The sequence below is a fragment of the Xenopus laevis genome, chromosome 9_10S (genome assembly GCF_017654675.1).
Source record: "Xenopus laevis strain J_2021 chromosome 9_10S, Xenopus_laevis_v10.1, whole genome shotgun sequence".
Classification (NCBI taxonomy): Eukaryota; Metazoa; Chordata; class Amphibia; order Anura; family Pipidae; genus Xenopus; species Xenopus laevis.
Window position 1 is genome coordinate 45,977,293 of NC_054388.1, and position 55,291 is coordinate 46,032,583.

The 55,291-nt window shown below is 42.6% G+C and overlaps 1 protein-coding gene across 2 annotated transcripts; it reads left to right on the forward strand.

Moving 5' to 3' along the window:
* The first annotated feature begins 4,110 nt into the window (after positions 1 to 4,110).
* On the forward strand, positions 4,111 to 36,183 carry LOC108702166 (regulator of G-protein signaling 9). Of its 2 annotated transcripts, XM_018237675.2 has the most exons (19): positions 4,111 to 4,373; positions 10,425 to 10,521; positions 12,760 to 12,810; positions 12,954 to 13,060; positions 13,406 to 13,457; positions 13,837 to 13,895; positions 14,188 to 14,264; positions 14,537 to 14,618; positions 15,462 to 15,524; positions 20,494 to 20,523; positions 20,971 to 21,032; positions 22,319 to 22,432; positions 23,312 to 23,427; positions 25,349 to 25,436; positions 26,416 to 26,554; positions 26,668 to 26,750; positions 29,900 to 30,014; positions 33,196 to 33,698; positions 34,652 to 36,183. In XM_018237675.2, exons 1-19 carry the CDS (start codon positions 4,311 to 4,313, stop codon positions 34,800 to 34,802), a joined length of 2,052 nt encoding a protein of 683 aa, XP_018093164.2. In that variant the 5' UTR covers positions 4,111 to 4,310; the 3' UTR covers positions 34,803 to 36,183. The 2 variants fall into 2 exon arrangements, with proteins under 2 accessions (XP_018093164.2, XP_041433995.1); XM_041578061.1 differs by lacking the exons at positions 29,900 to 30,014; positions 33,196 to 33,698; positions 34,652 to 36,183 and having other exon boundaries at positions 4,126 to 4,373; positions 26,665 to 26,750.
* Positions 36,184 to 55,291: the final 19,108 nt, after the last annotated feature.

A 55,291-nucleotide genomic window follows, 5' to 3' on the forward strand; every position in this document is an offset into this window, starting at 1 on the left:
TTAATTCAATTAATTCATGGGGCCCCTATACCTCTTGGGCCCCTGCAGCCACAGGGTCTGCTTCCTCTGTAGTTATGCCCCTGGTTATAAAGATAGCTAGAATCTCAGCCATAAAGCACGGCAGGACTGCTGCTTACAATGGGTATCAGATAGGATCTCTGCCATTGTGACAAAATGTTGTGTTATACAGATAGCTGGAAAAGCAGTGCAGAGCTGCTACTTGGAGGGGGTTTCAGAAAAAAATCAGTATGTATTTGAGATATACATGACTCTGTGCTTTAGGGTTATTATTCTTTGAAAAACTGTTTTCTCGTGATTTTTTTTAGAATGGCTACTAGTTTTTAGTTTCAAATTAAATGTAGATTCTTATTTTGTACATTTAGGTTCCTAAATCTGCACAGGTATGGGACGTGTTATCCAGAATGCTCAGGACCTGAGGTTTTCCAGATAACGGATCTTTCTGTAATTTCGATCTTCATTCCTTGTCTACTAAAAAATCATGTAGACATGAAATAAACCCAATTGGCTGCTTTTGCTTCCAATAAGGATTCATAATGGATTCATAAGGAGTAATGATAATTCAGTTTGGATCAAGTACAATGTACTGTTTTATTATTACAGAGAAAAAGGAAATCAATTTTAAAAATCTGGATGATTTGATTATAATAGAGTCTATGGGAGACAGCCTTTCTGTAATTCGGAGCTTTCTAGATAACAGGTTTCCGGATAACGGATCCCATACTTGTAATACCTGTGGTTTTTTTTGCCTAAGGAGCAGGAATGCTGGGATTTCTTAACCAGAAAGGAAGTCATGTGAGCACCAGCAAACACAGCCCCCCGTGCAAACATGAAAATATCAGATTTGTTATAGATATTAGAGATTTGTTCTGAAAACTACAGACACCATTTCTTTTCTGGTGACAGTATCCTGGTAATGAGAAGACTTGCAATTAAGAGACAATGACGGCCAAGGATTTAATGATTAGGCATCAGCTAGTGAGTTCTTATTTGGTGTTGTGTATTTTCTTTCTGTGTTGTCAGTGAAGGCACCCTGAATTTCTGTTGTCAGACTGTGACAGGAAGAAGATTTTTTGTTACAGTCGTAGCAGACAAGAAACTGTCATCAAACCACACAGAGGGGAAGTCTTAGTAATGATTCTGAGAGGGTATTTATATCCCCTTCAGCTCACACAGATGAACTCACAGTAAAATTCCCCCTAGAAGAGGAAGTGGGGGGGGGTTTGAGGAGACTAGTGGTCCACCCTGCAGGGTTTCAGATGCTTCATTCTCTGGCTCTTCTAAAACACTGGAGATGGTCCAAAATCCAAGACCCGCTGGGGATGTTATAGGAAATTCTGGGACTTATTCATGCTACATTACTCAGGCTATTAAATCACTTTTATATCGTCAGGCAGTAGAAGGTAAAGCCTTTTTCAGCAGGATTCAGATTCGGCCAACTCCTTCTGCCCGGTTGAACCGAATCCAATCCTAATTTGCATATGCAAATTAGGGGAGGGGAGGGAAATCATGTGACTTTTGTCACAAAACAAGGAAGTAAGAAACGTTTTCCCCTTCCCACCCCTAATTTGTATATGCAAATTAGGGTTCGGTTCGGTATTCGGCCGAATCTTTCTATTAAGAATAGGGATGTAGCGAACTGTTCTGCTGCGAACTAGTTCGCGCGAACTTCGACCGTTCGCGTCCGCCGAATGTTCGCGAACGTTTGGGAACGTTCGCATTTTGAGTTCGCGTTCGATCGTTCGACCATTCGAATTCCTTCGACCGCTAAAAATCGAACGATTTCCATTCGTTCGAACGATTGTAAGCATTCGATCGAATGAAAAGCATTCGATCGAATGGCTTCGATCGTTCGATTCGAATGAAAATCCTTCGATCGAATGATTAAAATCCTTCGATCGTTCGAATCGAACGATTTTAGCGGGTGTTCGAAGTTCACGAACTGTCCGCGAACGTTCAAATTTTTGCTGGTGTTCTCGAACGGCGTTCTCGAACACCAAATCGGCAGTTCGCTACATCCCTGATTAAGAAAGACCCTTTCCTATTCATTATTAAATCTGTGCATAGTTGTTAAGGTAACATGAAAATATAAAATATGAAAACCAATTGCAAATTGTCTCAAATATTTCTCTCTACGCCATACTAAACGTTAGCTCTAAGGTGCACAGCCCCTTTAAGGAATGGAGCCCAAAACTGCACTGCATACTCAAGGTGAGGCCTTACAAGAGACCTATAGTAGGAAGAGATAGTGCCTATAGTGGCAGTGTGGTAATAGCCTCTGTGAAGGGACTGTGTCTGTGGGACAGCAGGTATAGTTGTGATTATAGCCTCTTGGAAAGGGACTGTAGCTTTTGGATAGCATGTATAGTAGGGAGAGATAGCTCTATAGTAGTAGTGGGGAAATAACCGGAAGGGACTGTGTCTGTGGACTAGCAGTTATAGTAGGGAGAGATGGTGCCTATAGTAGCAGTGGGGATAATAGTCTCTGGGAAGGGACTGTGTCTGTGGGATAGCAGGTATAGTAGGGAGAGATGGTGCCTATAGTAGCAGTGGCGATAATAACCTCTGGGAAGGGAGTGTGACTGTGGGATAGCAGGTATAGTAGGGAGAGATGGTGCCTATAGTAACAGTGGATAATAGTCTCTGGGAAGGGAGTGTGACTGTGGGATAGCAGGTATAGTAGGGAGAGATGGTGCCTATAGTAACAGTGGGATAATAGTCTCTGGGAAGGGACTGTGACTGTGGGATAGCAGGTATAGTAGGGAGAGATGGTGCCTATATGGAAAGGGACTGTGGTCGTGGGATAGCAGATATAGTAGGGTGAGATAGTGCCTATAATAGCAATGGAATAATAGCCTCAGTACATCATGGAGTAACTCGTGTTTGTCTCACACCAACATGTGGCCATAACTTACTGCTGAAATCTCCAAACATGCCACCAAAGTTTTTTTTACCAGAAATACATGCTTCATTATTAGACTAATTGCATTTCATAATATCTTGCTGTACTCATGACTGTAAGTTTTTTGGACAATCAGGCACTGCTCTGAATATGGCTGAAAGAGGCTGTTAATCTGCTTCAAGGCTGTCAGGGAGGAACATAGCAGGCTGACAGATAAAAGGGCTGGCCCACAGCCTAGATCTCTCTGTCTGCCTCCTTTGGCAGGGAGTTCCCCTGTCAGCTTGGATTTTGGAGCCATATGTTTCTGGGAATCACTATAAACTCTGTGCTCAAACAAAGAGACAATTAAAATGTAACTGCAGGGTGGAAAAGGGGTCTGTGCTGGAGATTAACCCCTAAAGTGTCCATTAACTTTAATATAGCACTGTAAATCCCATAATATACAGGCATAATATATAGTGAATAAAGTACCCCCTCTTGTAAAATATAAGGATATTATTAGTTACCGAGGAGTTTCATGACCATATAAAAACACGAGGCCGAAGGCCGAGTGTTTTTATACAGGTCATGGAACTCAGAGGTAACTTCTAATATCCTCATATTTTACAACTGGGGGTACTTTATTTATTATAATACACAAATTTTAGTGAGTCATGTGACAGAAATGACATCACTACTCACCGTTTATAACTGATGACATCACTACTCACCGTTTATAAGGATATAATTTACAGGATATTCATGGCTTTTGTGTATTATAATGTGTTATTATATTTTACCCTGTGTCGTACCCTCATTCCACATACCCACTGCAGAATTCATGTAAATGAAGCTCTCTTGGTCCTGAGTTGATCACCCTCTCCCCAAAATAAGCAACAGTCCAGAAGGGTATCGGGAAATGCACATTTGTTTTATTTGAATTATATTTTTTGGTTTGTGAGTGAAATGTTATTGATTTTTAGATGCTAATAACTGAAAGAGAAGGGGGCAGTCTCCAGTTATCTCATGCCCTATATAGGTGCTTCTTGTTCATAGCACAGGCATATAATGGTTTCTGTTTCCGTGGAGCATGCAATCTAACTGCATTAGGCACAGCAATCAGTTCACAGAGCAAGGAATTTCCCAAGCTCAAAATAGTGTTAGCTTTTAACCCAGTATATGTAAAGCAATGTACTGTAAAAGGCACTAGGTGTGCTCCCTCTAGTGGTGCAGAGTGGCAATACAGTCTGTGAGCTGTGTGTATACTGCAATCTCTGGCTCCTGGTTGGCTGGAGCAGGCAGCAGTCTGCACATACTTCTTTATCCCAGCCTTGCTGATCAGACCTGCTGCTGTATCTTCTGCGTGAGCAGCTCCTTCTTCTTTCTGCCCTCTCCAACCCCCCTGCTCATCATGACAGTCAAGCATCTAGATCAGGGCCAGCATTTCAGGCCAAGGATGGCATTCCTCAAAAAGGTAACTCTCACCCCTATCTCTGCATTTGGCAACTGAATGACAGCTTTGTACCCACCTGTCACCCCCCCCCCCCCCCTGGGATGTATATTGGCTGCCAAGGACTGGCTGTGTAGTGTCATACACTTGTGGCAACTCACTGCCTGTGTGTGTGTTTAAAACAATAACACTGGGTATGTGCACTGTTTCTAATGGCATTGCTATAATTATCTGTATCACATGTGTATTCATTCTGCTTCCCACGGTGTATACAAATGTATCCCTGTGTACCCCTTACATTGTGTATGTCCCATACAATGTATATTGCTGACCTGTTGATACTTCTGTGCTGCTAGTTAATGTATCAGATATATTCTCGTTTCTGTTGATATATGGAAACAACCCATTTTGTCTTGTTACATTTAGAATGAGTATTTATTTATAACAATCTGCTAATTTTCCCTTTACTGGCAGTATCAGAATGGTTAATATTAATGTCACCCCTGGCTTGTGCATTGGGATCCTATTATTTTTTTTTTAATTTTATATTATTATTTTTATTTTAGGATGTGCTGAAGTGAAGCAGTTGCTGACATGACAATGCATAGACCTGTCGCTCCGCTCTGTTGTCCTCCTGGTTTAATTATTTAATTAAACAAATATGTCTTATTTATAAACAGAGGTCAGTCAGGGCCTTAACTCTTGACTCTTTGGGCTATTCCACACGGGGAGATAGCGACGCGTTTGCGGTCGCGGCGACAAAGCACCGCGACAGTCGCCGCGACCGGCGCAGGCGACAGTTTTGTATGGGCGCCTATGTAAAAACGCCTGTGCTAACCACACGAGGCGATGCGCTTTTCAACAGTCGCCTGAAAATGCCTCGCCAGGCTTTTTCAGGCGACTGTTGAAAAGCGCATCGCCTCGTGTGGTTAGCACAGGCGTTTTTACATAGGCGCCCATACAAAACTGTCGCCTGCGCCGGTCGCGGCGACTGTCGCGGCGCTTTGTCGCCGCAAACGCGTCGCTATCTCCCCGTGTGGACTAGCCCTTTAGAGCTGCAGTCTGGATAAATAAAGTGGAGGTTATTTATAAACACTGGTGCAAATTTGCACTGGGCAGTAACCCATGGTTTGATTGCTTTCAGTGTTCTACCTGCAGCTGGCTGAAAAAAGCTAATCACTGATTGGTTGCTATGGGATACTGCCCATGGGGCAAATTTGCCCAGTGTTCGTAAATGAGCCCCAGTGTGTAGAGCAAAACCCCTAGTGGTGGGATTCATGCTGATCTGTCTGTTATTTATTTTCTCATTGCATACAGTCAATAATGTGTAAGTAGAGTAAGTATAATTTCACACCCTGAGTAGCTAATGAATAGTTGTATTTAATTCAGACTACTCTGGTTTCTAGGCAGCCATGCACTATATATTTATCAAAGTGAATAGCTAATAAACCATTAACATGTTCATTTAATTCTGTGTTTGTAGTTAAAGGGGTGGAAGCCATATCAGCAGAGCCTTACACAGACATAGCGATCAGAAAAAAATGGATAAATAAAAACTCTGGATTTGCTATAAGAATCCATAGAGTCTGATGAGGTGAATGACCTTTAGGGGACCATGTGGGACAGATTCCCATGCACCTGAAGGTTAATATCCCATAAGCAGCTTTGTGCTTGTCATAATAAGCTTGTTGTACAGGGGGAAGTGCTGCCATGGCTGCTTGATTCCTTTGCTCTTATTGCCTGTGTGTATTGCCAGCAGGGAGCACATAGGATCTAGGTTATATTTTATGCACTGGGTATGGGACATGTTGGCATATTTGGGGATAGGTTATTTTTGCAATGTACTCTTAGAGGGTTCTCGTGTCATTTCTGTTCCCTCTTTTCTGCTCTGTCTAAGCAGGTATAGGTGCAGTGTGCAATCTCCTCCCACCCCAAGGGGTGAGGCAATATCTTTCAGTAGTGGCAGAGTAAGTGCTAGGACTGTAAAGGTCTAGAATTTTTTTGTAGAACCCACTGCCTTTTCAGTAAGGTTCAGTCCCCTCTACCATGTCATTTCTGAGCCTGTCACCCCTACAGGAGTCTGATCTCTTGCTCTCAGGTGCTTCTGACAGTCCCTCTCCCTGTTTCTGGTGAATGTTAAAACCATGTCACCCACTGATCCCACTGTCCATCCTGGTCATTGTGTGTCCCCTCTCTAATCCTGCTGAGGGGAATTAGCTGTATTCCCTGTGACAGGTGCAGCTGCTCACAGCCTGTCTATTGGACCAGTACCAGCAGTGAGAATATTCTAAAGCTGATGGTCAGCTGGCAGTTTTTACCTTTTCTGTGTGTTTGGGGAGTAATTTCTGGCAGGGAATAATTGTGATTGGGGCAATAAATAGTTGGATGATCTTTTTCCTGATTATTTGCTGAACTGGCAAACGCTTGCATATGATAAATAGTGATGGGTGAATTTGTCACATTTCTCTTCGCCACGAATTTACAGTGAAACTGGTGAAAAATTGTCAAAACTCGGATTTTGACACCTGCGTCAATTCGCCGGCGTCAAACTTGATGCCAGCACCCATTAAAGTCAATGGGTGTCTGTTAATCCTCGTCGGAACCATCACCTAATTATCTTAATTATCCAAATACAGAATGTACTGGCAACTATCAATAAATTGACCTTCACGTCACGTGCACATATTTCTTTTATCTGTCTGTCTGGCGATAAATGTGTGAAACGGCAATTTTGTCACCGGCGTCGAAAAAACGTTGAATTTTCAGCAGCAAATTTTCGCTGCAAATTTATTCGCCAGTGGCGAAACGCACAAGTTCGCCGCAAATTCACACCTGCCAATAAATTCGCCCGTCACTACCACATGTAACTCCTCTATTGATCACACCCCTAAAGCCTCTACTGTTCACACCTCAGACCCAGACTGAAACTGTGCACATTGTTCACTGTACTGTTCACACCTCATACAAACTGCTGGAGGTGTCATTGTATGTAGCACAGTATGTTCATTTTAGAAGGGTCCAAATAGGTTTCCCTGTCTCCTGCTCTATACTGCCTTCCCTATGCTCACTGTGTGTGCCATACTCTGGTTGCCCATTTATGACCCCACCTCCATGTTGAACTGACATCTCTATCATGCCTGGCCATCTCTATCTTGCCCTACTATATCCGCTACCCCCTCCACTTTTTCTGCCTTTAACTGGTAACCCAGGCATTTGCCCCTATATTCACCCCCAAGAACAGATTGTTAGAATAACACAGTTCTCTTTGCGCTGTCCCTGTCATTCATATGACTGTGCCGTGGGGCAAATGACACAGTCTGTGTTCTGGTTGCCGCTTTTCACACTGATTGGCACTGACACTGCAACATCGTGACTCTGACTTGTTTATTCCTCAGGAAAGAGGCCTGACTAGAGACCGGCAACTACACCATCAGGGGGTCCAGTTCCCAGCTGAGCCCTGGATCTTTGTCTCCTCCTACCTTTTATTAACACGAGATGTGACATTTGCTTAGGTGGGAGGCTAATGTGTTGTGTCCGCTTGTCTCTCTTTTCCGAGGGAAACTGAGCGTACTAATGCTAGTGACGTGTTTATGGGTCAGTCTCTCCTAGTCCCAAAGGGTACTAGTGACAGTGATGATTTTATGGGTCAGTCCTTTTACAGAGAAGTGCTATGTTTAAAAAGATCCATTTTGGTGCCAGTGAATGTCTCTGACTTTAAACACAATGCTCTTTCCAATAATAGTGGCAGGGTGTAGTAGGACACAGAACAGACCCAGATACAGCACCACATACTTTGAAATGGCAGTGCAGAATTTCTCCAAACAGTGCTGATAAATGGCATTGGCATGAGTACAAAGAGGTTTCTGGCACATTATCCCTCAGTGCTACCAGGGACCCAATCCAAAACTCACTTAGTATGTAACATGTTTAGAACATAGGCTCGCTTCTCCAATGGAGTTAAGTGGTGTCAGCGCTCATGGCCTTCGGAATTACAGACAAAGAGAAGAACTATGCACACGTGACATGAAGGTCAATTTATTGATAGTTGCCAGTACATTCTATGTTTGGATAATTAGGAGATTATAATTAATCAATGCCTTTACCTATAGCTGTAGGCCAAATATAGTTACAATCCTCATTAACTAAAAATCCACAGCACTCAAAAGCTTTCTTCTATAGCACAGAAATAGAGCTTTTGTACATTTCCTATATACTGACAAAGTCTTTGGTATTTGGACTCCATTCATTAGTTTCTCACCTTTTTGTGTCTCTCATCTCATATTTTATTGGCTGGTGTTTTAGTAAATCCTTGTCATGTCTGGGCTGGTTTGTTCCACTTGATGAATCTCCTCGCTGGCTCCTGTGCGTCCTTAACCCCTGCAGCCTCGAGTCACAAATAATTAAGCAGAGCACCCAAGCACAATATTAGAGGATATGAGAGAATCAGAAAGCATGGGCATTCAGATGTTTAACACTGGCTCCTCTCAGCTTAGGTTCAGAGAGATTTCATGGGTTTGTTTACTGCTTACAGTCAGAGATCCATCATAGGTATAAAGTATTCTATCATGGTGGCACAGATCCTATCTGATGCCCATTGTAAGCCTTGAGCAGATTTTAAAAGGAAAATATAAATGCAGACGTTGTGTCCTTTTCAGAGAATTCAGCCCCCACAACAGTGCCTGGCGGTCTCCCTCTCGGCAATAACTGGGCGCAGTGTGAGCACCACTTAGAGACTAAATTATAAATTAAAGAGAGATCCTCTCTCGTTTTAAACTATGCATTCATTACACATTGTCAATGTTTTTTTTAAGTTAATGGTAAATGTAATTGCTTTTGAAGGTGGTGTGTGTCTGTCTTTATTGTCCGCACTGCTGGTTCTGACTCCTGAAACATTACAGCAGATGCAATACTATATTGCTGTATTACAGACACTGTGGATAACCAGCTTTCACTATAATATTTCAACAGTCAAAACTAGAGGGGGGAGGAAGGGATAAACAAATACTGTTTTTATTTGCAATTGCATATACACAAACATCTTGAAAATGTTTATTTCATTTGTAATGGGAAGTTGTTTAGAATATAAAGGACAAATATTTTGTGAAAAACAAGAAAGTGTCAGTGCAAGGGCAGGGACTTTTAGGACCCTCCCACCTCTCATTTGAAACAGGCACAGTGCCTTTAGTAGATCTATAGGGAGCTCCGATAAAAGGGCAATTTTTAAATATTGATGGATAATATTAATTTTTAGCTCAGAGTAAAACCAGCACCACCACTCATTATTGCCTACAAGATAATTAGTTATTCTGTGTGTCTCCTTTAAGGGCAGAATACACACTCAGATTCAGGGAGATTAGTCGCCCAGCGACAAATCTCCTCTTCTTCAGGGCGACTAATCTTCCCAAACTGCCTCCGGCCAGCTAGAATGTAAATCGACAGCGGGATGGCAATCGGTGCACTTCATTTTCCGAAGTTGCCTCACGAGGAAACTTCAGAAAACGAAGCACTCCGAATGCCATCCCGCCGGAGATTTAGATTATAGTTGGCGGGAGACATTTTGGGGAGATTAGTCGCCCCCAGATATGAGGAGATTTATTGCCGGGCAACTAAATCTCCCCGAATGTGATCGTGTGTCTTTGCCCTACAGCTGGCCATAGATGCAACGATCCGATCGTACGAATCGTGGATTCGTACAATTTTCAGACCGTGTGTGGAGAGTCCCGAAATTTTTCGTCCGGCGGAGATCGGTCGTTTGGTCGATCGGACAGGTTAGAAAATTTCTGTCGGCTGCCGATAATATCTCTGCGTGTATTGCTGATCAATCGTATGATTGCTGTCAGGGGCAGAACATCGGCTGATCTGTTCTTTAACTACTTTATTTGGTCGGAATGGTAAGACTTTGATCTGAATGGTTAGTGACAGGTCGGGAGATGGGAAAGTCCGATCGTACATTGATTCGTACGATCGGATCTTTGCGTCTATGGCCAGCTTTAGCCTCCTTGGTGCAACATCATAGCACTAAAGTGCAAGCTAGTATTTTCTCCAGTCAATCTTAATTTCCTCATTGTGTCACAGATTGAGGCTCTGCTGTTAGAGATGCAGGATGCTGATACCGGTATCAAGACCCACACACAGCGACTCATGATAACAACGATCCCACATGCTGTTACAGGTACGTATTAAAGTTATCACACAAATAATAATAGTAACAGCAGTAACATCACATTATATCAGCAAGGAAGAACATTTGACCATTAAAATTCAGGTGTCTGAGATGGATCTCTCTCAGAATCATTTTGATGTTACAATCCAGTGTCTCACATTTCCTTTCCCAAAGATTTCATACTCCTCACGGACCACATAATATATTTTATAACTTAGAAAATGTAAAAAAAAAATGTCATTATTACATTAGTATAAAGTACCCCATCATATAGACTATTAGAGACTACTGATGAGCGAATCTGACCCATTTCACTTTACCGATAATTTGTGAAATGGCGAAAAATTTGCCAAATGCATCGAAGTCTATTTTCTCTTCGGCATAAGGCAACATCACCGCTTCAAGTATTTTAATGTATTGAAACAGATCCATGATCCCTGGTATGTGATAAATAGACCCAACACCATAGTATGAGAAACATCCCCATATCATGATGCTTGTGCCACCATGTTTCACTGTCTTCACACTGTTCTGTGACTTGAATTCAGATTTTCCAATAATCTCAACCAACATGCACAACATCTGCTGCCTTCCTTCCTTAAATAAGGGCCGTAATTGACATCTGCTTTTTCACAGAATGAATGACCTCACTAATTTAACTTCACACTGCTATTATTTGGAACAAGCCTCAATTAATGATTCAATTACACAGAATCAGCAGCATGCATGTCATGACTGTTGGGTCTGTTGGCTTTCTATACTCTACTACACCTACTAGTAAATTATTTGCCATGAACACAATTATAATTCTAAACACTTCCCAATATCCATGTATTGTTCATTCTCACTAGCTTTATAGTTATGTGTTACTCTCATTGCTTTTGTCTGTCACTGACTCTCATTCTGTTCTTTACACTGCTGGTTCTGACTCTTGAAACAAAGGAACTCTAAGCACCTTCCCAATATCATTCCTCAGTCTCGCTTATATATTTATGTGTAATTGTCGTTGCTGTTTTTCACACCTGATATAATCTAGCAGAAGCCATCTAATTGACAGACCTGGAGGAGATCTGAATTTTTACATTGTTTCAAGAATCAGAACCATAGAATTAAAGAGACTGGCACACACTGCTTTCAGCTTGAATTCTAGTAAGAACTAAATACCAGCGAGAATGAAGATGACGAACGAATGGTTATTGGATTTGGTTTCGAATGATTGTTTTGGTCATAAGGCAAATAGCAGTTTTTGGGTGGGGTTCCACTTTAAAAAGAAATCTTTCATTTATTTTTGTATTCACCCCCCTTGCGTCTGGGCAGATGTGTCTGTACAACTGTAGATATGCGTATTGATGTGATGTATTTTCCCCTGTTGAGATGCAGATGCGACCGTGTCCTTATTAACGGAGCCATTCCGTTACCCTTTGCACAGAGGTTAAGCACCTGCAACCGTCCGTCTCTATCCATCTCCTGCTTTAATTGCACAAATCAATGGTCTCCGGAGGGAGGAGGTGGATTGGATGGAGGCTGCACTATTGCACTTAGTGGGCTGGTGTTGGCTGTTTGGGTCCTGTGTGGGCTGCGTGGTCCTCTATGTACCTGAAATGCCAGGGCCTATTTTAATTCTCAGTCCAGGCCTGCCCTGAACCCATCACTCAGTCTGTGTGCTAGCACCGGGCCTTATGTGTCTGCCTCTCATACACCAGTTTATAGGCTTCCATGGGGATCCAAATAGGAACATCAATTAATTCACTCTGTAGCATAGTCCAACCATATTCTTACAGCTCCAATTGGCTGTTCATTAACTGACTACATAATAGCATATAGATCTGTGGGGTTCTGCCTACATTTAGCACTGGGTGGATGCTAATAGGTCCCCTGATTACTCACTGATCCCCTAATAATAATAATACATAATGTAATTTGTGGGTTAATAGCACTGTACGTTGGGGATGAGCCTGGAGTTTAGATTGCTCTATATCAGCTAAGCTCCCACTTTTGCCTCCTTAACCCAGTTGTGGGCATCTCCATACAGCAGTGCTGCAAATGTAAATAAACCTTTTAGACAAATGGTAATAATTGGTAATAATGGTAATAATTAATCCTACTGTGTGTTTATGTACAATCCCTGCCTTAAAGCAAGACACAATTCCAGTGCTTCTTCCATTCAGGTTCATTTGAGTATCCCTTTAAGAACATGGTACTTGCATTGTACAGTGGTCAGGGTACTAATATGTACATGCTTTGCAGGTCAAGATATCCTGGAATGGTTAATACAGAGTCTGCAGATTGCAGACGAAGGTCAGTATCAATACAAACAAGCCCGGAAACCTTATTCTTGTTACTGTCCCATAGGAAATTGCATTTCTTCCCCATGTAACATACATATTTATTAAGGCTTTTATAGAGTAGTTTTCCCTTTAACCACCCTCTCTGCTCTTCAGAGGCCCAACACCTCGGAAACCTCATGGTGAGCTGTGGATACATCTATCCCTTGCAAGAGCCCACCAACCTGGTGCTGAAAGCTGACAGCAGCCTGTATAGATTTCAGGTATGTAACTAATGCCTTCCAAACTCCCTGCTTCGTTCACCCCCCTCTCTTATTAGGAAATACCATATCCTGACTGCCCTTACAGTAAAGAAACCCCTCTTAAATATACATGAGATCAGTTGGAGCTGCCATGGTGTTGAATCTATCTATCTATCTATCTATCTATCTATCTATCTATCTATCTATCTATCTATCTATCTATCTATCTATCTATATCTGTGTGTGTATATATATATATATATATATATATATATATATATATATATATATATATATATATATATATATTTCTGTATATGTATAAGTGGTCAGCATTGTGCCTAATTTTCTCTGTTAACTCTTCAGACTCCATATTTCTGGCCAACGCAGCAGTGGCCAGCAGAAGACACAGACTATGGTAGGTTCTTGCCCACATTCTATGTTAACCTGTGTGTATATCTGAATTTGCAGGGAGATGGGGCAGTAGGGGTAGATACCAGCCTTGATTATGTTGGTACTGATGGCCACCTGTTACCACTCTGTATGCATTTAAGAGGGTGCTTTTTATCCAATAGTGTTAATGACAAGGGACAGGTTGTTGTGACTGCCAGCAGCAGTCTGAATATTCCATGAACCATTTGCCTCAGGGGTTCAGTTTTTATATAACTGTGTATTATAAAAGGCTGTGATTCTATTCACTCTGCCTCAGCTTAACTACTAATCCCATCTTCTCCCATTGTTACATCACTTTCCCATTTTTATACTATAATAATATTTAGTTCCACTCTTCATTGCAGCAATCTATTTGGCAAAGAAAAACATCAGGAAAAAGGGCATATTGGAAGAATATGAAAAGGTGAGGGGGAGCAGTGTGTGCCTTGGATATATTTAGGGGTTCATTTTCATCGGAGTGGTCAAAAATGTGTTTTATAGACCTTCCCCCCAATGTTTTTCTCTTATGCAAGTGGGTCAGTTGGAACGTGGTGACCACAGAATGTCCAAATTACCTTAACCAGCCAAAATAATCTCATTTTGGGAGTTATTACTCTCCCAATGTCTCAAGCTGAAGCAAGCAGTTTTTGTAATACAATAATCTGCCCTCTTCCATTTACCCCTCTATGATCTGACATTGTCACATGTTATCACAGGAGAACTATAGCACCCTGAATAAGAAAATCAACCACAAATGGGATTTCGTTGTCATGCAGGCGAAGGAGCAATACAAGTGAGTGTGGCCTTTAACCTACGGCTCTCTCTAACTTTTATCAGTTGCAGTCATGTTTGAGTCACTAACCTCTCATGGTAAATGAAAGCACTGAGCAATAAATATTTAAATGCCATTAGTACACTTTGGGCATAGGAGAGACTGACCCATAAACACATCATTGCCATTAGTACATTTTGGGCATAGGAGTGACTGACCCACAAATATATTACTGCCATTAGTGCAGTTTGGGCATTTGTCTCTATAATTTAAATTTTTTTTTACCTTTTAAGGGCCGGAAAAGAGAGGAAGAAATCGGATCGAGTGGTTTTGGACTGTCAGGAAAAAGCTTACTGGCTTGTTCACCGACCCCCTGTGAGTAAGAACAGTAAGGATTGGTGCAAATCTCCTAGGGATGAAATGTATTGGACAGTTGTTATATTAAAGAGAAACTGAGACTGAAACTTTTTTTTGTATTTGTTATAACATTGTTTTTGAATGGTATTTATAATTTTGCCATAAAAGTATTGCCTTTCTTATACCCATGTTCCTCTATGAGGGGGCTGCCATATTTGTGCAGCAGCCGGGGCAATTTTTGGGGCTGCAGCCCCCCCATCTCCCGCTCTGCGCTTAAAAATCAGCGTCGGATCGAGTCAGAAGGGGACAGCATCGCTAGTGCATTGAACGCTCTCTGCACTAACGAGTTAAAAAAACGCTCTTAAAGTTACGAGGGCTTTTAGAAACTTTAACTAACAGGTTAAGAAGGGACAGTCAGGTTGGCAAAACAGTCAGGTTAATGAACTGCAAGTGACAATTACTTACAAAAACAGAGCCATCAGTGAAAAACGATCAACATGACCCATAGGCAACTTTAAACGTAGATTAATATTTTGAAAATAAATCTTTTTTGTTTCAGTATCACTTTAAGACCTTAAATCTGGTGGCAAAATGTGTCATATTTTGATATCATTTATTTAAATAATGTACATTATAATGCAATTATAGAATTTCTTATATAATGTATCTGAATGTATCTGAAATGGCAAAATATTTGGCTTTCATTAGATTTAGATCCAACTCCGCACAGAAAAAAATTGGTGTAAATCTTTAGATTAAAGGCAAATTCTACCTCTCTGCTTTCTATAGGGAGAAATAGAATACGTGGGAAGGTAGATAGACCACTACATCCCATATTCACTGTGCTTCTTTTTGTTTCAGCCCGGAACGCTGGATGTGTTGGACCATGGACTCAATCGGGCAACTGACCCCAATGTTGTTAAGGTAAATAGGTAAGAGAATTTTCCTATTATCTCGGTCTGTCTGTTAAAGGCAATAACTGTGATTTCTGTGAGCTGAACATCAGGCCATAGTTTTGTGAAAAATATGGAAGCGAGCAGCCATGTAGTTTCAGTACAGTATAAAGGTATAGCTTATTTTGTTTATTGTAAATATTACTGTACATGAAGCTGTGTGAGAATATAAGTAGAGGTACAGCCTGTCAGTATAAAAGTAGGGGTTCAGCCTCTGGGTATATAATTAGGGGTACAGCAACTTTATGTATCAGTGTGTGTGTGTTAATGTGCCTGGGAGCTGCCATGTTGCTTCCCAGTGTAAGCATTATCTCTTTTTCCACACAAGAGAATCCCTCTCCATTCATTGACTCTCAGGGCCACACACAGTCTTGGCAGGGAGCCACTTGACGAGTGGTGCTTGGATGACAGCCAATGAGTCACCCCCCATTTACATATGGACCCTGCAGCCTCGCTGAGAGCGCTGATCACCGTATCCAAGGAAACCCTTTGAATAAAAATCACACTGTTCGTAGTTTATTTTGCTGCTCGTGCTTTAGAGCATTCATGCAGAGACATGCGGCCGACACGATCAGGGAGTGGGGTGGGCTTGGCTGTTTACTGCTTCTCAGTTGCGCCCATACCGCTATATTGTTAAGGAGGTGGGGGATGGTTTAAAGGGGAAGTGTGGCATGGGAAAACTGAATCCTTATTCAGGGATTAAGGGTTTATTATCTGCAGATTGTGGTGATGGCTGTTCTGTTTTATTCTGTGCTCTATAAATTAATTGCCCAGGATGAAGGGGAACTAAACCATATTGTTGTACTCAGATTCGGACTAAGAATTAAAATAGGCTCTGGTATTTCAGGTACACAGAGGCCCAACCAGCCCACACATCTGCCCAAATAGCCCCCACCAGCCCACTAAATACTGACTTTCCATGGCACCTTAAAGCAGCCCCTCTGGCATTTGCCAGAACCCACAGATCATTATCATTACAGCTGGATTAATTAGTAGGCCTCCCAGACCAGAGAGAGGGCACAACCCCAGAGACAGTTTTTTAAGACTCGGTGGCAAGAACTATTGGATGCCAACATCATCTTCAACCAGTTTGTCATTGAGTTGGCCCAATTGGTCCCCACAAAGTCCAATCGTCTTGGCGCGCCTCCATGGCCTTTCCTTATAGAACTCCTTAATTTCAAGAACAGCAATTGCTCTGTGGTAGAGCCAAAATTTCCCAAAATCAGTTCAGAAACAACAGGGTTAGTATATTGGTTTGAGAGTTGGGTCCACACCATGCTATCTCCCGCAAAGGTCAAAATTATGGAAGGGGTGAAAACTTTTCAATCGCCCAGGATCTGCACCTGACTGATAGGAGCAGCCAGAAGTCCACAAAATCATTAAGGTCAGCAGTGCCATTGGGCTACCTTACACCACCTACTGTGGACCTAAGCTGGCTCCGACAGCAGTTTTGTTAATGTTCCTGCCCTGGGTCAGGCTCTGTGTCTGAATTCAGGTAAAGTAAATGAGGCCATGCCATTGGTTGCATGCCCTTATTAGGAGTGCTGCAGTAACAGTCTTACTATACAGTTTTACTATAGCAACTGCTCATCATGAACTAGGGGAATTAGTTCTTTGTACGGATGCCAATGTCACACATTACTTATGACCACATCCAACTATCTTGTGACCCTACAACAAGGCTTTATCTAATGTGGAATTAGTGGAAAAGTGGATCTGTTGGAAATATTACCCTCTGTGACAGCAGTCATCACCTTTTGGAATGGTATAGATAATAGATCTACTGTGTAGGTGATGGTGCTGCCCTGGCCCACAGCAAAGAAGCATAGTCTCTTTTGATCTCAGAGTGAGCTCAAGGGCACCCTATAGGCCAGGTGTCCTCAACCCTTTTAACCGTGAGCAAAAATCAGATTTAATAAGAGTTGGGGAGCAAAGCAAGAGTGAAAAATATTTCTGGGTGGTGCAAAATAAGGGCTGTGATTGTTTTTTGGTTGCCCCTATGTGGACTAGGAGCCTCTAAGCCAGAAATTCAGAAAGGCAACTGGGAGCAACATCCAAGGGGTGTCCTCTACATTAACTCAGAGATAACGATAGTAATAGGCTGAGCCATGTCTCTGCAGATTACATGTTATGGGATGATGTATCTTCATGTAGGGGGGATACTGGGAGGGGGACATTTCTACTGGTGTCAGTGTATTTGTATATGGTTTTGTGCTTTTTTTCTCTCTCTCTGATAATAATATTTCCTAGTGTCTGTATATATACGATGTGGATTGGTCCACAACTACACATATATATCCAGGCCTTCTTTCCATTTTTATTTTCCATTAGATCTGCTTCCCAGTACAATAATGTGGATAAGAATGGTAAATTGTTAGTGTTGGCTCACAGTGAGATCCCCAAAATAGCACACCTGGGGGGGGGTAAATGGAGATGATCAAATCACGGATCAATTTTGTAAATACTTCCAACATACCTACTTCCAACTCTTAGATTTTCCAGCAATACCAATTGAATATCTTTCTGATATAGATTTGCCTTCAATCAGTGAAATAAAGCAAAATAAAATACACTATTTTGAAAACCTAGTCAGGGAACTCTCCTGGCCGTGATGTTTTCCAATAGAATGGTAAAAAAAAGCCCACACTGAAACTTTCTCCCAAACTGTGTTCATGCTCTGCATTGGATCGGACACTTTATAAATGCCCCTTAGCTAAGGTTCCTGATCAACAAAGCACTCTCAGCTGAGAGGTGGTACTTAACTGTGGAACCAGGCAGGAGGGCCCCCTGTCCCAGATGCTTTTGCCTTGGTGATAGAATCACTGGCTATTCAGATATGGGCTTCCCATATGTTTGAAGGGTTGAGGCTAAATTCTGTCACTGAGATTTATTTATACGCTGACAGCAGGCTTATCTGCTTAATAATCTCCAACTCAGCACTCTCAGTGTTACTGTCATACTTGGGTCTCCAAAGTAAATTGGTTATCCTCATAGATCCCCTCCTTGGCACCCCACATCACACATTGAGCAGCTTCAGGTGGTATAATTGGGACTAACAGTTCATAAAAATGTTACTAAATACAGTTTGATGCTCTCAACTTTTTACCAATTGCGCAATGCTTTGTGAGTAAGAGTGAGCTTTTTCTTCAACCTCAGATCTTTGCCCCAAATATAAACCAGCAGTGGGCTCTTTTTTCCACATTTTTTGGGAATGGCCTGTTATCCAACTAAAGTACGTATATAACTTCCTATTATTTCTTCTCCTAGATTGTGCCTATAGGTGTTATGAAGGATGTCAAATAAGTGATTCTTTTGCAATGGAAGCCTACTTTAGTACCATCTACTAGTTTTTGGTGAAAACTAGTTAATGATGTGTTTCCCAAACAGAAACCTTTCTATTTGTCTAGATGTTGTCGGGCTAAGTTTGATGCAATCCGAGACTCATGGCTAAATGCACAACCCTCCTAAAAATCTTGGGCTTCTTTTCTTCTTTCTCTTTTCTCTCATTGTTTTTGTAAACTAAACTAAAATGAAATAAAATATTAAAAAAGTTGACCCTGGAAATATTTATTTATGAAAAGTCCCCATTCTGACAATTGTAATTGTATGTGTGCAAATGTGTGTGTGTGGATCAAGAAGGCAGGGCAGCAGTAGGGCCGAATCTCATCTGTAGTAGAAATAAAGTTTATGCCCAGAGCACGTGAAGTTTAGAGTAGCATTACAATGGCAGGATAGAAGCAGAGCTTGTATAGCCCTCACCTTCACTCGTTCTAATGGGCTTCTCCTTCTTTCTTCTCTCCCTGTAGATCCCTGCAGATTCTCTTTGTACTAATTCCCGGCAATGACTGTTTGTAAGTCTGCAGAGCTGTGAGTCCAGAAGATACTGGGAGCCACATATCAAAATGCAGAGGGGCCCTCCTCCCCCAATTATAAAGCTGAGACAGCTCTGAGGCCTGTCGGGCCTTATCTACATTATATCTACATTATACAGACTTATTTTCAAATGAAAATCTCTCATTCCCAGTTCCATAAGTAATTATCTTTCCAAAAGAAATGATGACTGCGCTCCCGGTGTTAAAACTGACCAGCTGCATATACATCTTGGTATATTTCCGCTATCGCTGAATATTTCTGGGTAGAAAAACTAAAAACTTATTTTAAAACCCACCACTTCATTTCTTGTTGCCCCTCAGTTAGTAGGGAATCACATAACCTGGTTACCCTTAATTAAACCCTTCCTTGATGTTGAAATCCCCTTTCTTCAGTAATAATGAATTGCAATCCCTTAAACTGACTGCCCTTAGAGTTAAAAAAAAAAAAACCTTCCAATACTGTTGGTGAACTATAATACTATAATGCACCACCACTAATGAATCACTCATTTACCTTTGCTTGGTACAGAATCCCATAATCTGACTGTCCTTACAGTAATGAAACCTTCCTATGTGGATGGTGAGCTCACCTTTCCTCCTCAAACAACCAATCAATCACTCATTCCCCTCTCTTGGTAGGAAATTCCATTACTTAATTGCTATTACTGTTGAGAAACCCTTCCAATGCTCATGGTGAAATCTCCTTTCCACCAGTCTAAGTGTGTTCCTCCTGTCTATGACACCACATTAAAACAAAAAAAATCATTGAACAAATATTTATAGTGATCATGTGTATTGTTACATGGTAATCCCCTCTAAGAAGTTCTTTTCTTGTTACTGTACCCCCCAAGCCATTCGTAGGAAGTTAGATCTCCAATTCCCTTAATTATCTTTTTAGTACTTTTCAGTTGCTTTTTTCATTACTTTTTCCTTCCATGTGAGTGGGGATTATCCTTGTTATCAAATTCTTGCCAAACGTTGGGGGGGGGGGTGATAGTTTAATTGGCAGTAATGCTTTGGGATTCCCAGATATGTAGGTATAAACCAGTTTCTCCTTTGTATTTGCAGAAGAAGACGGTGGATCACTACAGGAGACATGTACGTACCGCTGTTTCCTGGAAAGCGACTTCTCTTTAAAATGACTGTGATTATTCATGCATTTCCATGGAGTAGCACAGCTATATATATATATATATATATATATATATATATAAACTTTTCCTGGAGTGCCCGCACCTCTGACGTTAGTTGGTTGGAGGTGCTTGATCAATGCTTAAGGTATAAAGAACAGAGGATCCGCACTCTCCTTTTCGTTTCAAAGTGTAACAACTTTTATTTCTTACATCACAATCCGACGTTTCGGTCCCTCCTGCATCCTCTATTCTTTATATTTATATATATATATATATATATATATATATATATATATATATATATATATATATACATTAAGTTGACACATTAAAACGATGTTAGAGAATGTAGGGCTTGCACAGGCTCTGGCATAGCAAGGGTTAATCTGTTTGTTGTCATTTTCCCTGACAGATCATGTATTACCAGCAGTCGCTGATGAGATCAACAGTAAAGTCTTCAGTTTCCCTGGGTGGGTGAGTGGTCCTCCTCTATCGATCTATGCCACTGGGGGCACTGTTTCAGCAAATCGAATGGATCTGTACCTATAGGGGATTTTAACCCCACTATGCATTGCAGTAACAGTTCAGATATGGGGAGACTGGATGAACCAGACTCTGCTCAGGTGTTGCTGTCACCCCCATACCAACCACCCGTTCATCACTTGTCTTCATCAGGCCGATTCGTCCCCCTTTACTTTACTCCTACTAATTACAGCATAGGAGATCAGCCCTCCTGTGTACAGGCTGCATGGGGGCAGTATAAGTGAGAGTGAGACAAGTGCTTTAAGGAACAGTAATGCCCAAAATGAAAGTATTTTTGTTTTTTTACTATATTTCTTTTATTATTTTTTTCAAGACAAAATAGTTTCCATGTCCAAAGGTTATTTTACACAATAACTATGACATATCAATCATAACATAGCAATTAAATAAAATAAGAAAATAGAACAAGCTTCTCTAGGTAATATAATGTTATGTGCTGTTGTCCTGCACTGGTGTTGCTTCAGAAACACAACTATAGTTTATATAAACAAGCTTCTGTTTGGGCAGCCATTCAAGCACAGAATACACAGTAGGTGACAGATAAGGTATGTAGAATCCCATTGTGTACTACAGAGCTAATCTGTTATTTACTGCATATCCTGTGCATTTTCTCCTTTTTCAGCTTTGATTGGCTGCCCCCATGGTTACACAATGTAGTAAACTATAGTAGTGTTTCTGAAGCAAATACACCAGTTTCACCAATGTAGCACAACAGTACATTACAGTGAAGTACTTTAATTTTTTGATGTTAATTTACCTTTAAAATGACTGAAAGAGTTTAAAGTCTGGATTTAGGCTTAGATCCTCACCATATTTATAGAACTAGGGGGGAAGATGTGGCCCCCAATAACATGTATTTAATAAAAGGGGACAGTAGTGGTTGTGAATTACAATTCTCAACATCCACAACGTGCCACAATGAAGCAACTCGCAGTAACTGGCAGGGTCCTAGTGTGATAAGTTAGGTTTCTTCCAAAGTTCTGTAGTACGTGTGCCATTTCTTCCTGTATCCCAAATATAAGATCCCTTCTAGTATCCAATGTGAAATACTCCTCTCTTGCTCTTATAAAATGTACGTCATTTTCGGATTATGCCCTGTGCTTGCTGACCATAGCCACTTCCTCTAATTTAAGTGAATCTCCAGAGTACCTCCAAGTCTTTGGGTGCCCCTGTGTCTATGGGCCAAGCTTTTACTTGTACTCTGTGCTCCCTTGCAGATTGCTGAAGTTTTGTGAGCAGTATTACTCTCATGACCCCATCATGTCGGGGTGCCTTCCCAGTAACCCCTGGATAACAGATGACACCATGTTCTGGGAGCTGAATGCTAAACTGTGAGTAGTCACAAAGGACATGGCCAGTACCTAGGGACAGTCCAAACATTTGCATTGCAAGTTGGCACAAAAAGCCATCCCTAGTTACTTTGGAAAATCCTCAAGGCACACTTGCAGCCCACCATGTAGCAGGATTCACAAGACGAGTTTATAGATTAAAATCCAAATTTATTTAGGTACTTCACTAAAATCATTACAAGCCATTGCTCCCCTGCCTGCTCAAACGAATAGTCTTTTGTGTAATGATTTTAGTGAAGTACCTAAATAAATTTGGATTTTAATCTATAAACTTGTCTTGTGAATCCTGCTACACGGTGGGCTGCAAGTGTGCCTTGAGGATTTTCCATGTTACACCATGTGACCAGCTTGGAATAGCCATCACCAGTAGCAGTTGATCCCTCACCATCTTGTCTCCGGGTCATGGACTCCCATGTAGCGTGTTCCCTAGTTACTTTAGGTAACAAAATAATTTCCTCTTAGAGACCTGCATTGGGTTTTGTACTGCAGGAAAACCCTTATGTGTTATGAATGCCCATCCCCATGCTTTAGCCATCAGTGGGCAGGTCTATATAGACATTATATTGACAAACAGACAGTATATTGACATGCACCATGCAGGACAGAGGGGTATTATTTGCTGCAATAATTGAACAGGAGCAGATATTTCAGTTGGTTGACCAGTTCAGACATGGTCTGGGAGGAGCTGTGACTGCAGCCTGATAGTAAAGTGGCCCTTGGGAGTCACGGGCCCTTCCTTGCCACATTCATAGAAGTGTATCATGAGATTTACATGCTCAGTGGGGATAATGAAAGTGTATATCTCTGATACAGCAACATTGCAGTGCTACTAAATAACATATGAGATGCTTCTTTTTTCAGTGTGGAGTTGCCCACGAAGCTGCGGGTGGAACGCTGGGGCTTTAATTTCAGTGAACTGATTCGAGACCCCAAGGGCCGACAGAGCTTCCAGCTTTTCCTCAAGAAGGAATTCAGTGGTAAGTTAAAATGCTGGGTGGCGGGGTAAGGGGGTATGTTCGTTTATTAGCGGGGCCATCACCAACAGTAATCATACTACCTAGCTAGCCTTTAGTGTCTGTGCAATCACATATAGGCTCTTCAAACTAGTAAAATGGGGCTGCAGTGAAAAAAATGCTTGACACACTTCATAACACAAATAGTCAATTCTCTCCCATGCAGAACAGATTTCACCTGATTGGTTAATGAGTGCATGGGGAGGTGTGGTTTATTTGCCACCTAAAGGTGGCCATACACGAGCAGATAAAGCTGCCGATTTGACAGCTTATCTGGCCATGTATGGGGGCTTCCGACGGGTCTTCCCGATCGATATCTGGCCACGATATCGATTGGGAAAGTTTGATTTTTAACCAACCGACCCATCGGAGCCCCTTGGCACATCGTAATTCGATCGTTCGGCCATACGGCCGAACGTTCGAATTACCCCCCATATAGCCATGCCGTTAGTGGCATATCGGGAAAAGATCCGCTCGTTTGGCGATGTCGCCAAACGAGCGGATCTTTGAGTCTATGGCCACCTTAAGTCTGTGCCTGCTCCTACTTGCACCCCTCCGGGAAGGTGCACTGCTGCCCCCCTGTTAAACCTCCGATATAGAATAAGACAGTTATATCTGTTCCCTGAGACTATTATCTAGCCCTAGTGGTACATTCTTATGCCATTATTTCCAGATTCACATTATTTCCATATTCACACTCTGCCTTTAACCAGATCATAGGACACGGCAGTGTCCTTTAGACAAGACTAGAAGAGCACATGGCCAAAAGCCTTCCCTGGTTACTTTAAAGGAACAGTTCAGTGTGAAAATAAAAACTGTGTAAATAGATAGGCTGTGCAAAATAAAAAATGTTTCTAATATAGTTAGTTAGCCAAAAATGTAATGTATAAAGGCTGGAGTGAACAGATGTCTAATAAAACAGCCAGAATCCAACTTCCTGCTTTTCAGCTCTATAACTCTGAGTTAGTCAGCGACTTGAAGGGGGGCCACATGGTACATTTCTGTTCAGTGAGTTTGTAATTGATTCTCAGCATTCAGCTCAGATTCAAAAGCAACAGATATGACCCATGTGGCCCCCCCCCTCAAGTCTCTGATTGGTTACTGCCTGGTAGCCAGGGTAACCAGTCAGTGTAAACCAAGAGAGCTGAAAAGCAGGAAGTAGTGACATGTTACACATCAAATCACTCCAGCCTTTATACATTACATATTTGGCTAACTAACTATATTAGAAACACTTTTTATTTTGCACAGCCTATCTATTTACCCAGTTTTTATTTTTACACTGAACAATTCCTTTAAAGGGGTTGTTCACCTTCCAAACACTTGGAAGGCACTTGGAAGGCAGCATAAGGGCAGAATAACCTCTTAGAGACCTGCATTGGGCTTTGTACCGCAGTAAAACCCTGCCAGGATACCCAAGTTAGGTTCAGGTCTCCCCTCCAATACTTACTCAATTATAATAAGCAGCATTAGGTGTATGGTTATTTGTTATGTTCCATCCCCATGATTTAGCCATCAGTGGGCGGGTCTATTTAGACATTATATGATATTATATATTGGCAGATAGTACATGTGCCACGCAGGACAGAGGGGCATTATTTGCTATTTACAGGGCTGCAATAATAGAAAAGAAGCAGATATTTCAATTGGGTGACCAGTTCAGACATGGTCTGGGAGGAGTTGTGACAAACTGCAGCCTGATAGTAAAGTGGCCCCTGGGAGTCACGGACTCTTCCTGGCTAGAGAAGAACAATGGCCCTGGGAAATTGCAAGTTGTGGTTTAAGAAATGGCTAGAAGGCTGTAGGTAATATACCCATAACAGAATATGACCCCTCTGTGCCCTAACAACTGCCCTGCATGTAATCTGCCCATTCTGTGCCCTAGGGGAGAACATGAGCTTCTGGGAGGCCTGCGAGGACCTGAAGTATGGAGATCAGTCCAAGGTCAAGGAGAAGGCAGAAGAGATTTACAAGTAAGAGGAAGTCCAATGTGCAAAATGTCATTCTAGTCTGTTTTAACTTCCCCTTCCTCCATTCAACATCCAGACAGCAATCGTGAAAAAGTTATATCTGACAAATAGTAGTAAGAAATTATCGGCAGCCAATATAAATCTTTTATACTAAATAAATCTTTTAATTAAATCCTTTGACCTGTCTGATTGACTGATTTCCATGGTACGACTGACTGATTTCCATGATACAAAAAACATTGGAACACCCACACACAATCCGAAAATCATACAAATCTTTATATCTTGGTGTCTATGGCCAGCTTTACTATTGAGTGATATTTTTATACCTACCAGAAAAATGTGATCTGGTTAGGTTAGTGGCACATGGTAAAATTTGTCGCCTGTAATTTTTTTGATGCAGCTGAGGGCAACAAATCTCCCAAAAATGCCTCTCCATTGCCGGTAATTGAAATTGCTGGCAGTATGTCCAACTTATCTCAATTTCAGGCGATTTAACGCATCGCTGGACATACTGCCAGCTATTTCAATTACTGGCAATGAAGAAGCATTTTTGTGAGATTTGTCCCCCAAAGTCGCTTTAAAAAAACAAAACACGGGCAACAAATATTTCCATGGGCCGCTACCGTTACCTTTCCTTTGTACTGCTGGTGGGTGCTTGGGGGGATTGATATCACTCCAACTTGTAGTGCAGCAGTAAGATTGACTGAAGTTTATCAGAGAACAAGTCAAGATTGGGGGCACTTGGGAAACGAACAACATGTTTAGCCTCATGTCAGATTTCAAAGTGAAATATAAAACATTGTTTTTGCTCTTTTGAAAAATGGATTTCAGTGCAAAAGTCTGCTGGATCAGCTCTAATAACTAATACATTTTGAATAAAAAAGATGCTTTCCCATGACCGAATGCCTTTAATAAGAAAGAAAAATGACATCAGTCTAGAATGTGAATTTTCCCTTCAATAGCTGTGTTTTGGGTTTAGGCTCTTCCTGGCCCCAGGGGCGAGACGCTGGATTAACATTGATGGGAAAACAATGGACATCACGGTTAAAGGCTTGAAACATCCTCACCGATACGTCCTGGATGCAGCCCAGACCCACATTTACATGCTGATGAAAAAGGTTTGTGGTTGCCCATTGTGACACAACAGTCCTGCCTTGCTCTATGGCAGGGGTTCTAGATGAGCCCTCACGGTACTGGCCACGGTAACCAGCCCCCCTCTTTCTCTCAGTAGGATTCTTATGCGAGGTACCTGAAGTCTCCCATCTACAAGGAAATCCTTGCTAAGGTCGTCGTCCCACAGGAGACCAAAAAGAGGCAAGTACTTGAGGGCCGTTCCTGGGGTGGAGGAGGTCTAATGGCTGGAATCACCAGGAACTTAAAGGAACAGTTCAGTGTAAAAATAAAAACTGGGTAAACAGACTGTGCAAAATAAAAAAATGTTTCTAATATAGTTAGGCAAAAATTTAATTTGTAAATGCTGGAGTGACTGGATGTTTAACATAATAGCCAGAACACTACTTCCTGCTTTGCAGCTCTCTTGGTTTCCACTGATTGGTTACCAGGCAGTAACCAATCAGTAACTTGAGTGAGAGCCACATGGGTCATAACTGTTGCTTTTGAATCTGAGCTGCATGCTGAGGATAATTTGCAAACTCACTGTACAGTTATGTCCCAAGTGGCCCACCTTAAAGTCGCTGACTAACTCAGAGTTAGATAGCTGAAAAGCAGGAAGTAGTATTCTGTTCATTTTTTTTTTGCACAGCCTATTTATTTACCAAGTTTTTATTTTTACACTGAACTGTTCCTTTAACCGAGTCCCAGTGCAAAATGATTTTAGGGCCTTTCTAAACCTTGAGAATAAGACATTTTTCATGAACATATAATGAAACTGCTAATCCCTCAGGGCTCCGTATGCCATCCTTGGGTCCCCAAAAGTCACAGTCCTGCTTCCTCTATAGCTACACCCCCTAGACTTTATTGCGTTACAATTTCTCTTCATTGTGAGAGGCACATGGGGGTGGGCTGTGTCAGGGGTCGGCTGTTCATATTAGTCTTCTCTGCTTCATGCATAATATACAAAGTATCTCACAGTGCAGCTGCTAGTGATCAGAAACACGATGGAGTCTATCAATGCAATGAGTTGAACCGCTTATTCCCATGCAGCTGACAGGAGCTTCCCTGAACTTAGTTAACAAACTCCTACCCTGGTGCTAATTAGATCAAAGCTTATAGTAGGAGTCTTTACCATCATTTCCTCTAGTTTCCATGGTAACATTTGTTAGGCAAGGAAGGGACCTAAACTGATTTATTCTGTGTTATTAATTCCTCCATGGGCCTCATTTATTCCATTTTTTATAATGAGCCCTAGATTTTGGGAAACATTTTAAGTCTTTATATAAGAAGACTACACACACACAGATAGATAACACTGTATGTGATCCCTGGTATGTGATAAATAGACCCAAACATCCCCATATCATGATGCTTGTGCCACCATGTTTCACCGTCTTCACACTGTACTGTGACTTGAATTCAGTGTTTGGGGGTCATCTGACAAACTGTCTGTGGCCCCTAGACCCAAAAAGAACAATCTTGCTTTCATTAGTCCACAAAATGTTGCCCATTTCTCTTTAGGCCAGTCAATGTGTTCTTTGGTAAATTGTAACCTATTCGGCATGTCTTTTTTCAGCAATTGGAGCTGATAGTTTGGCTTCAAATAGGAGTCTTCTAATTGTAACAGTATCACAGGTAACTTTAGACCTTCTTTGATCTTCCTGGAGCTGATCATTGGCTGAGTCTTTGCCATTTTGGCTATTCTTCTATCCATTCAAATGGTATTTTTCCATTTTCTTCCACATCTTTCAGTATTTGCAGGGCCGAATTTAAAAAGCGGGTGCCCCTAGGCCCACTGCCGTTCGTCGCCCGTGCCCCCCTTTATTCATGCGAATTTTCATAATCCGGACCGGAGCAATGGGGTTTGGGCACGGGAAATGTATAAAATTATTGTATCTTCTGCGCATCCCCAGTATTTTTGAACCAATGTGGGTGTGGTTGGGCACAGGGGCGCTCCACCAATGAGGCGAGTTGAGACACTCGGCTCAGGCGGCAGCGCCCCCCCCCTGGTTGCCAGGGGCGGCAAAAATGCCTCTCGTGGTAACTAAGAGCCAAATTTCCGGTTTTCAACCCGGAAATTCGGCTATTCTAGTGCAGAGAGCGCAATTGCGCCCTATGCACTAATCTACGTGGACTGCCCCTGTCCTTTCCGGCGCTGTAAAGGTGAGTGCCGTGGGGAGAGATGGGGTGGCAAAAGAAGGCCGCCTCAGGCGGCATAATGGCAAGAATTGCCCCTGGTGGGGCAGCATGCCACCCCCTAAAATCCTACCGCCCTAGGCCCGTGCCTAGGTGGCCTTTCCACAAATCCGGGCCTGAGTATTTGAGATAATTTTAGCTGAGCAGCCTATGAATTCCCTTCTCCAATTAACTTTTTAATCAAAGTACACTGTTCTTCTAAACAATGTCTGGAACGACTTTCAGAGAGAAATACATTATAACCAGCATGCACAACATTTGCTGCCTTCCTTGGCTTTCCATGGCTGAAGATTCACTTAGGGTTACCACCTTTTCTGGAAAAAATACCGGCCTTCTTATATATTTATCTTTTTTCCCTATTAATAATATTGGGATCAACCATAATTTTTACCGGCCAGGTGGCAACCCTAGATTCGCTAGGCAGGACGTTGGAACTTTGCAATAATGGGACAATTAACGGTTGGGAGGGTATTGGGCTAGTAGTGGGAGGACAGTGTCAGGATCTGAACTGAGACTTCCATACAATTTAAGGTGCCACTACCAGTGATGACCTGGAAGTAACGGTGCAATTAGTGATTCCGCATATACAGCATCGAAGCAACTGACCGTCAAGTTGCTAATTATACACCCCAAAGCGGGTTCCCTTAATGCTAGTTTTAAATGCTCTGGACACACTTAGTTTAAAGTAATAATAAAAGCTAAGTTTTAATAGCATTTATAGGGTTACATGAACAATTTTGGTGGGTGGTGCAGACATTATGGGTCATTCTTTTCTTCCTCCTTATCTCTAAATAGAAATATAAGTAACAAAAAGTAGCAAAAACAACCTAGAAGAAGGCAAATAATTCAAAAACTATAAATAAAGTAACATACTCGGTTAACTTAAAGGTAAACTGCCCGTAAATGATGTAGCAAAAACTTTAAAATTGGTGAGACAATTTCAGTACAACACTGCCATCTTGTGTAAAACCTATATAAGGGAAAGAGCAGGAGGCAAACAGTAGAGTAGGTGCAAAATGTTCTTTGTTTCTTTCTTCAGTTAACAAAACGTACAACTCCCAGCAGTCTCCTGCAGTCACAGGCCACAGAAAGTCCTTTTTATACTGCAAGACAAGGGGTATTGGTTATATTTTGTCTTTGTTCTATCTTCACAGTAATTTCCCCTTAATGCGTCGCCATCGGAGATCCAGTCCCAGCCCAGTGATCCTCAGGCAGCTGGAGGAGGAGGCCCGAGCAAAGGAGGCAGCAAACACTGTGGATATTACTCAGGTTATGAGCAAATTGGACCGGCGCAACCAACTGAAACAAGAGGCCCCCAAACCCACTTAAATCTCTAATCAGATCTAGGAGGTTCACCAGCTGGTTCTCCATGGTATAAGGCCACTTATATCTCTGAGTATAGGCAGAAAGGCACAGTAGTAGCTTTGTAGGAAGGTAGACCCAGCAGTAGAAAGAAGGGAGGCCCTGCAGTAGGATTATAGCAAAGGAAGCCCCAGCATTAGGGTTGTAGGAATTGAGGCCCAGTGTTAGGGTTGTAGGAAGGGTGGCTCAGCAACAAAGTTGTAGGAAGGGAGGCTCAGCAGTAGAAAGAAGGGAGGCCATGCAGTAGGGTTGTAGCAAAGGAAGCCCCAGCATTAGGGTTGTAGGAATTGAGGCCCTTAGAGTTGTAAGAAGGGAGGCCCAACAATAGGGTTGTAGGAATTGAGGCCCAGACACAGAGTTGTAGGAAGGGAGGCTCAGCAGCAGAGCTTTTGGAAGGGGGGGGGGTTAAGTAGCGTTTAGCCGGAATCTGCTTCCTCCACTGCAGGAGAAGCCACACTAGGCAAAGGTGGGTACAGGAGCATAAAAACAGTCCATACCCAGCACAATGCACCCAGTGTTTTTGAGCTTTATTCTCATTGGCCAATGTTACTCATGCCATCATGTTTCAACCCATATTACATGTGTCTCTTTATTCCATTGCTCATCCAGTTCCACTCCATGTTTAGCCAATGTCTGTGCTGCAAAGTTTTAGGTCTGTCAGCTTGTTAAAGAGGAAGCTGACCTTTTCCAGATAATAGATGAAATTCGTCCAATTCAACATGATCTTTATAACCCAAACATTGTGGGTAAATGAGTCCAGTTGGTCCCTGGACTTACCTAGGCACAAGGCTCTGATTCTCTCTGTCCCTTGGCCTGCTCTCTTTCCCATTATTAAACAAGGGGGAGATGGGCCATTTATGTGGGGTTTCACCTCTTATTTCCTGTAGAGAATATAAGGACACATGGCAATGCGAAGTATTTCTTAATCTGTCACCACTAGGTAGTGCTCTTACTCCATCAAATGCCTTCCCTAAACCATTAATATGATGATAGCAAGATTAACTCCCCGCAGCCCTTTCAGTAAGATATAAGGCTAATGACACTCTAGGCCAGGGGTCCCCAACCTTTTTTACCCATGAGCCACATTCAAAAATAAAAAGATTTGGGGAGCAACACATGCAAAAAGTTCCTGGGGTGCCAAATAAGGGCTGTAATTGGCTATTTAGTAGCCCCCTCTGTGGACTGGCAGACTACAGGAGGCTCTGTTTGGCAGTACATCTGGTTTTTATGCAACCAAAACTTGCCTTTAAGCCAGGAATTCAAAAATAAGCACCTGCTTTGAAGTCACTGAGAGCAACATCCAAGGGGTTGGGGAGCAACTTGCAGATAAATGCCCTTATAGTGCAGATTTCAGTGCCAAAGTATATACCCAAGTGTTTTACTGCCAAATCTGCTCTGTGTGCAGTGGCTCCTGATGCAAGCACAGGGGTAGGCTGATCGGAGAGCAGAGGCTGAATCTTGGCCTATGCCCCTCCCAAGACTTAACCAGGGTAAGTACTGGCCCAGGGCATGAGAGTGTATGCATTTACCCAGGGGTAGGTGCCCTTGTGACAGTGGGAAAAAGAACAGGCCAAAAGCAAGAAGTTTAAGAGTAGAGCTCTAGATCTGGGTTAGTATTAGGGAAATTGAAACTGAATTATCCATGGAAAAGTTCAGAGTGGAGCAAATGCAGTTGAGGCAAAGTTTTATACTAAGTTGCCTTGCCTTTGAAAAATTTAAAAATCCCTCTTATTGTGCTGCTGAGGGTTGGCAGAGGGTTCTGGGAGTTGTACTTTAATAACAGGAAACTGTGAGAGTTCCATTATGTGAAGTGTGAGTCAGTATTACCCGAATCTCTCCACTATTTCAGTCTTGCCCCATGCTTTTGTATTAATTATGAGTTGCTAATGTGGCCCCCAACCCGCTGCACCTTTTACTTCGTTTGTTCATTTCCCCCAATAAAATTCTTCATTTCATGCTGTTTTGTCTTCATTGCTCTGTTCATTTCATGCTACTCCTCTCAGCCAATCAGCTCATGCGTATAAAGCTTCAGGGTTTGGATTGTGCCAATGCTCTCAGCTTCCCCTGATACAGAGGAACTTGAAAAATGCTGGGAATGGAAGATACATAATGAACTGCCCCACCCACTGGGGATCTGTCACCCAGACATAATTAAAAACAGTTTAATTTAAATCCCTTTCAAATTATGGCTCATATTTTTGGTATGATGCAATGATTACCTTCATAACAGTGTCCCCAAAATGGCTCCGGCCTGCTTGATATGATTGTGACTTCAAAGACTAAAAGAAACAAGATGGAAATAATTCATTATTATTAGTGGAGTTTATTTTGCTTTACAAAGTAGGATTTGGAATTAATTCATAGGGTGACAGGTCCCCTTTAATAAAGAAAAAATACATGCACCTAGCTTATTGGGTAACTACTCCCTTATATATACCCACCCAAATATTTGGCACCCATACAATTCAGGAATCAGAGATGAGGTAGAGCCTCCCACTTGCATAGAATGCATAGAGATTGGTTAGTGGGTGTTTATCTGTGAGATAGGTAAAATCTATGCTCCTTGCAGTGCTTGGGTCCAAACCAAACTGAGGACTCCCGCACCACAAGGCAACTAATCTACTGCCAAACTACAGGCCATTTTGTATCCATGCCGCTATGTTCCTAAATATATTTATAACGAATGAAGCCATTGAGGGTACATAATACCTTGTACATATCACTTAGGCTGGCATAAACTCAAGACCAGAAAGCTGCACAGCAGTAGCACTAACCCTTGAGCCATTCAGCTATACACAGTGTATCGACCAGCTGATACCCAATAAGCTGCCCCAAAGAGAGAAAAGTAGCACAGGGCAGCTCATGGGATAGAGCACAACAAGCTGCAGTTACATGATACAATGGCTCAGGGGTAAGTGCTCTGGCTGTGAGTCACCTGAGTCTGATTCGCTGTACTTCCTGCTCATGGGCTGCTCTTTCCAGTGGTCAGGCAGGAACCTCCCTCAGTGTAGGTGTAAAAACCTCCCTCCACACAGAGAGCTCCTGTACCAGCCCCAGCTTGTAACCATGTCATCTCTTCTCCCAACAGTTGTGCCATTACACTGCTCCGATCCCTCACCTGACTGTCTACACCGGCACCTGCACCCCTCCCTCCCCAAACAGCCTGTTCCTCCCCTGCCACCCTCTGGGGGACCTCTGCACGCCTTCTCCTGGACACTTTACAATGCCAAACACAGCTGCCTGCCCCTCCCCCATTAGCGTTGCTATAGAGAGCACCCCGGGCGTGGAAAGGAAATGGGAGACAAACAGCGCTAATGAGAACCAGTTTGCGTCTCCTGCTGATAATGCAGAGGGTTCTTTTGGATCAGACGGAGGCACCGATCGCAACCATCTCTCTATCCCCTCAGAACTCAGACCGACCCAAAAATCCAAGGTCACCTTATCCTTCAGCAGGTTGTTAAAGAAGGGGTGCTCCAATTCCCCTGTATTCGCCACCCTGTCCCCCAAGTGCCCTGCGGTGAATCACGGGAAAGTGCAGCCACTCAATGACATTGACCAGGAACTGCAGCAATCCTCCCGAAAGGTCTCAAAGTGAGTAACCCAGATGCTTCACTGCACGTGTGAGGCATCTGTGCAATCATTAGCAATTAGTCACTACATATTTTTATGACTAGTTTCACTCTCCCGAACTAGCGGGATAAAGGTAAATCGAATTAACAGGTAGACCCAAGTTTAGTGTCATTGTGGCCTATTTTCCTTAGACCAATTATGAATCTAACTCAAGTAGGTGCATACTGTATGTTCTCCCTGCTCTCTTTCCATGGACAGGCAGACAGAACCTCCCCAAGGTAACTGCATATGGTATATCCCCCTGTACTTGCCCAGGTATAGAGCTTTGATTCAGTATAGGAGCAAGAAGAACAGATAACCAAGCTCTCTACCTGGGTAAGCAGAGGCGTAACTACAGAGGGAATCAGACCAGGGGAGGTTTTAATAGCCTTATAGTTTACAGTAGGGGGTCATAGTTCCACATATAACTTAGCCTGCCGCTTTGAAGCTTTACAGTATATGGTCACAGAACCACTGAGTGACTAACATCCTTATAATTTACAGTAGGGGGTACATTATCCCTTATAATACATGAGTTATACTCAGAGTTCCCTGTATAACTCAGCCTGCAGCCTTGTGCCTTTATAAGGTCACAGAACCCCTCAGTGACTACTAATATCCTTATAAATTACAGGAGGGGGTATATAATCTTTATAATAGATAAGTTATACTAAGAGTTCCCTGTATAACTCAGCCTGCAGCCTTGTGCCTTTATATGATGATAGAACCCTGCAGTGACTTTTAATATCCTTATAATTTACAATAGGGGGGGGGGTCAGAGCTCCCTGTATAAGTCATTGTGCAGCCTTATACTTTCATATGGCCACATAACCCCTCAGTGCCTCCTAATATCCTTATAATTTACAGGAGGGGGTACATTATCCCTTATATAATCAGTACATACGTGTAATGCTGTATTAACCCCCTGAGTGCAGTTTTTTCCAGATAAAGGTGGATATCCCATCCGAGTGCCGGATTTGCCCCTTAGATTCAGAAGAGGAGGACAGCCAACTCGCTTGCAAGGATTCCATCCAGGAAGTTATCTGCCCATGGGAGAACATGACAGAAGAAAACAAGGTGGGGTAAGGGCTGGAGGGGCCCCTGCTACCAACTCTTTCCTGGGGACAGATGAGACTGTTCAACAAACTGAGATCCAGGAATCTCTATAAAATCAATGAAGTGCATTAGGATCTATATAGAATCCAGAAATCAGTAACCAGTTCACTGCCAGACAAGTATGGGAAACTCCTGATTAAGCACAGAAGTACTGACCAATACAAACCTACCTGGAATCCCTTGCAACTCAGAACCTGAACTGCGCACCCCACTGGTAGTAAATGGGTTAAGCAGTGTTGTTGCCAGGCACAGGGGGCATCCTTTGCTTTTGTTCATTTCCCATTTGTCCCTTTTTTTTGGGGGGGGGTGTCACACTGAATCAGATTGTCCATTTTGGAGGTACAAGGTGACCCCCAGGGCCAAACACTGCCCCCCATAATGACCTTTGTATCACATGATCACTTGTATGCCATGTAGTGTCCTAAAACTTGTCATATACTGAATAATGCACCTCCTGCCCCTATGTCAGATTGGGGTCACCCAAATCTGGAACAAATATGCAGATAAATTGCCTTTACTCGGACCAAATACTCATAGTTTTTATGAGTGATTGTAGACATAGAATTGTGCCATCATCCTACTCAAAGAAAGGCCGTAGGAAATAACAGTGGGGGCAAAAACACACATACCTGCACCTCTATAAATGGAGAGTGAGGCTTGGCACCAGTGTGGGGCAGTTAAACTGGAATTATGGGGTAAAAAATAGTGATGCATTGTGGTTGAAGTGGAAGAAAAACATGGCAGACTGTTCTTATTTTTGCACTTTGCCTTTCTTAGTCGAACGAGGCCTAAGGGGTCATTTACGAACACACCGACATTTTAATGCAACTCATTACATCCGTCCTGTGCTCAGTAAAACTGGGGTACCCCTTCCCTACACCTGCTGGTAGCTCCAGTGCTAATCCAATGGATCAGTGAACATGCGCTCCAGAAGTGACACATCTGGACAAGACTTGGGTAAAAATGCTGCATTATATATACAAAAAACATGACATTTTTAAAATGTCCACTTTGTAAATGATTCCATAAATGAGTTCTGCTGGAGTTGACGTTCCTCAGATTCAGGGTCAGACTGACCAACCAAAGCATTTCCAAGTAGCCGTCACCCAGGACAGGACATTTCCCATCAGCCTTTTTTTTTATTCTAATCTATGTCTATATGTAAGCACTGTGAGAATGATCCCTCCATGTCATGTTCTCTGGATGCACATTCCAACACTCCTCAGTTCTGTGTGCAGATATTTTTCCCATGATCCCCTGTATAACTTCCCTTTATCTGTAAAACAGAAAGTCAGATGCCTTATTGTTGGGAAAATTTCCTTGAATAAAAACACAAGAGAAACCCTATAAATCCTATTGTGGTGACTTCATTGTGATGAGCCCTACGAGGCAGAAGAGACTAATATTGCAGGTGGTGCTTCCATATCAATCCATATTTCAGTGCCTCTGCCACTTCCATACAGCATCTATAACATATACTGGGGAGGGTCACTAAAGAGAAAGGTGTCAAGGGTTACTGATAATATAATGGAATATTAAGGATACAGACTGGCCATATGGTATGCTCAGTAGCAGGGCATCAGCAGGCTTCAAGAGTCATACTTATCATACTTATCAAGCCATGTAACATGGCAGTGGACACCAATTTGTTAACCTTGGTCTTGGGAAAGGACATCATCTAGCTAATAAATTGGTCTTCCCTACATTACTTCCCCATTCTATGACTGTGACCTGAATAGAGAAGGCTCCTCTGCAGACAACAAAGGTATGGAAAACTTGTGCCCACTGCCATATTACAGTCCAGGAAAAGAAAATTACGGTAAGTATGGACAACAATGGGACCTAGCCAGCAATCCCTTTGAATAAAATAATGGGTGGGCAAATCATTCCTCTATGATCATACCTCTATCATACCTCTAGATGCCTGGGAGCCCACCTTCACTCCTGCTGGACTCACCAGAAGCTTGTCTGATTTTCTCACTGACTGTTACTGCCCAGATACACCTTAACACAGTGCACCGCATAGAGACTGAGACATTTATTTTCCTCATCTTTACATGACAAAGGAAAAAATACAGGAAGCACCTGATCTTGAAAGTCAAGATCTGCTTCAACTCCGGCTTTACCTGGACAGCTCAGATGTGAATCAGAACATGGCTGATGAATCCACCAATTTAAAAAAGATTTAAGGAGCTTTAAGGAGCACAGACTCCAATGGCTTTAAAAGATTAACAGTTAATGCTTGTAGAACCAGTTTTAAATCCCAGTGAGGTACTTTGTCTTTAGTTTTTGGTCCAAGTCTCTTCAAGGCTTAAAAAGAAGAACTAAAGGTTTCTGACTCCAATTGATTCCTGTCATAGCTGTCGATAGAGAAACCTGTCTCTTCAACCTTACTGGACTAAACTCTTCGTCAAAGCCTGTTCAGAGAACTCCAAAATCTGGTCTCAAACTCATTGAGTTTCCTGGTGCTTCTGTGCTGAAAAGCTTCTGATATCTGATGCCTGTGGTGACCCCTGCCTGTTTTTGACGATTCTGACTTCTGTAATCCTGACCCTGCCTGGTAACCGACTCTCTTGTATCCATAACCCTTCTGACTGATCTCCTGGTTTGACCCTTGCCTGTCTGACTCCGCTTGTACTCTGCCTGCACCGACCTGGCCTGATTCGACTACACTTTCTGTCTATGCCTTGTACTGTGACCTTCTGCCCAAAAGACTTTGCTTTACGTTCGTGCCCCTTTGCTTGTCCAGAACCCTTAGCTTGGCACCTCTCTTAGTAAGACCTGGTGGCATCCGATTAGCCGAGGGCTCCTCCCGAGGCGAAAGGCAGCTGTTTGAGGCTGAAGAAAGAGCCGACATCAGGGTGCTTGGCATTGGTTCTGGATTTAGGATGCCGATCGTGACACAACAGTTTAGAAGACCAAGGCATCCTGGGCCACCACGAGAGAATCATAATCACAGAGACTCTATCTTGGCTGATTTTCTTCAAGCATCTGGCAATCAAGGGAACTGATGGTAACAGGTATGCCAGGCAGAATGACCAGTGAATACTGAAGGCATTTATCATTTATACCCTACTCTGTCTGGAAATTGAGGGCAAACCTCTGAAAAACACAAACAAGTCTATTTTTGGTAATCCCAACTTTATCTCTTTCTTCAACACCCATTCTCCTAGATGTGTAGTTATTCTTCTCAATTGATCTGCCCAGACATTCACTTTCCTTGGATGGTATACTGCAGTCAGCTCCAGTAAATTCACCTACACCTAGGAAAATACCTCAGAGCCATCAAACTGGTCTGGTACCAACCTGTTTATCCAATAAGCTTTAGTAGAAGCCTCTTCTGTCTGACCAAACTGTCTCCTGTAGGATATGTGCTCCCCATCCTGAACCGCTTATATCTGGGAACCTTGACCATCCAATCTCCAAGTCTCAAGATTTGATTTATGGACTAAAGAGACTCCCTGCAAAAACTTCTCACTGTTAGAAACAAATTCAAAAATCACTCTAAGCTCCCCAGAAGTCATGTTCACAGAATTTACTCTGACTGCTTAATCTTCTAATTGCTGGTGAAAATGCATGAAGGCAAGGAAGACTGCCTTCAGTTCATTTTCTGTCTGACCAAACCGTCTCCAGTAGGGTATGTGCTCCCCATCCTGAAGAGCTCACATCCCAGGAATATAATGGGGTCCTCATACTAGCCCCAAAGGCTGACAATCTATAATCACAAAAGAGATGTCATACACTTAATGTCTAGAAGTACAATGGTTAGTTCTTGACCGGAAGAGCTTTTAATCCAGAATTCTCCTCTAACAACTGTTCTAGAGTTTAAATTCAATTCAATTATAGGAGTATTTATCTGCCCCCACCAGTCTCTCCATCTCCTGAAATAACAGGAATAAAAGAAATGTATAAAATATATAATTTTGTTTACAGTAACAATCTAGGTGGCCCTATCTAATATCTCTTGCAGCACAAATGACCCAGCATTGACCTCTGATCACATGGCCAGTAGGTGGTAGAGCAACAAGCCCCAGTGAATCCTGGGAAGGTGGCACAAGACAATGATTACTAGTGCCAGGGTAACCACGTACTCAAGTGCCGTGAGCCAAGAAAGCAGACAGGGTAAGAGATGAAAAGTAAGGGGCCCTGAATAATGGATGCAGGTAATTTGGGCAGCTGCTTCCCTTGTACAAAGCCATTTAGTATTGATTGAGATGAAAAAGGCAGAAGGAGGCCGCTGCATCCCCCCCCCCACTGGGGTGCTGAATGGAGCCTCCCGGGACCGCGCTCTCTGCTATAATAATACTGCCTTTAAACTGCGCACTTCCCTCACACACTGTCATTATGGAGCTAATTGTATAACAGCCGGGGAGCACTAGGTCTCTTCCCTTTTAACTATAGAGTATTCTGTTCAATGAGATGGACATCAAAGCTCGGCGACTAATTTCAGTGGGGCTGCGGTTACTGGAAAGCACCTGTGACTCTAAAGGAGGCCATAGGTGTTACAATTACAATCTTGCAATAACGAAAGGCAGAAGGGGATGCAGGTATTGGCACTGGCCTAGCCACACGCCAGCAATGAATTCAACAATGAAAGTAGCCGATACCTTTTTATGCATCAAACGGGGTGATCCCAAACTTTATTCCATGGTGCTCTCCACACTGTTCACAAGATCAAACGTTTCGGGACCGCATGGCCCTTCATCAGTGATAATATATAAAAGAGACTATACAAATTTATAGGTTTAGACACAGTGACTCCTAGTGGTGATTCTTGGGAATAGTCCTCTCCTCTGTTTTATCAGTGTCCATTAAATCTTCACATTTTGCTAAAATTCTTAACCCTTCATCTGCGCATAAATACTTTTTCTAAATATATATCAAAAAGTTTTTTTTAAAAAATACTTTATCCATTTTTTAAAAAAATATTTTTTGCTGTTATAGTGTTATATAAATTCAATTCTTAATTGTGTACCACAACCATTATATCACATATGTACATCCATATAGACAATAAAATGTTCTAAATGGTAGTTACTCACTGACTAAGATACGCATAAGCAGGGGATGTCCCTAAATCATTCACAATAACGATCTTTCCTGGAAAAGATCTTTCCAAGAAAGAGTGTTCATTTCAATACACACGTGTAGAGCTGAATCGTAACATATACAAGTAGAAACAATAGAATTCTATCTGTATCAGACAATTCAGCACTAACAATTGCCCATGTTCAGGTGTCTTCAAAGGCACCCAATCAAAATTTTCTGGCCAGCCCGATCAACGAGCTGAAGGATAACCAAGTCTTCTGCTGATATTGTTCAACTCCTCTCCCAACATAAGAATATCATAAGATATATAGTTTCATACGATATTATCGGTGCGTCTATGACCACCTTAAGCCGACCCCATAGGGATTAAATGTACAACTTGGAAGGCTTGGAAGCAGGTGTTTTATTGGGTTTAACCCCATGCCTCTCTGTGACAGACAGAGATCCAAAAGCCATAGTGTCTTGCCCCAAGAGCTTGCAGTCCACAGAGAGTAGGAATAAGTGAGCCAAGCTGTTATGTTGAAGTAAATTCCATAGGTGAATTCCCAGCAAGAGAAGGAAGGAATTCCATAGGAGCGGCATCTGTCTGGTAATTAATTCAATTCCAGAGGTGGGTAGTCAGTGTGAGAAGGAATTTCATAGGCTGGGTGTCAGTCTGAGAAGGAATTGCATAGGCTGGGTGTCAGTCTGAGAAGGAATTCCATAGGCTGGGTGTCAGTCTGAGAAGGAATTCTATAGGCTGGGTGTCAATCTGAGAAGGAATTCCATAGGCTGGGAGTCAGTCTGGGAAGGAATTTCATAGACTGGGTGTCAGTCTGAGAATGAATTGCATTGGTGGGGCATCAGTCTAAGAATGCCTTCCCTTATTTGTAACCCCTAAAAACAGCTCCCATATTACACTGTGTATAGAGATTCTTGGAGGCGAATTCCTTAAAATGAGAACAAGGAGACAGATGCAAGTGGAGAACAGTTATATCTCTATCTGCTCCCCATTTACCTACTTCACCCCCAAACTCTCCCTATGTAATTGCTCGATTTGATGCTGCCAAGCTCAGTACCACATGCATCGCTGTAGAAGTTTTTTTAAAGGCATTTGCTGAATAAATAGCTCTAAAGTGACGTCACCATTTTTATGTCTTTTATTGCCACAAAGTGATTCTGAGTGGCCCCATGAATCAGCACAAAAACATAGTTATCGGATGGAGTTTATTACAACTTTTCAGATTCATAAGAATATCCACGATTTTGTACATCTCAGCGGCAGAATTAACAGCAGTTGTACTCCACTGTACAAAATGGCGCCATTCAGTGGTGTAACAGGACTGGAGGTGAGCATGTGCCTGTTCACGGGTCTTCTGCCTACTCCTAGTCTGGATTTCTGCTGCTCTTGCCCCATCCTCTGTCACTCTCCTCTTTTTACCTCCCTCCCCTTCATTGCCCTCCCCTTTCCATTACGGCCTTGTGCGGGGGTGGGGTTAGCCAACTGAGTTGCTTAGGGTGCCTAGTCGGCTAGGCCCGGCCCTGATTTGGGTCAGTTGCTATGGATATGTTGAGCACTGAAAGCCACACCTACTCTGTTTTCTATTTCCCTTGCAAAAATATATGCAGGGTCTGACTAGGCTGATGGGTCACCAGGAAAAAACCCAATGGGCCCCGACAACCCAGACCTGCCTGGAACCATGGGTGCTCCCCCTTGATTGTCTCATCTGATTGCAGCCGTAACAAAGAACATGCAACGGGGGGGTAAGTGCCTCGTTGGAGAAAGAACTGATGATTGTGGCGGGCCCCAGGATTGGTGTGGGGGCCCCTGACTTCCCCTCCCAATTGCATCCGCAACACGGAACATGTGCACACTGGGGGAGGGAGGGGAGAGTAGCATAGGACGAGGACCTGATGACTGTGGTGGGGCCCCAGGGTTGGTGTGGGGGACCCTAAGCTGGGACCCTCGACCCTCCCACTTAAATAAGAAATCCAAATGTAAAGACCTAAAAAGGTTATTATCTCACCAGTGATACGTGGAGCCTGGGTGCTCATGCCTCAGACCTACAGCTCGAGGTGAAGGTATCCAATCAAAGAAGAAAACAGCAGACACTCACAGATCCCACAAACAGGTTTGTAAAACTGAGAACTTTATTTAGGCAACAAAGTAGATTTAACACATAGCCGTTTCGTAAGCCCCCCCCGCAAACCCAAAAAAGCTCCAATTTGTTCTAATCAAACACTTCCCCTTTGCTTTGGTTCCTCGCATTTATGTGTCGGATTTAAAGCGAGGGATCCTAATGGGCCGTATCAAAGTTCTAATATTCAGGCACTTGTTATAAAAAGGCATCGCGTTCATTTGGAATGACTTACGTTTTGTAGACCTTGCTATTCATACCGCTCAGCCAAAATGATTTTGATGTCTTTGCTCTGATTCTTTTGGGGGATTTTCTCTTTATTAGGATTATTAACTGGAGGAAGTGGCAGATAATGTGACGCTGAGGCAGGAGCTGAGTAAGCGAAAATTAGGCTGCCAGTTCTACTGAAAGATCTAATTAAGGCAGAATAGGGATTTCTGAACTCAGCATTAAAGACTCTGACATAAAGAAAGTGCCGACCTAAAATGTTACATCTCTTGCAAGGAAAAGAGCCCCTGTCCCCATTGCCTTAAAGAGATATGATCATCTCATAGACCCCCTTTGCCATTAATTTGCATAATACTGAACAGTTTCTGCAACTCACATATACTGATTTCATTTTAATCTGCCCAAGGCCTAAAATTATCTAAAATCTGAACCTTAAGGGCAGAGACAAACCGTCAGATTCGGGGAAATTAGTCGCCGGCAACAAATCTCCTCTTCTTCGGGGTGATGTATCTCCCCAAATTGGCTTCCCACTGGCTACAATGTAAATCTCAGGTTGGAGCAATTTGTTTTCCAAAATCGACTGAAGTTGCCTCATGGGGAAACTTCGGCCGACTTTGAAAAACGAAACGCTCCAAGTGCCATCCCTCTGGCGATTTACATTCTAGCCCATTCTACCCCAGCTTCCCCTATACTAACATGAGACCCAGTGCTTCCCTCACAGCCAGGGATTCTGAGTAATATCCCACCTCACCTTATTATTACACAATCATTCTGCAATTAGCAATTGTATTAGATGGGGGGCTAACAAATTGCCCCCCCCACCCAGTAAATCTGACCTTTAACCTAACCATTTTTTCCAGCTCCAAACAAGCCAGTCATGACACCTGACAACTGCAGCTGTAAATGTATTTCTTACATCATGAGATATTGTGAGCAAGCAGCCCCTTCTGCTCCACAGAATCCTGGTTCAGGTTACACAATTCCAGCCACTGCTCTGAAGAAGGAAACCAATCCCATTTATCCAGCACCTTGTGAAGTTGGAGTATGCGGGGGGGGGTTCGTTTATACAGATGCTGCATCCAGGCAGCAGGCACAGACTACCTTAGATGGGACTTTCTCTCCTTGCCAGCACAGAGTTTAGGTTATGAGTGTTTAGCACCATTCCCAACATATTGTCATATATCTTCTTAGAAAAAGAGTTTAACCCGTTGTTCCGTTAATACAAAAATAGTGTGCAGGAGGTTGGGGGCGGAGTACAAGTTAAATGTAATTAAAGCTGATTGGTAGTTGGACATTTCAAAGCTTTGGCTCATGCTGCGATTAGGCTTATGGTGACATCATTCAAGTTAACATGGATGCAAGCAATTGCTACATATCTATATCTAACTATCAATCTATCTATCTATCTATCTATCTATCTATCTATCTATCTATCTATTATCTATCTATCTATCTATCTATTATCTATCTATCTATCTATATATATAGACAAATACAAGATTCAACCCATTATCAATATATTTAAGACCCCCCGCCTAATGGTTTTAAAAATTAGTGGTGAGCAAAACTTTCCCTTGTTTGTTATAGTTATACAGGAGCAGTGACCAGCTCCGTGTTGTAGCTCCCACCCTTCCCAGCTATAGTCAGGTGACCCCACTGGTGTCTAATAAAAGGGCAGCCAAGTTTGGGAGTTTTACTTTGAAAGCAGCTAGTAAGTTGCAGGTAGAACTTAGTCCCTTTGTAAAATGTATAATGAAGCAATAGAATAATTCTTAATGAATCAGATAAAATTGAGCATAGGACTGCCCAGATATGGGATGACTTTGACGTAGTTGGCCAGCTTAAATATATTGCAATATATGGACAAACAATCCCTGTCTTGTTTAAAGGGTAAGGCATTTTCCAGTAGCAGTATGCACAAAATGTCTCTGTCTTAAATATATTGATAATGGGTTGAGTGCAGAGGAATCTTGTATTTGTCTATATGTATTTTGTGGTCACACACAACTTTCCCATATATATATATATTTATATATATTTATATTAGAAACACATGTGGTAGCGTACTCCTGGGGTTTCTTTAAAAATGTTCTTTTATTGGTTTATCATCATGGTACAGGATCATCTGTACCATGTTGATAAACCAATAAAAGAGCATTTTTAAAGAAACCCCAGGAAATGAATCAGAAGACAATGGCAAAACAGAAGGAATACCCTGAACCAAAGTATCCACACAAGCAAGTTACTACAAAAAGAAGCTGTACTTCAGCTGATGAGCTGATGATTTGTAATTTTCAGACCGCATGGGGCATATGAAGGATGGTGTGGTTTTCCTACAGTTACAGCTACACATCAGCAGAGACAAATTGATCACAAGGATGTCAGTGGGTGGCAGGATTTCAACTATTTACCTTTCTCTACCCCACTGGGCTATTTCCATCTTGTCCTACAGTTTCCATTTTGTCCCACCTTTTGATCACATATTCCTTACCGTCTCTTGGCCTTCTGTCTCCATCTTGTTCTACTGTCTCCATCTTACCCTACCAGGCCCAGATTTGTGGTGAGGCCAGAAAGGCCTGGGCTTAGGGTGGAGTGCTGTATATTCAATCCCCAGTGCTCAGGCGCTTATGCAAAATCCAGCCCTGTGCCCTACTGTTGCCATCTTGCCTACTGTCTATGCCTTTCCAAAATTTCCTGTATTTCTTGTACTTCTTTATCAGTCTTGCCCTACTGTCTCAATCTTGTCCTACTTGCTCCATCCTGCCCTACTCGCTTCTTTGCATACTTTTCTGTGTGAATTTTTGCAGGACTGTCTCCATCTTGCTCTACTGCCTCCATCTTACTCCACCATCTCCATCCTTCTCTAATCCCTCTTTCTGGTCTTATTGTAGCCATCTTGCCCTACTGTCTCCATCTTGCCCTAATGTGCCAATCTTTTTGTAACTAAAGTAAATATGGGCAGTTACACCTATTTAAAACCCCAAAAGAAGAGCTGCAAGTGCACCCCAGGTCCAATCATCAGAAGGAACATCAGAAAAAGATAAAAGGGAATGTAGAAAAGAAAGGAAGGATTAGGTTATTTTTAATTACGATAAAGCATTTTTGTTTAATTTCCAGCAAAGCAACCAAGGGCAGAATTCAAACAGAATAAATGGAAGCCAATGTCATTTGAAGCACTTCCTGCAGCGCGATTAAGGGAACAAGAGAAAACTTCACCATTAAGGAAAAAATGAGAAGGAAGAAAATGCTTTCTGAATATATTAGGTTTAACAATAGGTTCCAACATGAAAATGGATTTGAACTGTCAAAGGGAGCGGGGGGGGGGGGGGAGGGGGCGTTTTGAAAAAGAAAAGAATTTAGCAGGAGCAGAAAATTAGGAATGAATATGACAGATTTCAAAAGCTGAGGAAAATAACAAATTGACATCAGAAACGCATGGCCGCAAGTTACAGATTTAAAAAAAAAGAAAAGATTTCTCAACTCAGAAAACTGTTTTATGGTGAAAGTGTCCAACTATTTCATTGGTTTCGTCAGGCTGGGAGAGACGAGGAAGATCTATTGTAGTTTGGGAGATAAAGAATATTAAGGACTGGTGCTGATGACTTAATGCTTGCTGAAATGCACGGTTGGCGTTAAGTTCCTACTAACAAAGCAGGGCCGCTCCTGCCATGATGCAAGGTGAGAACCTTTCCTCAGTCAGCAGCGAGCGGCCAGTTACAAGGGGTGGGGAAAAGCAGAAGCCATCCTAGAGGGGGGCGGGCCCTGGTGCGTGACGCGCAGCTGGGCCCCACCCACCTCTGTACGGCCGCATTTTCAGTGGCGAACGGACTGCCGGGGGGCCTTGAGGGAGTGCAGGCCCTGGCCCGCTCGTACCCCCTGCTTCCCCGGTAGTTCCGCCACTGGGAAAAAGCCTCCTTTTGTAACTTTATGAGACGAATTTCTGGGTTTTAACCCAGAAATTCGGCTTTGCTAGTGCAGAGAGTGCTATTGTGCTCATTGAACTAGTGATGTGGCCTCCCTTTGACCCGCAGCCCCAGGATTGCCCCAGTAACAAGGTCATTTCTAATTGAAGCACCACGTTCTGTATCGGAAAGGTCTATACTCTTTAGTGGTGGTGGGACCAGATCCTTTGTCGGGCACCCTTTTATATAGACTAAGCCCCCAATGCTAACATAAAATGTTACTCTCCATCTTGCCCAATAACTTGCATCTACTGCTTCCACCTTGCCCTACTGTCTCCATCGTGCCTTACTGTCTTTGTCTTGACCCGCTTCCTCAGTCGATCTTGTCCTATTGTCTCCGTCTTACACTACAGTGTCCAGCTTGCCCTACTGTCTTCATTTTGTCCCACTGCCTCCTTCCTGTGCTTGTGTTTCCATCTTGTTCTACTGTCTTCATCTTGACCTACTGTCTCCATTTTGTCCAACTGTCTCCATCTTGACTTAGTGTCTCCATCTTGTCGTACTGTGTCCAGCTTACCCTACTGTCTTAATCTTGTCTTTCTGCCTTCATCTTGTCCTATTGTCTCCATCTTGTCCTACTGTCTCCATCTTGCCCTACTGCTCATACATGTCCTTTCAACTTTGCCATACACTAACTTATCCTACTATCTTAATCTATCCCTTCTGTAACAATTACCCCTCAACCTTTTAACCAGACCAAAGGGCATTCTTGCTCCCCCTAAAAAGCAACACTTATCTAGATACTGCCAGTTGATCAATGCCCTATTGAACACCGGGAGTGCGAGATATGTGGGACTCCTGTGGGAAGGGCACAAGATTTAATTTTGCTATATTCCTTTTCCAGGGGTGACTCTCAGTCCCCTGCCACCCTGATGCAACTTCCATGCTGCTGCGCAGCCCCGGACTGGCAATCTGTGGGTTCTGGCAAATGCCAGAGGTGCTGCTGTATGGTTCCATAGAAAGTTACCATAGACTGGGCTGGTTGGGGGCTGTTTGGGCTGGTAGGGGGCTGTTTGGGCTGGTAGGGGGCTGTTTGGGCCTCTGCGTACTTGGAATGGCAGGGCCTATTTTGACTCCCAGTCCAGGCCTGCCGCAATACAGCTACTCTTGCAGATACAAGCGGCTTCACAGCTGGGTCAAGTTGCTGCTATGGGTGACTTCAATTATCCAGACATTGACTGGGGTAATGGGGTTGCCAAGACAGAAAACACTAGTAGGTTTGTAAATATGCTGAATGACAACTTTTTATTCCAGCTCGTTCAAGAACCTACTAGGAATAACTCTCTTTTGGACCTTGTAATAACTAACAATACTGAACTCATCTCTAACATTTGTGTGGGTGAGAATTTAGGGAATAGTGATCATAACATGGTCTCCTTTGAGATTCTGTTGCAGAAGCAATTCTATAAGGGAGTAACTAAAACACTAAATTTCAGACGTGCAAACTTTGACAGTATAAGGGCATCTCTGCAACATATTAAGTGGGAAATGCTTTTCACAGGGTTAAACACAGAACAAAAATGGGAAGTCTTTAAAATGCTGCTTAATAAATATACTTGTCAGTATATTCCACTTGTAAGCAAGGTACGTCGTTGCAAAGCAAAACCTTTTTGTTTCAATAGAAGCGTTGGTGTTGAGGTGGTAAGAAAAGACGTGCTTTTAAGGCTTTCAAGTTAGCTGGGACAGCCAAATCATTTATAAGGTACAAGGAGGCCAATAAATCATGCAAAGAAGCTACAAGGCAAGCTAAAATTGCTATAGAAAAGGAAATTGCAGCAAGCAGTAAAAAAAATCCAAAATTATTTTTTAAATATGTTAATAGTAAAAAAATGAAGCAGGAAGGGGTGGGACCCTTACTATCAGAGGGGGGTCAGCTGGTTGATGAAAACAAAATAAAAGCGCAGATTCTGAACTCATATATTTCATCTGTCTACACAAATGAGGAACCAGTAAGTGAAGGTTTCCTTCTTAACAGTCCCAATTCTAGTAATACAACTAATGATGCATGGTTCACACATGAAGAAATTCAAAAGAGACTAGAACATGTTCAGATTAACAAAGGTCCAGGGCCAGATGGTATTCATCCCAGGGTAATTAGCGAGCTTAGCTCTGTGATTGCCAAACCTCTTTACTTAATTTTTCAGGATTTATTGAGATCTGGCATAGTGCCGAGAGACTGGCGAATTGCTAATGTGGTGCCTCTATTCAAAAAAGGATCCTGTTTTCAGCCTCAAAACTATAGGCCAGTTAGTCTGACGTCAGTGGTAGGAAAGCATTTCGAAGGGTTAATAAAGGATAAGATACTGGACTTCATAGCAAATCATAATACTATGAGTTTGTGCCAGCATGGTTTTATGCGTAATAGATCTTGCCAGACTAACTTAATTTCTTTTCATGAGAATGTAAGTAGAGACCTTGATTCTGGGATGGCAGTAGATGTGATTTACTTAGACTTTGCTAAAGCATTTGATACAGTGTGACACAAAAGGTTACTGGTTAAATTAAGGAATGTTGGCCTGGAACATAGTGTTTGTACCTGAATAGAGAACTGGCTAAAAGATAGACTACAAAGAGTGGCGGTAAATGGAACATTTTCTAATTGGACCAGTGTTGTTAGTGAAGTACCGCAGGGCTCTGTACTAGGTCCGTTGCTTTTCAACTTGTTTATTAATGACCTGGAGGTGGGCATTGAAAGTACTTTTTCTATTTTTGCAGATGATTCTAAATTGTGCAGAACTATAGGTTCCATGCAGGATGCTGCCACTTTGCAGAGTGATTTGTCTAAGTTGGGAAACTGGGCAGCAAACTGGAAAATGAGGTTCAATGTTGATAAATGCAAGGTTATGCACTTTGGCAAAAATAATATAAATGCAAGTTATACACTAAATAGCAGAGTGTTGGGAGTTTCCTTAAATGAGGAGGATCTAGGGGTCTTTGTAGATAACACGTTGTCTAATTCTGGGCAGTGTCATTCTGTGGCTACTAAAGCAAATAAAGTTCTGTCTTGCATAAAAAAGGGCATTAACTCAAGGGATAAAAACATAATTATGCCTCTTTATAGGTCCCTGGTAAGGTCTCATCTGGAGTATGCAGTGCAGTTTTGGACTCCAGTCCTTAAGAGGGATATAAATGAGCTGGAGAGAGTGCAGAGACATGCAACTAAATTGGTTAGAGGGACGGAAGACTTAAATTATGAAGGTAGACTGTCAAGGTTGGGGTTGTTTTCTCTGGAAAAAAGGCGCTTGCGAGGGGACATGATTACACTTTACAAGTACATTAGAGGACATTATAGACAAATGGCAGGGGACCTTTTTACCCATAAAGTGGATCACCGTACCAGAGGCCACCTCTTTAGACTAGAAGAAAAGAACTTTCATTTGAAGCAACGTAGGGGGTTCTTCACAGTCAGGACAGTGAGGTTGTGGAATGCACTGCCGGGTGATGTTGTGATGGCTGATTCAGTTAATGCCTTTAAGAATGGCTTGGATGATTTTTTGGACAGACATAATATCAAAGGCTATTGTGATACTAAGCTCTATAGTTAGTATAGGTATGGGTATATAGAATTTAATTAAAAGTAGGGATGGGTGTATGTATGGATGCTGGGTTTTCATTTGGAGGGGTTGAACTTGATGGACTTTGTCTTTTTTTCAACCCAATTTAACTATGTAACTATGTAACTAATCTCAGCGGGAACCGTGGGATAGGTCAAACTTTACTCTAGGGTGCAACAGTACATTTTACCCTACTGTGGAGTTTGGTACTTAGTTGTACAATGGATTTTCCAGTCTCACCCATATTAGAGTCTTAGTATGTCCTATGTTACACCCATCTCACAATGTTTCATCCTGCTGAGACTCCCCCCTTTTAAGAGCCTGAGAGATTTTGAAACATTTTCAATTCTTTTAAAAAGATTTTATCCCCTTGGCTAAGTTCATTTCAAATCCCATATGCCACACTGTGGCCCTGTAACATAGTAACATAGTAACATAGTAAGTAAGGTTGAAAAAAGACACATGTCCATAGAGTTCAACTTTTTTTTTCTTTTTATTAACTACCTATCTGCCAGTTGATCCAGAGGAAGGCAAAAACCCCACCTGAAGCCTCTCCAATTTGCCTCAGAGGGGGAAAAATTCCTTCCTGACTCCAAAATGTCATTTTCAATACCTTTTACCAGCTTAGTTGCCCTTCTCTGTACCCTCTCTAATACAATAATTTCCTGTTTGAGTGATGGAGACCAAAACTGTACGGCATATTCTAGATGGGGCGTTACAAGTGCTCTATACAGTGGAAGTATGACCCCCTCCTCCCTTGTCTCTATGCCCCTTTTAATACAGCTCAAGACCTTATTTGCCCTTGATGCTGCCGACTGGCATTGTTTGCTACAGCCAAGTTTATCATCTACAAGGACTCCAAGATACTTTTCCATTATGGATTTGCCTAGTGCAGTCCCATTAAGGGACTGAGGGACCCCACTAAGAACCTTACTCCAAGTAGAGAATGTACCCTACAACCACCCTCTGTACCCGATCCTGTAGCCAGTTTCCTATCCATGTGCAAACGACTTCATTAAGCCCAACAGACCTTAGTTTAGAAAGCAGTCTTTTGTGGGGCACAGTATCAAACGCTTTGGCAAAATCCAAATAGATCACATCTACTGCCCCCCCACTGTCTAGAATCTTACTTACCTCATCATAAAATGCAATCAAATTCTTCTGACATAACCTGGCCCCTGTTTAGGATTTTGCTGTTTCAGGACTTATGAGTCCCACAACCCCAGAGGCCACTCTCTGTCGTGTCTCAATGGCACACAAGACGTTGAAGATCTCTTATCTGTGCTGAACAGGCAGTGATTGGCATTAGTTGAGAGGAAAGATACTTCCCAGGAACATAGAGCCACCAGGCGGGTAATGAAAGGGTTTGTAATCAACCCCCCCCCCACATGCAGTTATTTTACAGCTTCAAAGTGCAATGAGGTTGACACAAAGCCCTTTCCTCAGGCTCTGAAACTTTCATGTCTTATCGCTGCTCATTAATACACTTTCAAGTCTCCTTTATTGTCTCAAAGACAGAAATCAAAATTCGTTATCGGCACTTGGCACCCGGTTGGCCACAAAACTGCCCTTTATCTGCCCAGTAATAATATGTTTTCTTCCTTACAAAAGGGCAACACATAACCAAAGCTGATTGAGCAAATCCTTTTGCCTTTCAGATCTCTGTGGATGTTAACGTGAGTTTGCCCTAAAGGGGGGAGGGTAATAAACAATATTATAAATGCTGGAATCATACTATTTTTATACACATCCTACCTATCATTGTATAGAAGTTTTGTAATGTAATGTTCCCAATTTCATGTGTTTTGAACAATTATCAGTTACAGCTTTGAAACGGACACTCTGACCATAGCAAGATATATATATATAGAGAGAGAGAGATAATAGAGACATAAAACAAACAATAAAATTATAGAACTTTGGCAGGGGGAACACAAGCTGAGGACCATTTAGGGTGAAATTTGGGATGAGTGATGGGATGGGCGTTCCAAATGTAGTGCGTGGCTTCTCCAGCAATTTGGATGTGAAATGACAGATTTATGGTGAGTTTACGGAGATATTAGCATATTTAATGGTGGTACCACTATTCTACTGTGGTAGAGATGGAAACACAAAATCTTACAGTAAGAAAGAACTGAACCATTGGTGGTGGCACAATATACTGGTGGGATATTTTGGAATCATTGAGCAGATGCAAGTTTAAGGAGGGGGTACAGTTGAGGCAGAGTATGAGCTGGGGGTACAGTTGTGGCGGTGTATGAGCTGGGGGTACAGTAGTAGCAGTGTGTGTTTGGGGTGGGAGAACAGTGGAGGAAATGGACATTTTGAGGAGGTGGGGGAAATGTGTATTTTGCCACAAGAGGCATAAACCCAATAGAGTTTTCGTTCTCTAGGGTTGAAATCAGGGCAGAATTATTGGCTTGAATAAAAAGCAGCCGCCATGTTGGACGTTGAACCATTAAAGGTAAATATTCTCTTTTCGTTATTGATCCAATCAAGGGCACAGCTTTAAGGAGGCACAGTGAGAAATGAGAAGAAGGGGCAAGAGAGGGCATGAAGTTATTTCCGACCAGTGTTGGACTGGCCCACTGGGATACCAGGAAAACTCCCGGTGGGCCCTCTTGCTGCTAACCATTTTGCCTATTTCATGGTCATTCCTTATCTTTAAGGGACTTAGAATAGAGTATAGTATGTAGAGATAAAAGACTAGCAGAATAAAGAGGTTGAGTGAAGGAATAAAAAGGGGACCCACAGTCTAAGGTTTTCTGTTGGGCCCCTAGCATCCCAGTCCAACACTGTTTCCGACACCGTACCATCCTCTAAAATGAGTTACAGAAGGTCTCGGTACCTCCAGCCCCTCAGAACACGTCTCAGGGCTGCAGATTTGTGTGGGGAAGGAGTAGAGTAACAAGCACTGCTCTGCCACCCTGTGCCGCCCTTTCATGTTGGTCTGGAATGTAATGATGTTGGGATCTAATCAGCCTTCAATGTCGGCTTCCGCCTGTGAACTCAGCAGAGGTGCTGCTACGGGGGCTCTTTGACGCCAAGATATAAACAAATCCTGCAAAGGTTCCGAGCATCGAAATAATACGTTTTCCTGCACTAAAAAAAACATCAAATTAGATTTGCTGCTCACCCCCCGCCACTGTGTACAGAGCTTTATTATCATATTCAAAGCACCAGGACTGGAATCTTTGGGCTCTGTGAAACAAGCAGTGCAAAAGCCCTTTATCCAAATCCTATTTGTTTTGGGGTAAGTGAGACTCATGGTTATTACCCCCACACCCTGTTTAGTGCCATGCTGAAGCTGAGAGAAGTGTGGCAGTGCAAGGGTTAATTCTCTGCACCTTAATGCATGAGATTCTGATCGGGTTTCTCCACCTCATCCCAGAGACTTGATCTCTGAACTCTGAGAACTACTCTGTTTATCTGTACACTGGTGAGATTTGGGGTGAGTGCTTATTTGTGCCCTGGAACTATAGCAGGATGACTGTTACCCCAATGTTTCTATATATCTGTAACCTTGTTATGAGTTAAGGAGGCCCAGCCTGAAGGCCAGTTAGGGTGAGATTTGGGGTGAGTGCTTATTTCCACCCTGGGCACCCCTGGAACTATTGCAGGATGAATGTTACCCGAATGTTTCTATAACCTTGTTATGAGCTATGGGGGGTCGGACTGAAGGCGAGTAAGAGTGACATTTGGGGTGAGTTATTGGCTTGGTCACTCAGCTGTTCCTAAAGACAGGCTTACCAGGCACCAGATGGAAATACCCCGCTCACTATTAAACCTCCAGCTTATTATAATAGGATTTTCCCAGGATTTGGGGGATATTCCATAATAGGATCTAGAAGCGCAGTATCCAGAGAAATATTTCCTACAGCAGATCTGTCTCCATGCAAAGAATGCAGCTTGCAATTATAAAACACAGAGAGACAGAGGGGGGCCCCCAGCACAGAAAGGGTTACAGGAAAAGACCCCGCAGACTCTGTGAAATTCTTAAAAGTACTTGTTGTCCCCAAGCAAAACTGCAGCACAGAAGGGGGAATTAGCCCCCAGGAAAATATTATCTTTGATGCAGGACCCCCAGTTGTGTAAAACCTTTGAAGAGCGTCTCTTGCTTCCCAAATGCCGAGGCTTTGATGTGCCAGAGAGGAGCAGTTTGTAATTATGAGATTCATTCCCCTGTATATCAGAAGGAGCCGGGCTAAGCGTCTGAAGCCACGCCATTGTTCTTTTATTCCCAATAAACAGCGTACAGCCAATTTGAAATGTATTATTGAGTCCCAGGGCCCGGGGCCCTCTCCTTAATATAAGGGATGAAAAAAAATGAGCTTCATTCTGAGCAATTACAGTTTTCCCGAATTTATGACATTATATTCTTATAGCAGAATTTCTTAACAACAAAGTGCAGTGTCTTTCCAACTCAGCTCCCATAAACCATAGTTCTACAGGGGCCCCATTATACATAGCAAGTAGGGCTGTCCAACCTGTGGCCCCTCAGTATAGCACCGACTGAAAGATTACAGACCAGGCAAAACTGAAGTACTACTGTTCCCATCTTGCCACACTCTCATCTCCATCTTACCGTACTGTCTCCATCTTTCCATACTTTCATCTGCGTCTTGCCCTACTCTCATCTCAATCATGCCCTACTTTCTCCATCATGACTTGCTGTCTCCATCTTGACCTACTCTCATCTCCATCTTGCCCTACTGTCTCCATCTTGACCTACTCTCATCTCCATCTTGTCCTACTGTCTCCATCTTGACCTACTCTCATCTCCATCTTGTCCTATTGTTATCTCCATCTTGCCCTACAGTCTGCATCTTGTCCAACATTTTCCATCTTGTACTAAAGTCTCCATCTTGCCCTTCTCTCATCTCCATCTTGTCCTACTCTCACCATCTTGACCTACTCTCATCTCCATCTTGCCCTACAGTCTGCATCTTGTCCAACTGTCTCCATCTTGACCTACTCTTATCTCCATTTTGCCCTACAGTCTGCATCTGTCCTACTGTCTCCATCTTGACCTACTCTTATCTCCATCTTGCCCAACAGTCTCCATCCTGTCATACTGCCGCCATCTTGCCCTTCTCTCATCTCCATCTTGCTCTACTGTCTCCATTTTGCCCTACTCTCATTTCCACCTTGCCCTTCTCTCATCTCCATCTTGCCCTACTGTCTCCATATTGCCCTACTCTCATCTCCACCTTGCCCCACTCTCATCTTCATCTTGCCCTACTGTTTCCCTTTTGATTTACTTTCATCTTCATCTTGCCCTACTGTTTCCTTCTTTCCCTACTCTCATCTCCACCTTGGCCTACTCTCATCTCAATCTTGCCCTGATGTCTCCATCTTGACCTACTCTCATCTCCAGCTTGGTCTACTGTCTCCACTTTGCCCTACTGTCTCCATCTTGCCCTACTCTCATCTCCACCTTGACCTACTCTCATTTCCACCTTGCCCTACTCTCATCTCCATCTTGCCTTCCTCTTATCTCTTTCTTGCTCTACTGTCTTGATGTTGCCCTACTCTCATCTTCATCTTGC

Bases quoted from the DNA above. Each gene is read 5' to 3' on its own strand.
- LOC108702166 (XM_018237675.2), top strand. From the start codon at position 4,311: ATGACAGTCAAGCATCTAGATCAGGGCCAGCATTTCAGGCCAAGGATG. The intron at 13,061-13,405 runs GTATGTAACTAA...TTAACTCTTCAG, and splicing joins GCAGCCTGTATAGATTTCAG to ACTCCATATTTCTGGCCAAC. The intron at 13,896-14,187 runs GTGAGGGGGAGC...ATGTTATCACAG, and splicing joins TATTGGAAGAATATGAAAAG to GAGAACTATAGCACCCTGAA.